Source organism: Typha angustifolia, chromosome 10 (assembly GCF_048772165.1).
Source record: "Typha angustifolia cultivar Huaian chromosome 10, ASM4877216v1, whole genome shotgun sequence".
In the NCBI taxonomy this organism is placed as follows: Eukaryota; Viridiplantae; Streptophyta; class Magnoliopsida; order Poales; family Typhaceae; genus Typha; species Typha angustifolia.
In genome coordinates, this window is record NC_133248.1 from 10,201,550 (window position 1) to 10,252,065 (window position 50,516).

Here is a 50,516-nt window from a genome sequence, read left to right on the forward strand (position 1 = left end):
CTGTACTCTAGATTCAATCGTGATACAAGTGGGCCAATCAGGAAACACTTTTAAATTCCAACCTAATTTTTAGCCATCAGGAATCGTTAATTTCTATCAGTACTAATAGTGGAGTGTGATAAAAAGCTTATGATACTGAGGAATCCACAACCTAAGTTCTAACTTATATATAAACTATATAAACAATTTTAGAAGTCAGAGAGAGTTGGGTATAAGTTTATTACCTCATGTAACACATACCATTTATTAATTTTCCCATTTGAATGTGTTTAGGAAACGAGACGAGATACACGGGGCTTCTAATTTGCATGAATTAGGGGCACTTAGTGTTGTGGAATATGAACCTGCTCCTGCTGTATATGATATTATGCCTGTGGGATTAAGTACACGTAGACACTAAATTATTATACATTTTTATAGAGAACTTTTATGTCACTTTTGGTCACTCAATTATTTAATATTTTTCACCTTTGTTGACCAAAAAAAGGGCTCTGGGAGAGTTAAATATTAATTAAGTGAGAGCGATGTGATATTTCATTGAGATATTTAGAAGGTTTTGTATGATTGAGTTGGTCAACGTGGCATGAAGAATAATAATTTATCCTCTATTACTGATGCTAAGTGATAATATTGCCTGTCTAAGATTGTTCAGGGATAATTAATCTTATCGAACCCAACCCTTTATTGTGATTAGATCAAACTCCGGGTGTAAACGAGTAGTGCTTGATCGAGTCTGGCTCTAATTAAGCTTGGATTGAAATTAATTTCGAGCTTGTTTTTGTGATCAAGCCCGGATTAAAATTTTTTTAATCCGAGCCAATTTCGAATTCGATCCAATTTCGAGCTTAAATTAGTTTAAACGAGCTACTCAATTAGCAATTTTAAACTATTTTCGGACTTGAGCAAGCTTGAATTAATTTAGGCTTAAATCAAACTTGAAATAAAACTTAACTCAACTATAAAGATATAAATATTATCAAAATATAAATTACAGGCAATAAAGATAAATATGTTAGAAAACTACCAGCAACCAAAATATAAATTACAAATAACAAAGATAATTGTTTCAAAAAACTACAAGTAACCAAAATATAAATTACAAATAACAAAGATAATTGTTTCAAAAAACTACAAGCAACCAAAATACAATAAAGACAATTGTGTCAAAAAATAATAGTTGAAATTCTGAATGGGTGAAAGGGTTTTAATCTGATAGTTCATATTAATTTAATATTACTCACATATAGATATAGATATATATCGAGCGAAGCTCGAGCCAGCTCGATTATTTTGATAGCCCTAGTTAGACTAACATATTATTGTGATTAGATTAAATACCTTTTATAAAAAATTTAACTTTGAGACATACTAATCGAACACATTTAAAGACATTCAATGCTAGTCCATCACACCAATTTTTTTTTATTTAAAAAAAAACTCTTTTCTATATCAAATCACTCTATCCTACTCCACCAAATAGTAATTTAAGTATTTTAAAAATTACATTTAATCTTCTGACATAATTTTGCTTTGTTGATACTCTTCCACTTAAAATTGGCTTGGGTTTAGTTAACCGGAAATATCGTATAAAAATATATTTAAAAAAGTAGGGTGTTATTTAAAATTTTTCCCTTATTCTAATGACCGGTGACACCCTTTTTGGTGGTAGTTGACGTTGATGACGAATAGTCTTTCTCCTTCTTAGAGATGTATAATTAGAGATACCTCGTTGAAACTTGCGTCCTCCTCTAATACGATCCCGCTCCTCTCCCTTCCTGTTTCTCCTGAGGTGGGCTTAGAGAGAAGAGGAAGGGAAGAGAGATACAAATGGGTACTTTGGCTCCAAATTCCAGAGGTTTGGAGGATAAGGAGATGAATAATAGGAAGGAATCAGGAGATGGAGATGGAAATGGTTTTATCTCTGTGGAAGAAGGATTGCAAGGATCCCAGATGTTGGATGCTGGAGCTCTCTTTGTTCTCAAGTCCAAAGGTAAACCAACTTCTACTGTTTCTTTGGCTAATTCTTTCCCATCCTCTGCTTGATAAGTATATATATATATATATATATGAAGAATATATAGGATCATGATATCTTCTCGTTCTTAATGAACTTTTCCCGATTAGAATATGAATTTTACTTGCCTAATAGTGGGGAAGAAAGAGTACAGATATTCCATTATTTTTCCTTCTTGCTATTCTCTGCAGAAGAGCCTTATAGTCATCGAAACTATTCCAGTCAAAAAAAAGAGAGCTTGGTGTGCGAATAAGAAATTTGACAAAGAAGAAAGGCCCGATTGGGATAGATCTTAGAGCGGTGGGGTAGATTCAAGCCGGCGATCTTAGAAAAGTGGATCTTTTAGTCCACAATCTTAGCTATCATAGTTTACAATAATAACAATATATTCACAATTGGCCCCATTTGGAATTTGTTGCCTTACCTGACGACTTGCCGATGCCCAGAGGAATCAATCGGGAGAAATAATGTTCATCATCATTAGGTGGTCAAAACATAAATATAATTAAAAATGATATAATATATATAAATATATATGTGTGTGTGTGCAGGTTCGTGGTTGCACTGTGGCTACCATTTGACCACGTCGATCGTGGCCCCGGCGTTGCTGAGCCTTCCGTTCGCGTTCGCCTACTTGGGTTGGGCCGCCGGCGTGGCTTGCCTGGTGATCGGCGCACTCGTCACCTTCTACTCCTACAATCTCCTCTCCTTAGTCCTCGAGCATCACGCGCAGTTGGGCCGCCGCCAACTTCGCTTCCGGGACATGGCTAATGATATCCTCGGTAATTACTCTTCTTTAGTTTAATTAATCTACTGCTTCCTTTGCTTGCTTAATTCCTCTTCTCTTTCAAAGGCCAATCAATGCCTTTGTATTTCTTGAGGTGTGTTATTCTAAGCCGGTTGCGGTTAGTATGCTCCAATCATGAGAATAGTGTGGACTATGAACGTATCATCATAGATTCTTTAGGGAATTTCTTTTAATACGGCACGGAATAGTTCGGACAAGCGTTTCCTTGTTTGCTTCTGTTTTGATGTTAACGTATATACCAATGAAGTATTATTATAATTAAAGGTAATTTGATCAACGCCCTTGAAAATATTGGGATCAACTTGAGTCCAGACTGTGCATCAATAATGGGTGGACCATGCATAGATTTCTTTGACCCATAGGTGGATGGAGATTCCCAGTTCGATTTGTCTCCAATGCACAGCTTCTAATTCCTGGCCCCACAGGCGAACTTCTAATCAATGCCTACGTAAATTAAATGACATTTATCTATAGAACAAAGCCTTTCGTTTTTTTTTTTAATTTGTTCTAATTGTATGCACTAAACGTTCGCAGGGCCTGGGTGGGGTCGTTATTATGTGGGTCCCATTCAGTTCTTGGTATGCTTTGGCGCGGTCGTCGGTTCAACCCTCCTCGCAGGTCAAAGCATGAAGGTATAGATTTTCTTTTATTTTCTTTAAGGAAAAAAACAAGTTATAATTCGAATTAACTGTCACATTTAAAATTGCTCCAATTCAAGCTCGATAAACTCTTATATATATATACACTTGCAGTCCATTTATCTAGTAGCCAGACCAAATGGCACAGCCAAGCTATACGAGTTTGTGATCATATTTGGGGGATTCATGCTAGTATTGGTCCAGATTCCATCTTTCCATTCTTTGAGACATATCAATCTCGTCTCCTTGGTGCTTTGCCTTGCCTACAGTGCTTGTGCCACTGCCGGCTCTATATATGCAGGTTACTTACTTGGATAGCTTTGTATTTATCTACCACATTATTTGCACTTATCCTTTGTTACAAATCGAAGTCTTATTCGTGATCTAAATAATGTTGGTGTGTGACAGGTCACTCCGACCGAGCTCCGGCAAGGGACTACTCCCTTGTGGGCGACCGGCAAGACCGCATCTTTGGAGCGTTCAATGCCATTGCCATTATCGCCACTACCTTTGGGAATGGAATTATCCCAGAAATACAAGTATGTTCTACTATCTTATTTATCTACTGTTCTATCTATCAACATGTTAGATACCATTCTCTCTACTTGTTGATTAGTACTGATGGAAATTAACCATGGCCGCAGGCAACAGCAGCTGCTCCTGTGAAAGGGAAGATGTTCAAGGGTTTGTGCCTTTGCTATGTCATTGTGGTGGTCACGTTCTTCAGTGTGGCCATCTCTGGGTATTGGGCGTTTGGCAACGCTGCACAAGGCACCATACTTAGCAATTTCATTGTGGATGGCAGCACTCTGGTCCCCAAATGGTTCCTCATGATGACCAACATCTTCACTCTCCTTCAACTCGCCGCCGTTGGAGTCGTAATTATCTTGTCTTTATCTTTCTCTCATGATGCATTATTTATATACACGTAATTGTACTATTTGGATGCATGCAGGTATATTTGCAACCGACGAATGAGGTGCTTGAGGGTCTCTTTGCAGACCCCAAAAAGGATCAGTACTCGTCTCGCAACGTCGTTCCCAGACTCATCTCCCGATCCATATCCATCGTCATCGCAACAACCATCGCCGCCATGCTCCCTTTCTTTGGAGACATCAACGCAGTCATTGGGGCTTTTGGCTTCCTTCCCCTCGACTTCGCCGTGCCCTCCATCTTCTACAACATCACTTTTAAGCCGTCGAAGAGGAGTTTGATCTTTTGGGTGAACACGACCATTGCTGTCGTCTTCTCGGCGTTTGCAGTGTTGGGTTCTATATCTGCAGTTCGGCAAATAGCTATGGACGCAAATAATTATAAGCTATTCGCCAATGTGTGATGTAATCGTAACATTTTTCTTTTCCTCCTCTTTCTGGAACAAATAAGCCCCCTTGTTATGCATATTTGATTGTATTCTTTCTGGCGATGGAATTACATCATCAAGTTCCCACATTTCGTTGTAATTTATCCAAACAATTAGTACTCCGAATTTCCCACTGTTCTATTCCTCCCTCTCCTCTCCCATAAAGCAGGTCTGTCACGCTTGCCTTTTCCCTCTCTTGTCATTCTTATGACACTGTACCAATCCTTCTCTCCCTCCTCCTATGTACTCTCTATCTTCTTCTGCTCTCTTGACACTAGCAGTCTCTCACCCTCAACATTAGTGTTTGTCTTGGTCTCAGTGATCGCAACGGAGCTGCCGGACACAAAGGCCTTTGCGCCTACCACTGTATTGAGTTATATATTTTGTGTACACTTTAAGTTTATTATAATATTTTCTTTTACCGATATATGGATGATTATTAAATTGTGGAGTTGTTCATGTCCGATCTTTCCCTCTTAGTTATGTATCAAACCTTTATTTGCTCATCAATTTTGAGGAGGCTATTCGTGCTTTCTTAAAAAATATATATAATATATATTTGCCTTTGTTATTCTTAAAATAAGAATTTTATTTCAAAAATAATTATTTTTATCTTCGCTTGTGTTCTATAATAATTATTTTTTATATAATATAAAATGAATAAAAAATAAGAAATACATATTTTATTTTTATAAAATTATTCTAAATATTTTTTAAATTTTCTATATAATTAGTTTATACGTTAGATATCAAGAATAAATTAGTAATTAAATTAATATATAGTATAAGATATAATTTTAATAAATAATGTTTGTATTATAAAATGAGTCTTAAAAATAAATTAGTAATTAAATTAATATGTAGTATAAGATATAATTTTAATAAATAGTATTTATATTCTCAAATGAGTTTGTTACGGTGTTTAGGTGCTATTATAGAATAATGAGATATATTTTGAAATAAAAAATATTATTCATGAAGTGAACATTACTTAGAGTTTTTCATTTGAGTTTTATCGTTTATGGAGTTAGATGTACCTGTTGAGTTGTTTCATATGTTAGCAAGAAAGTGGATGCAGATAATTTTTTTACAAGATCCGATCCGTTTCCTCCGTGAGGGCTACTTCGCCTTCTTGCAACTGCAAGTCTCGAGAGGGAAGAGCAGCGGATCTCCTCTGCTCATGCCCTTTGGAGATGAGAGCCGTGGTGCAGCGAGTGCTCTCCGCCGCCGTCGAGGTAAGAGTACAAAAACAATTCTCTCTCTCGTCTTCTCTTCATTGCTTTGAAAGAGATTGGATGATGCAGGTGGAAGGGCGTGCGATATCGGAGATCGGCCCGGGCCTACTCGTACTCGTCGGCATCCACGAATCCGACGCTGATTCCGATGCCGATTACATGTACGCCCTCCCCGTATTTTATCCTACTCTTATAACGGTGAATAACTCCTCCGATAATGGTATTAGAGTCCCTATATATTGTCCTCATAATTACTCGCAAATTGCGATTTTTCACATGAACAAGAAAGCTTAAAGCTAATTTTAAATTGATGTTTCTCTCCTTTTATTTTTACATATCAATATGTATGATTCAAACGAGCGATGACAATGTTGGAATTTTGAGAAAATTTTGTCTAGTCTGTAGTTAGAGTGTTAAAATTCCGTATGGGAAGTAGCTGATTTTGTTTTATCATCATTTCAGCTGTAGGAAGGTCCTGAATATGGGGCTATTCCCAAATGAAAACACTGGAAAAGCATGGGATCAAAGTGTAAGTCTTAGAGTCATAGCATGCGCTTATATATTTCAATTTAAAATGGATCGGCCTAATTTGCACAAATAGCAATTAGACCTGTTTGGATTGAAGTTGATTTCTCGAAAAGTTAATTTTTCATAAAATTTAATCTGATTGGCAGGTTATGCAACGGAAGTTTGAAGTTCTAGTGGGTACTGTTACACTCCACACATTTCTGAGCTTTTTATTTGTCTGTTTTGTTTCATTGCAGATCACTTATTTGACTGTCATTTGCTACATTTCTAATGTCTTTCGCTGATCACCCAGTTAGTCAGTTTACCTTATATGGTACTCTAAAGGGTAACAAGCCAGATTTCCATGTGGCTATGCCTCCTCAGAAAGCAAAGCCCTTTTATTCTTCTCTCATTGAAAAGTTTTGCCAAGCATACACTGCAAATGCAGTGAAAGGTATGAATCCTATTAATGCTGGCAATCAATATATTTATCTCTTGTGCATCTGACATAAAATGATCTGAAGTGTTCTGATTATGGCACCATATATCTTTTGCATGTGTATAACTGTTTATCATTCCATCAAATTTGATACTCATATATGCAGGTAATCTTTGCTTGCACTCCTAATTATTCCACATGAGTATGTGACGTATGTTCACGATGTTCATATGTAATTACATGTGTGTATATTATTCATTTTCTTTCTTGTTTTCAAGGACTTAATCTGAGCACCATGCTTTTTTAGATCCATTTCACAATTTTTAGTTAGGAATTATTGTAGATTTATTCTATATTATACACATATAGTCTCTACGTACGATTTAATCCATCAATTAATCATGCTATTGCATTAAATCATTGCCTTTGTCCCAAATGTGAAACATAATTATTTTCTTCATTATTTTTTGTGAGGAGCTACTTTGTAACTGCAGGTAGCTCAGATGCCCTTCTTTAGTTTCATGAGTTTCATCACTACGCTATTCTCTATTTTTCACGGAAGTTCCCTTTATAATTCAAAATTGTGTAGTTGCACTATAGCTTTTCTCAGTCCTAATCATGCATTCTTTGTCAGAGCAGATGGAATTTTTGGAGCAATGATGAAGGTAGGTCACAGCAGTGTATATGAATACATGTTGGTATTGTCTTTTTCTTTCCATTTCCTTGCAGGACATGAATTCCACCAAAATATTTGCAGGTCAATCTGGTGAATGATGGTCCTGTCACAATGCAACTTGATTCATCCACCATGAAAGACTCTTCTCAACCAAGGTGGGTTCCATTTCACCTTCTTTTCATAAGGAAATCCGACATGCCATATGTGATGATTTATTATGATCTCAGCTGAGTTGGTTCAGTTTTATGAATATTGGAGAAGATCATATTGCATCTGACTTGAATTGTGTAACCATTAGGAATGACACCTGTGAGCTGGAGAAAGATGGTGAACCATGACAGGATATTAAAATGTAAGAACATAGCTGCAATTACGTGGGCATATACAGGTTTTTTTGCTTACGGTGGTTCGAATGGAGCATAATCGTTCACTTAACTTTCAATTTACAATATGTATGATGAACAACTTGCCCGTGGACTAATTCCAGTATTTCACATTTGTTTCATAGCTATCTATAGGTGTCCTTATTTTCATTGAATGTGGAATGGGTTGCAGGCCCATTGTCTTGTGGAGAATACTCTAATATTCTGCTAACTATTTATAGTTATGATGGCTATTCAAATCTATCATCTTGGAACAAATGAATAGACTAATCTAGGAATTTTTTGCCATCATCAATTCAAGGCATCTTATTGGATAGTGTACCATTGGATTTTAAAGGTGCCTCTGAATTTTAAGGTCTGGAGTCTGGTTGTAAATAACTGCTGTCCTTTAAGGAACAGAATCAATGAGATATTAAAAGACTACAGTCATGCTTAGCGGTGACTTGATGATGCCTGTCTGTTCATATCCATGTTTGCTATCTGAAACCTTAATGGCGAAAAAGAAAAGAAAGCAGAGACTGGTCTTAAATTTGAAATGTTGTATTAGAAAAAAAAAAGTATATATATGTTAAGCTCTATTCATGGTAATGCTCCTTATCACTTGCTATCTATTAGCTTTCCTCGTTGATCATTAGTCTGTCTCCACTCTAATAGTAGCAAATGCAATTCCACTGTGAACAGCATTTATAGGCCTTTTGCTATGTCTGAGGACAAAGGACCACTGCACAATTAATTGGAATCCAACTACCTGGGTAAATACGCATGCCTACCAGAATGACCCAAGTAATTCTTCTGAGTGCATTAAAAGAGTTAACCAATACTCTGGTCATATATTAAAGCAGCTACGCTATTAAGTTCCAGTAGCAGTTTCAAACGAGAGGGAGAAGAAGAGAGAACTAAGTGATGACGAGGTTAGCAGCTGTTATAGTCTTGCTCATGGCATTGCAATTGTGCAACACGGTTGTGGCATTTCGTCGAGTGGCATTACCATCTATAGTGAATCGCACATGCTTGCTGATATTCGGTGATTCGACTGTCGATCCCGGTAACAACAACCGGTTGCCGACGGCCGCAAAGGCTAATTTCCTGCCCTATGGGAAAGACTTCATCAACGGCCGCCCTACCGGGCGGTTCTGCGATGGAAGGCTCGCTACCGACTTCCTCGGTAACGAGAATTACTCACTATTTATGATCTCTTGATGTATCTTTTACTTTCTCATTAATTTACTTTACAAAAGCTACAGTTGCTTGTCATCAGCTAAATTAAAAACCTCTCAGGGTTGTAATTAGGACTTGCATCTGAAGGAATGCTTGTCTTTGCATATGTATATGCTCACAATTAAAGAGTATATAATATTCCAGATCTTTATTTTGTGCAATTAATGTGGCGGTTAATTAAGAAGCTACTTATCCTTGTCTTCTTTGTTATGCAGCTGAGAGATTAGGTATTTCCAAAATCATTCCGGCATTTTTGGATCCAAATCTTACTCCAGAGCAGCTCATCTATGGAGTAAGCTTTGCATCAGCTTCCTCCGGATATGACGAACTTACCGCTAAGAATGCAGTATGTCATCACAAACCTCTTTCTTCTTCGATCCGACGCTGTTTCTTAACTAAAACTTTTATTGTTACCCATTCACATGTTCAATTTTCTACAAATATGTACATCTTTCATGTATATCTTATGCACAGAGACGCTAGCATTGTTCTACAAGTTAGACTAAAACTTAGTCTTTCCTCATTCTTCTTTTAAAGAAAGTGATAGGTTTTACGAAGCAACTAAAGAATCTAAGGCACTACAAGATCCATCTGAGAAGGACGGTAGGAGTAGCAGAAGCAAACCGAATTGTGAAGAACGCCGTCTTCGTCATCAGCGCCGGCACAAACGACCTCCTCTTAGGCCATATCTTTTCCAATCAATCGACTCAATCCAATAGCCAGCAATATGAGAACTACTTGATCACAAACATGGCCAAATATGTCAAGGTTCCATCCCCTTCCTGTCCTAATTTTTATCTCATGCACTACTACTAACACTACAAAGTTTTGATCTTCAGGAAATGCACAGGCTTGGAGGAAGAATGTTTGTGGTAGTTAGTGTTCCTCCCATGGGGTGCTTGCCTATTGTCAGAACTTTGCAAGGTGTGGAGGAGTGTGTTGAAAACTTCAATGCTCTGGCAACTTCTTTCAACTCTAAGCTAGTAAAGAAGTTGGATGCTCTTAGGAATGAGCTACAAGTGAGAACTTATTATGTGGATATCTATAACATCTTGGATGAGGCAACCAAGAACCCAGAGAAGTTTGGTGTGTAAATCAGTTACATATTTTGCTTTGTAAATATCACTCGAATAATTATTTTCTTTTGTTTTCTTTTCTTCATGACAGGATTCATAGAGACATCAAAAGGGTGTTGTGGATCAGGAATGTTAGAGGTTGGTGAAACATGCAAAGGCCAAGGTACATGTGAGGATCCAACCAAGTATGTCTACTGGGATGCTGTTCATCCAACTGAGAGGATGTATGAGATTATCACAGATCAAATTGTAATGAATGCTGCCAGAGAGATCTTAGGATAGAACATTGTGAAATGCATTCAGCTTTGTGTCACTTTTGTCTGGAGAACAATGACTACCATCCTATTATATATATATATAATTCAAGAGCTAGTAGACTATTATAAAATTAAAGTCGATATTTTAACATGCTCAAAATGAAAATGATACACCCATTCTATTCTATTTAGTCATTTTTAATTTGATAAATTTAAATTCAAATACTATATTTTTGAGAGTTTAGAATTTTAAAGTAAAATTAGACAAATATTCTATCCACACAAATGACGTATATATTGGGTGTAAGAGTTAAGTCCATTTCCATTTTGTTGCCCAGCACTCGTCCTAGTATTCTTCAATTCTTTATTAGTCTCCAGCTCCCCTTCTTTCCAAGTTAGGAATCGAGACCTCCTCCTCCTCCTCCTCCTCCTCCTCTTAATCTTTCAACCATCTCTACATTTCGTTAAGAGAGAGAGAGAGAGAGAGCGCGAGAAATAAGACGAGGATAACTTCTTGGATAGTTGCATAGAATAGATAAGAAGGATGGGTTATCGGGCGGAGGACGACTACGACTATCTATTCAAGGTGGTGCTCATCGGCGATTCAGGGGTGGGGAAGTCGAATCTGCTGTCGCGATTCACCCGCAATGAGTTCAGCCTCGAGTCCAAGTCCACCATCGGCGTCGAATTCGCCACCCGAAGCATTAAAGTCGACGATAAGGTCGTCAAGGCTCAGATCTGGGATACCGCCGGACAGGAAAGGTCTTTCTTTTTAACCACCCCCTCCGTCCCTTGTTCTGATCTATTTAGATATCGTATTTTGAGGAAAAGTTAAGATCTTGTTCGTCGGATCTTGATGTTTACTTGGAGTAAGTGTAAGAGATGGGGAAAAATTCAACTTAACAATGGAGACGGTGTTGAATTGTTTTCTGATAACCAGATCTGTTACAGGAAAACTCAGATTTAGTTCGTGTCAGTTTTCGTTTCATGATATTAACCTAATTGGAGAGAAGAGCATACAATTGACGTAACGAGTTGAAATTTTCTGATTTTAGTAGCCTTTTTACTCCGTTAAGTACTTATGTGTTGAGAGTTTCAGATCTTCGTAAGGTCAAGGTGTTGGATTTTAGAGCTCACAACCATTGGTAAGATTAGTTCTGACATGGGAATGACATGATATTTTGGAAAAATCATGTCAGGTAGATGGTCTAGAACTTTTTTGTGGATGTCCACCTATGAGTGCAAATGCAATTTGTCGGGTCTTTAGAAAATCTTGTAATTTTAGGTGCACAATCATCTTGGAGCTATAAGAAAAAAATGCTTTGTTTTTGGAGGCTCAAAGTATAACTCAATGGCCTCTATAATCCAAATATGGCCCTACGAATATCTTCCTAGATGGCATGCAAACAGTTGGTAAGCAGGTTGTGAAGGGATTGGTGCTAAAAGAAATATTATCTCTGTTATTGATATTGTCTTGACCCACTGTTTCTGCTTTTGGATTTTATGCCATGAAGCACTGATAGTTCTGAATTGTGCATAATCTTTCTGGAGGAAAAATTTGAACTCTGGCTAGGTTGACATGCGTCAATATTTCGAAAAGTGAAATCTAATTTTGGTTATATCTGACTATTGACGTTTTTTCTGTTTCTCAAAGTTGAAATAGCATGAGTATTCAGTTTCAGCTAACAAATCCTAAGAACATGGTTTTAGGACCTAGATGATCTTAGATAATCCATGACAACCGGTAATTGAATATTCTTGTGGATGGAAGGAACTTCAGGCAAGCTTCATATCTTCGCCAAAAGAAATTTATCCACCACCAGCATATCATACTAACTAGATTTTCTTCTATGCTTAAGAAAGAGCTCTTTCAAGAATTAGTAGTGACTCTTGTTGGTCTTTTATTTGAGTATAAAATTCAGCTAGAATTTTCGCTGGTACATTCTACCATAGTTGTGTATGATTCTCTTTACTGAAACTTACTTGTCCTCTTCTATTGCTTCAGTTGGACTAATAGGACTTTCCATCTTACTATTCTGGCATGCTACATGATTAGTTAGATTGACTACATAAAGATTGATGTATGTGCTCTCTTCATTTGTGTAGATACCGTGCCATAACTAGTGCATACTACCGAGGAGCTGTTGGTGCACTTCTTGTCTATGATGTCACTCGCCATGTCACTTTTGAGAATGTGGAGAGGTGGCTGAAGGAGCTAAAGGATCACACCGATCCTAGCATAGTTATCATGCTTGTTGGCAACAAAGCTGACTTACGCCACCTAAGGGCCGTCTCCACAGAGGACGCGCAGGCCTTTGCTGAGAGGGAGAATACAATCTTTATGGAGACATCTGCCCTGGAATCAATGAATGTAGAGAACGCTTTCACTGAAGTCCTCACTCACATCTATCGTGGGGTCAGCAGGAAGGCCCTCGATGTTGGCGATGACCCTGCAGCTTTGCCCAAGGGGCAGACAGTTAGCGTAGGCACCAAAGATGATGTTTCAGCTGTTAAGAAAGTTAGCTGCTGTTCAGCTTAGCTCCTTTGCATCAGAGGAATACATCTTAATGATATTTATTCACTACAATGAGAGGGAGATGCAGAAGTGCCCACCTGGATTTGTTCTTGGCATGATGTTCTCTTCCCGGGAAAAGCATCTCCTTGTAAGGAGGTGGAATTTTTCAAAGGACATTGTTTGATGAAATTTAGGTGTGCAGGTCAGATTTGATTGTAGGGTGGTCATCTTGTTAAATTTAAATCAGACCTGATGTTTATTATTCTTTTCTTTCGCATGCCTTGTTGTATTGGATATCTGAAAGATTTTGTTGTCGTCTTATTCTTGCGGGTATGATGTACCTATCAGTACCTTCATCATCTAGGAATATTATTAGCTATTCAGTAGGAATCAATTCTCCTAAACATTGATCGACAGGATGAGTTGGTATTACCACTACCAAGGGAAAAAGAACATACTATTCGTTTGGCTGTAGTGCTAGACGATCTGGCACGAGTTCACTAACCTGCAAGTTGTCTGGGCATCGCATACTCAAAAGTGCCTATTTTATCTACTTCTTACTTCTTTGCTAGATGAACTTTCTTTAGGTTATCATGATTTACCATCTCGTGTACACTCCTTTTGGAGATATCTATCAGCATGACACACACGATTCATTTAGGTACTGTATATGCTTCAGATGAACAAACAATTCAGACGGACTCATATCTCAGTTATTTGTCGTAAGTGTCAAATGTAGAGAAAGAATTCCTAAGGTGACCGTCTTCCATCCCATCTTTCTTGAACAGCCAGACTTATAACACAAGATTTGCACATAGTTACTTCCACATCAGCACTAAAACAACTGCTATTCTGAAACTGAAATCAATCACATTGAACCTCTTCTCATACTTAAAATAACTAGTAGATATATTAACAAAACCAAAATAGGCCGCATCAGACACAGCATCCATCTCATTATTGAAGCATACAAATAGTACTAGGACAAAGCTTGTTTATGAATGTCAGACAACAAGAAGTCTATATTGACATTTTTCTCCTGCGCATAATAATAACGTGCAGCTTCAGAAGTTGTCAATGAGAACATTTGCCATGTCAATAAGATCCTTTCATACCCTCGAGAAAGTTGCAAACTATAAAATAACCATGATATATCTTATTATGTACAGCCTCCATAACAACATGTCACCTTGTTCTCGTAATTGTTCCTCAAGTTCGAGAGATGCCACGGCGAACCACTTCTTATTAATTACCTGAAGCCCATAGATACTTAATCTTGATATACACGTACAATTCTTCAGATGACACCAAACTGAACACAGAACTCCGAGTCAAAGCCGTTGAGATTGGCCTGCAAGAAAAGGCCGAAAAGTGAGTAGGTTAAGTTGCCTTTTGAAGTGAATGTCATAACTTAAATCCTCCCCATTCAATGACGCTTTAGTCTGCCATCAGAGCTAATAGCTTAAGTTCCATAGAATTCGTTTAAGCTATCAATAGAGTATAAATATGGATTGCCTGGCCCATAAACAGGGTTATCATCTATAGAAACTTTCTGATCCATAGCCGAATGTACTATCTGGGCTTTCTCTTTCTGATCAACTAAATTAGAAGATGAATAAACACGATCAATGGACTCGTTTGGGTTGACTTTTGCTCTACCCTTCACATATCGCTTGGTATCTGTAGGATTCTCAGCATTGAGCCTTCCCATCTGCTGCTGCAGATCAACTAAAGAATCACTTGTTAACTTTCCTTTAGCACTCTTTTTTGGATCAACGAGCTTGAGTTCAAGTCTGTATAAAGCACAAGCATCACAATTGTTGATCTCATATTCATTGAGATGCCACTCATAATGAGTTAGTGGTTGAGGATCCATGTAGTAGGACCTCTTCAATCCTCCGAATTCTTTCATCACCTGCTTCCTGGATTCATGCCAGCCACGTCCACTGTAATCAGGCAGTGACCTTTGCTTTCGGTTCCCACTCTCAAATGCTCTGCGAGGCTTGTCAAAGAAGAGCCACTCTCTAAGTGACTCACCATTCAAAACCAAAAGATCAAAGAGCTCTGTAAAGTCATAACAACAACATTAATATCAGAATATGGCTCCAAACTGATTCAGTAAATAAGACGAATATATGAAATAAGGACATCCACTATGGTATTATAGATGAAAAAAACACATACCAGGTGCATTCCAAGGAGACTTGGTGGTTGCTGCCCCTTCACATTCTGGGATGCCCACATTTTTCCCTTGTGTCTTCGCAGCAAGAGCAGAAAAAAGAGGACCATCCTTCAAATTAATACCGCCAGGTCGCAGCACAGGAGTCATACCAGGAGGTCCTTCATTTTAATGCTGGAGTAGCATGAAAGCTGCTGCAATAGTCTTGGTACCATTCTGATCCACAGAGCAGGCCTAGGACAGTCCCAGATTGCTGGAATAAACTCAGCTATGAATGATACAGCATCCCCTCCATTCTGCTCGCCAGAGTCAAATCCAAGATATGCATTGTAAGATACAGGTTGATGCAGATCAAACTGATGATAGTCAATATTGGTGGTTTCTTCACGGCAATTCACAGCAGCATGCTGGACACTCATCGAAAGACTACTTTGGTACTTGTCAGGCCCTAAAAGTCCATGCTCCGATAATCCCTGAGTAATAAAGTATTCCTGCATATGATAATTCTAAAGTTTGGTATGTTAAATCAATTACATATTTTGCTTGTAAATATCATTCAACTAATTTCGTTTCTTCATGACAGGATTCATAGAGACATCAAAAGGGTGTTGTGGATCAGGAACGTTAGAGGTTGGTGATACATGCAAAGGCCAAAGTACACGTGAGGATCCAACCAAGTATGTCTAGTGGGATGCTGTTCATCCATCTGAGAGGATGTATGAGATTATTACAGATCATACTGACATACTGTAATGAAATGTTGCCAGAGAGATCTTAGGATGTGACATTGTGAAATGCATTCAGTTTTGTGTCACTTTTGTCTGGAGAACAATGACTACTGTCCTATTATTTATATTTTATATATATATATATATATATATATATATATATATATAATTCAAGAGCTAGTAGACTATTACAAAATTAAAGTCGATATTTTAATATGCTCAAAATGAAACTGATACACCCATTCGATTCTATTTAATCATTTTTGATTTTATAAATTTTAAATTCAAATACTATATTTTTGAGAGTTTAGAATTTTAAGTAAAATTAGACAAATATCCTATCCAAACAAATGAGGTATTTATTGGGTATAAGAGTTAATTCCACTTCCATTTTGTTGCCCAGCTCTCGTCTTAGTATTCTTCAATTCTTTATTAAGTTTCCAGCTCCCCTTCTTTCCAAGTGAGGAATCGTGACCTCTCCTCCTATTAATCTTTCAACCATCTCTCCATTTCGTTAAGAGAGAGAGAGAGAGAGAGCGAGAAATAAGACGAGGATAACTTCTTGGATAGTTGCATAGAATAGATAAGAAGGATGGGTTATCGGGCGGAGGACGACTACGACTATCTATTCAAGGTGGTGCTCATCGGCGATTCAGGGGTGGGGAAGTCGAATCTGCTGTCGCGATTCACCCGCAATGAGTTCAGCCTCGAGTCCAAGTCCACCATCGGCGTCGAATTCGCCACCCGAAGCATTAAAGTCGACGATAAGGTCGTCAAGGCTCAGATCTGGGATACCGCCGGACAGGAAAGGTCTTTCTTTTTAACCATCCCCTCCGTCCCTTGTTCTGATCTATTTAGATATCGTATTTTGAGGAAAAGTTAAGATCTTGTTCGTCGGATCTTGATGTTTACTTGGAGTAAGTGTAAGAGCTGGGGAAAAATTCAACTTAACAATGGAGGCGGTGTTGAATTGTTTTCTGATAACCAGATCTGTTACAGGAAAACTCAGATTTAGTTCGTGTCAGTTTTCGTTTCATGATATTAACCTAATTGGAGAGAAGGGCATACAATTGACGTAACGAGTTTAAATTTTATGATTTTAGTAGCCTTTTTACTCCGTTAAGTACTTATGTATTGAGAGTTTCAGATCTTTGTAAGGTCAAGGTGTTGGATTTTAAGAGCTCACAACCATTGGTAAGATTAGTTCTGGCATGGGAATGACATGATATTTTGGAAAACTCATGTCAGGTAGATGGTCTAGAACTTTTTTGTGGATATCCACCTATGAGTGCAAATGCAATTTGTCAGGTCTTTAGAAAATCATATTTTTTAGGTGCATAATCATCTTGGAGCTATAAGAAAAAAAAGCTTTGTTTTTGGAGGCTCAAAGTATAACTCAATGGCCTCTGTAATCCAAATATGGCCCTAGGAATGTCTTCCTAGATGGCATGCAAACAGTTGTTAAGCAGGTTGCAAAGGGATCGGTGCTAAAAGAAATATTATCTCTGTTATTGATATTGTCTTGCCCCAGTGTTTCTGCCAATTTGGCCACTATTAGTACATAAAATGATTTATTTTGGATTTTATTGCATGAAGCACTGATAGTGCTGCATTGTGCATAAGCTTTCTGGAGGAAGTATTTAAACTCTGGCTAGGTTGGCATGCATCAATTATTTCCAAAAGCAAAATCTAATTTTGGTCACATCTGTCCGTTGACGTTGTTTCTATTTCTCAACGTTGAAATAGCGTAAGGATTCTGTTTCAGCTAACAAATCATAAGAACATGGTTTCAGGACCTAAATGATCTCAGATGATCCATGACAACCGGTAAATGAATATTCTTGTGGATGAAAGGAGCTCCAAGTGAGCTTCATATCTTCACCAAAAGAAATTTATCCACCAGCAGCACATCATACTAACTAGATTTTCTTCTATGCTTAAGAAAGAGCTCTTTCAAGAATTAGTAGTGACTCTTGTTGGTCTTTTATTTGATTCTCTTTATAGTACCCATACTGAAACTTGTCCTCTTCTATTACTTTAGTTGGACTAATAGGACTTTCCATCTTACTATTCTGGCATGCTACATGATTAGTTAGATTGACTACATAAAGATTGATGTCTGTGCTCTTTTCATTTATGTAGATACCGTGCCATAACTAGTGCCTACTACCGAGGAGCTGTTGGTGCCCTTCTTGTCTATGATGTCACTCGCCATGTCACTTTTGAGAATGTGGAGAGGTGGCTGAAGGAGCTAAAAGATCACACTGATCCTAGCATAGTTATCATGCTTGTTGGTAACAAAGCTGACTTACGCCACCTAAGGGCCGTCTCCACAGAGGACGCACAGGCCTTTGCTGAGAGGGAGAATACAATCTTTATGGAAACATCTGCCCTGGAATCAATGAATGTAGAGAACGCTTTCACTGAAGTCCTCACTCACATCTATCGTGGGGTCAGCAGGAAGGCCCTTGATGTTGGCGATGACCCTGCAGCTTTGCCCAAGGGGCAGACAGTTAGCGTAGGCACCAAAGATGATGTTTCAGCCGTTAAGAAAGTTAGCTGCTGCTCAGCTTAGCTCTTTTGCATCAGAGAAATGCATCTTAATGATATTTATTCACTACAATGAGAGGGAGACGCAGAAGTTCCCACCTGGATTTGTTCTTGGCATGATCTCTTCTGGGGAAAAGCGTTTCCTTGTAAGGAGGTGGAATTTTTCTAAGGACATTCTTTGATGAAAATTTAGGTGTGAAGATCAGATTTGATTGGAGGGTGGTCATCTTGTTAAATTTGAAATCAGACTTGATGTTTATTATTCTTTTCCTTCGCATGCCTTTTTGTATTGGATATCTGAAAGATTTTCTTGTATTGTACCTTCAATATCTTCATCATCTAAGATATGCTTGTTGATTGGTTCTTCAATCTAGCAATATTATTAGCTACTCAGTAGGAATCAATTCTCATAAACATTGATCGACAGGATGAGTTGATATTACCACTAGCTAGTGAAAAAAGAACATTCAACTCGTTTGGCTGTAGTGCCAGACGATCTGGCACGAGTTCACTTTTGTTTGGGCATCCTATACTCAAAAGTGCCTATGCTATCTACTTTTTACTTCTTTGCTACCTGAGCTTTCTTTAGGTTATCATGATTTACCATCTCGTGTGCACGTCTTTTGTAGGTATCTATCAGCATGACACACGGTTTATTTAGGTACTGTATAAGCTTCAGATGAACAAATTCAGACTGATTCATTTCTCAGTTATTTGTTGTAAATTTGTGAGTCATAAATGTCAAATGTAGACAAAGAATTCCTAAGGTGACCGTCTTCCATCCCATCTTTCTTGAACAGCCAGACTTATAACACAAGATTTGCACATAGTTACTTCCACATCAGCACTAAAGCAACTGCTATTCTGAAACTGAAATCAAGCACATTGAATATCTTCTCATACTTAAAATAACTAGTATATATATTAACAAAACCAAAATAGGCCGCATCAGACACAGCATCCATCTCATTATTGACGCATACAAATAGTACTAGAACAAAGCTTGTTTATGAATGTCAGGCAACAAGAAGTCTATATTGACATTTTTCTCCTGCGCACAATAATAACGTGCAGCCTCAGAAGTTGTCAATGAGAACATTTGCCATGTCAATAAGATCCTTTCATACCCTCAAGGAAGTTACAAACTATAAAATAACCACGCTACATCTTATTATGTACAGCCTCCATAACATATCACCTTGTTCTCATAATTGTTCCTTCAGTCCAAGGAGAGATGCCACAGTGAACCACTTCTTATTTATTACCTGAAGCCCATAGATACTTAATCTTGATATACACGTACAATTCTTCAGATGACACCAAACTGAACACAGAACTCCGAGTCAAAGCACATGAGATTGGCCAGCAAATAAAGGCCGAAAAGTGAGTAGGTTAAGTTGCCTTTTGAAGTGATAATTTAAATCCTCCTTATTCAATGACGCTTTAGTCTGCCATCAGAGCTAATAGCTTAAGTTCCATAGAATTCATTTAAGCTATCAATAGAGTACAAATATGGATTGCCTGGCCCATAAACAGGGTTATCATCTATAGAAACTTTCTGATCCATAGCCGAATGTACTTTCTGGGCTTTCTCTTTCTGATCAACTAAATTAGAAGATGAATAAACACGATCAATGGACTCGTTTGGGTTGAGTTTTGCTCTACCCTTCACATATCGCTTGTTATCTGTAAGATTCTCAGCATTGAGCCTCCCCATCTGCTGCTGCAGATCAACTAAAGAATCACTTGTTAACTTTCCTTTAGCACTCTTTTTAGGATCAACGAGCTTGAGTTCAAGTCTGTATAAAGCACAAGCATCACAATTGTTGATCTCATATTCATAGAGATGCCACTCATAATGGGTTAGTGGTTGAGGATCCATGTAGTAGGACCTCTTCAATCCTCCGAATTCTTTCATCACCTGCTTCCTGGATTCATGCCAGCCACGTCCACTGTAATCAGGCAGTGACCTTTGCTTTCGGTTCCCACTCTCAAATGCTCTGCGGGGCTTGTCAAAGAAGAGCCACTCTCTAAGTGATTCACCATTCAAGACCAAAAGATCAAAGAGCTCTGTAAAGTCATAACAACAACATTAATATCAGAATATGGCTTCAACCTGATTCAGTAAATAAGACGAATATGAAATAAGGACATCCACTATGGTATTATAGATGAAAAAACACATACCAGGTGCATTCCAAGGAGACTTGGTGGTTGCTGCCCCTTCACATTCTGGGATGCCCACATTTTTCCCTTGTGTCTTCGCAGCAAGAGCAGAAAAAAGAGGACCATCCTTCAAATTAATACCGCCAGGTCGCAGCACAGGAGTCATACCAGGAGGTCCTTCATTTAATGCTAGAGTAGCATGAAAGCTGCTGCAATAGTCTTGGTACCATTCTGATCCACGAGCAGGCCTAGGACAGTCCCAGAGTGCACATTTTGGCCTTAAAAAAGCAGAAGGTGGGGGGCAGATTGCTGGAATAAACTCAGAAATGAATGATACAGCATCCCCTCCATTCTGCTCACCAGAGTCAAATCCAAGATATACATTGTAAGGTACAGGTTGATGCAGATCAAACTGATGATAGTCAATATTGGTAGTCTCTTCACGATAATTCACAACAGCGTGCTGGACACTCATCGAAAGGCTACTTTGGTACTTGTCAGGCCCTGAAAGTCCATGCTCCGATAATCCCTGAGTTATAAAGTATTCCTGCATATGATAATTCTAAAGTTTTCAGTAAATAATCTATGCTCTATCAAACATACTAAGATAACTTTGTTGATATAAGAACAAATTCATGTATGTAGGATACAAATAGAGTAATGAGGTATCTACAAGATAACAAATATCAAGAAATATTCCTGAGTTTAAAGAGAAAGAAGAGTCAATGGATAGATGGAACATAGAGCAGCAGCCACACCCTCTTTGCTTAGAAACTTAAGAAGGGCCTACCATATAATTGACATAGGCAATTCTTGCAACTTGCTATGATGCCACTCCCACTGTTATTTAAAAGCAGTTTTGAGGTAAATTATCATCCAAAGGAATGACCTAAAAGGTTAAGAGTACAGCACAGAAAGAATATCCAATAAGGAGAAAAGAATGGTCCAAACAAGCAAAACAGAAGGAGAATCAAGCCTATTACAACAAGAAAGTAGCACAGTTGCATTGAAGTAATCCTGGAACAGAATACAGACATTATTTAGGATGAAGAACTAAAAAAGACATTTCTGCATTTGTCATAAGTAGTCAAAATTCTTTTCCCATTTTCATATTCCTCCATGCCAAAGATTGAGGTGCCCTGGTAGTGCAACAAGGGAATGCCGGCCCAATATCACAGAATTCCCAACTTCATAACTCCAGATGTGTGTTTCTACATTTATTTGGGAATCAATAGATGGTACTTTTGTCATGTTTCTTTATTAGGTTGTCGACCATAATTTATTCTCGGAGTCTCCTTCCAAATAATTCTAGATAGAGGTTCAAAAGCAGGAAAATAACAAATTAACTCAAACCTATCTAAAGGAAGCAAAATAAGGATATTAAATGGGCCAGGGTGCGGTGCAGAGTGAGCTTTATACACCCTAACAAAAACCAAAGCATCAGAACTAATGTTCTACAAAGGTTAGTGCGCAGGGATTAACCAGTAAAAGATCTAAGATGATGCAGTTATATGTCAATCGAGAATGATAGAATTAAAGAAAAGCTAGAGTCAAGATAGGATATCAAACTGATATAGATCAAGTCAACCCAGTTCCACTTACGGCTTATGTATCAATGCTTATGCGAAAGAAGGCAAGATGGTGATCTCTAAAGGCCCATCCCTTGGCTAGATATCCCCATACAGTAAAATTGGACTCACCTCAACAAAAGCAGCACTCCTCCCACCTTGAATCCCCCCTCCATCACTCTCCCCCACCTCCACCGGCTCCGCCTTTGGATTCCCACCCGGCGGCGGCGAAGCGGCCATCTTGCTCGTGGCGTCGTCCTCCACTTCCTCCTCATTCAGCTGCAGCATCCGTCTTATATATGACGAGAGATCCGACGACCCATGGCTATTCCCCTTCAAACCCAGAACAATCAATCAAGACATATTTCAAACTCAATTCACGGCGACAAAAGAACAAACAGCTGGAGGGCAGCGTCTCACGAGATTGAGTGAGGAGGAATTGGCCGGGGAGGGCTCATCGAGCTCGGCCCTCCATTCGCGCAGCACGTGGTGGACCTGCTCCTCCAGCAGGGTGGCGTCGGCGGCGCGGCTCTCCTTCCGCGCCGATTGGAGCCCGGCGAGCATCCCCTGTAGGTCGTCGACTCGGTTCTTAGCCTTGTCCTTCAGCAGCCGGTGCGACGCCGACCGGCAATAGCCGGTGCTCTTCGACCCCTTCCTCATGGTGGTTGAGATTGGTTGGATTCCTCTTCCTCTTCTTCGGGGAGCGGGGAGAGATAAAGAAGACAAGGGGAAAGAGTCGTGATGGGGAAGGCTCGGGGAGGAATATTTGGAGGGAGGAAGATGGAGCGGAATGGGATGTGGTCACCGCTTTTCTTTCCTTTTCTCCTACTCCTTTTCCATTTAAATTTTTTAATTTCACATGCTACATTATTATGAGTTCATTACATTTTACACTAAATTAGTGACAACAAATTAAATTAAATAAATACATAATATGAATATCGGTGTAAAATAATAATAAAATATATATATATATAATTTTTTTTCTTTTTTCTTTTTTCTTTTTGCTGTTGTGTAAGGTGGTGTCTCTCTTGGATGAAAAGGGAAGGGGGAGAGAAAAGGCGATGCGGCCAAAAGGAGAGAGGAGAGGGAGGGAATGATGCGGTAGTGGGTGGTGTGATGCTGCTCAGATTTCTAAGTTGATGCCTTTCTTTCATGCTAAGCAGCTTACAGTAGATAAACTCTCTTGGTTTTCTAATCTAGAATAAGGCATAGCAAATCTTATTTTGCAACTATATATAATGTAAACAGTTCGGCCATTTGGTTCCTTTCGTATATACTCTCATTTTTTTTTAAAATAAATCATGAGAATTAGGAAAATATTATAAAAAGCTAGCTCTTTCTTAGGACTATAATTGTCAGCCAATTTAGTTCCTCTTTTACTTGAAAAAGATTTATCAAGGAAAACCCAATCAAATATGTATATATAGATAATAAATGAAGAAGAACAATCTCATTGGTAATGACGTGACAATAGGAAAAATGAAGACTATCAAGACTGTAGGTAATCATTGTTCTCAAATCACAACCAGTTATGGCTCTCCAATCTTATCCAGTTAACTGTTTCTCATTATGGGTGTTTTGGAATCAAATAACGATAAATGATACATGAGTTGCTTGTAATTATAAGGATTATATTTATTCCTGTTTGACTTATTGTGCAACGAAATGAGACTTTGTTTTTGTTAAAGAATTGGTTCTGGTAAAGAAAGAAAGAAGTAGCCGCCGTGGCTGAAACTTGCTACAGAAAAGATTCGACCAAGAAAAAGAGCTGGAGAGCTCTAGATAATGTCCTTTGGGACGGGCCCATTACCTTGTGCTTGCACAGCATTAAGGAAGGGTGTAAAATGAGACATGTTGAGATTCCTTTCCAGAAAAGTGCATAATATCTACACAGAATTTATATGATTTTAAAGAAGCCCATGACCTAGCAGAAAAGGAGAAAAAAAACATAGAAAAATCTATTTTGTAGTTTCCTTTTTTCTGAATGAAGATCCATAATCTAAGAAGCATCCTTTCTAACCAATTAACACCATTGAAAAATGGAAGAAAGATTACGAACAAAAAGTTGTTCTGATTAATCAAGCAGGAGTAGCTGACTTGCTGCTTTCAAGAGAATTGATACGTTTGAAATTTAGAATTCCTGAGAGTCCTCGCCCCTTAGCGAGGTGCTCTATTTCGCTAAGCTTCTGCTTTAGCATCTCCACTTCTTTAGCTAGATCCTCCTCCCTTTGTTTCATTGCCTGCAAGTTGAGATAAAAAAGGGGCATGAGATTATGAAATGAAGGTGAAAAAGGAGACTCGGAGAGTGACATAATTGTATCATCTGAATGCAGAAACACAAAATAATCTAAGCATCTTTCTACCACCGTCAGCTAAATGGCAGATCAAACATGATCTGTCAAACAACCCAGAGTGGTATCGCAACCTCTAAGACTGCACATGCTGGGAATAAGCACTTGCTAGCCACAATTGCACCACAGTAAAATGCTGCTGAATTCACATCAGCAGGTCAAATTATGTCAAGAAATATGCAGCATTCTGTCCATCTTCCCCAGCCCAGCATCACCGTCAAAGCCTTTCTTAACAACACAGGTTTGCCAGTACACAACTCAATTTTGAGATGGTTTCTGGAAACTGGAGTGCTTGACAAGATTCCACTGTTAAATGTCAAACTGATTTCAATCCCTATAGAGATGATGCTTGTCAAAACTCTAGAAATGATTATGATCTAACATAGGTGAGAGTCTAGATGAAGTAGAAATATGGTGGTTCCTGATACGAGAATAGGCACACACCACAGAGAGAAGTAATACATAACCTCCACATTATACAATGAACATTAAGCCACTGAAATTAATTCCTTCCACCCTTCTAGGTGCATCATTTCATCTTAAATGCCTAGTTAGGTTAGAAACTTAGACTGCTAAAATGGGAAAATCTTGAGAATCTAGAGTGCCAGAACAAAATGTAATATAGAATCTGAGATGCCAATAACTAGACTTTAAACAATCAACTGGCTGACTCTTTAGCAGGGCTGCAAATGAACTGCCTTCATGAATTGCTCAGCTTGGTAGCTGTGAAGGTTACTTTCCTAAATAAGCATAATATTAGGCTCAGTTGATAAACAATCAAAACTTGAACAGATGTGAGTTTAGAAATAAGTTAAAGGCTACAATGTGAAGCTTGGCTCTAGCTAGTTCAAGTAGTCAGACAAGCCAGGATCAATCCTATGCACAGCAAACTTGAAACTCTGGTATGCAGTTAGAATGTCGGCTGCCCTAGATGTCACCGTGAGAGTCAGTTGTCTGATGAGCACGAAGGTACGCAACATTAATAACCCTTTGGCAGAAGCCATTAGGGTTATCCTAATAAATCAGAACAGGGAAAACATAGTTCTGTTCTTTGTGACCATGAATAGTACAACGGAAAATAAATTTAGATTGGAAATAATGTGATAGGTAACAAGGGTATTGAGCACGCACAAAATGAATTCACAATCCACTGCCTTGACCCAGAGCTATTTCATTTATCTTCCAGTAAGAAAATGGCAGAGTATCTATATTGCATGAACCATATGTCATAGTTGACAGGTACAAAGGAATAAATGTTGGCCTTTGTGCATCCTTCCCTATTTATTGGAGGATTGGTCATTAATATTCTAGTATTCAACAGATATTCTGGTTAATGAAACATCTAAGACCAACCAAAAAAGGATTTAAATCCCAAAAGAAAACAAAAAAGAAGGTCAACGTCAACCCGTGAGATGATAGGGGATAATCTTCATAAGTGTACTGGCCTGAATTATCAGCTCAAGTCCCTTATATTCTGCAAATATTTTCTCAGACATGCTTAATGAGATGGCTTGAAATATGTACAGATATCACACAAAAAATAAGGATCACCTTAAGATGTTCAAATTGAGGTTTCCTAATGCATGCTATTTACTAATGATATATAATTAGAATTTAAGATGATGATATTAGTGCATTGAATGTTAGTATGTAGTAAGCAAGTAACAACTTGCTGAAGGAGAATCAAGCGGGTACCTCGATTTCCTGTTTCCGAATTTCCTCCTTTCTAGCTTCGGATCTTGCACTTCTTTGCACCTCAAAGATTAAAGCCGCACCTGCAACCTACTACACAAAAGAGTAAAGGTATGACTGTTACAAGATAACTATTTTCCAAACTACAATAGTCTTCCGGTGTCAATAAAAGTAGCAACAAGATAACCAGTTTCACTAGCATGATTGTGTATACTCTCACACTAGCAAATGCAAGAATCATAGCAAATCAGCTTATTTTGTAGCATTCTCAGTAACACTTCCTACGATACTAAAAAGCCAATGCCCATATGCAAGAATTCTGAATTTATCTAACATGCCTACAAAATCAGATATCCATTTGTCAATCATTGCGTCACTGACATGAAAAAACCAAAACAAAAATTAAAGAACTTATTGAGACTAGGTTTTGAGAAAACCGAAAAGACAAAGAGTTCCCCGATGAGATCTGCAGCAGCTTGAACAGCCTTTTCCTCATTCAAAGGCCGGATCTCAACATTAGTTGCATGACCATAAATGCGTCTTTGTATGTTTGTGGAGATGCGGTGGTTGGTCTGCAACAGATATGATACAAACACAGTTACTTTCACCAATTGAATAATTTACTCTAAAAAGTATTCATAAAGCAAACAAAAAAAAAAAAAAAAAAAAAAGGAATGGTAACAAAGCTAGAGAAGAAAAGAAGTTGTTCGTAGTATACAAGAAATGATATGCATCAGGCATGCAAATTTTCTATTTAAGAGTAAATGTGATATTTCAAAGTTCTTGCACACCATAAGTCCATAACTAAACTTAGGAGGCAAGTAAGCACTTGATAAGCAAATTGCGTCTTCTATGACTCGTGAAACACAACTAATACCATAACATCATAAGACAATGAGCCTGCACTAGTGTATCCTAAATTAAATAATACATCAAACCAGCGCGTGGGGCATACTCTAGATTCTGGACTATAAAATATAATAAAAACAATCTTCAATTTTCATAGAGAGCATAAACTTGGTGACCAAACATGTTCGTTAGGGATACTGAGACGAATTATTATTATGGTTCTCTTCCACCATGAATCTCAACAACTATTATGGCCCATTCTCAGTGGTATACCATTTCAATTCCAGAGGAAAAAAAAATTAATCACAGCAAGGATGAGAAATTAGAAATCATCTAGCGATAAAGATTCAAGTAATGGGGATTGACCTGAGCAATGTTTATGATGAGCTGGCGGAACTTGGGATGGAGGCCGGCCTCCTTCTTGAGCCGGTTAGCGATGGGCTTGCAGAGAGTCTTCAGGGCAAGGGTTCCGAGCTTCACTACCGGAAGGATCATCGCTGCCTCCCTCCACTTCTTCTGATTCACGAGTCTATAAGAGGCGAATGGAGAAGAAGGCGGGAGGCGATGATCGGAGAAAGGATGATATGGGTACTCGTAACATTGAGAGAGGGGGTGTTTGACGAAGTGGTTGTGCAGGTGCGCAGGGGCTTAGATGAGCAGGACGACTCACCCAAACCCACTCGTAAGATGCAAGCAAGGTTTTTTTTTTCTTTATTAATCATTAAGGAATTAAGGAGAGGCATTTATACTAAATTGCTACATTAGCCTTTAAGTTGTGTCTTGCTAAATTATTACTTCAAATTAAATATCATGGGCAAATACTCTAAACAGTTACTCTACTAAAGTGCTATTCCATATTAATCACATCGTCAATTTATTAACAAGTCAAACTATTGAACCTCCAAACTATCAAATTAAATAAATTTTTTAAAATAATTATTTAAAATTAGAGTTGATTCTATAATCTCGCTATAATTTTACATCAGCTGTTTCAATCTTTTCTTGAATTCGGATAAGTTGCGGGACGTTCTAAATTTCTAATCATGAAAACAACAACAAACCTAAATTAATAAGAAAGGCTTATTAGAAGAAATTGTGGATCCAGTCGCGTCTACTTTTCATATTTTCTCTGAAAGAAATTTTTAAAAAAAGTCCGTATACGTTGATTGATCTAACATGTCCAGCAATACTAATTATGTCTAAACGTTAATACGGGGCCTAGAATTTGAGCGAAAGTCGTCGAGACTAACTCTGCCTGGAATTCTAAGAATATTTACTGGAATTTAGATTCTTGTAATCTATTTATATTCTAATAAAATTTAACTCGAGTCGTGGGGCTCGGACTCGGGCTTGCAAATTGTCAAGGAGACACCAGGACAAATCACGCTTGGGCTTGGGCTTGGTCTTGGGCTTGGGCTTGGGCTTGGGCTTGGGCTAATTTAAAAACAAAATAGTGCTTGGGCCTAACTAATCACAATTAAAACTGAATTTAAATTTTATTATTTTGCAATTATACAAATTGCTTAAAATAGTTCAAAACTATCAAATATCGCCCCCAGAATTAAAAAACCATCTTTTCTTATACAAGATAAAAATTTATTCTATATTTTAAGAAAGAAAACTGCAATTTATTATAGCCAAAATATAAAGAACATAACGACAATTATGTTAAGAAAACCTTAAGAATAAAGATACTGATTTCATTTCTTTTTCTTTTTCTTTTTTCTTTTTCTTTTCCCTTTCCAAGGGCCTATCACCTCTTCTTTATACAGGAAAACCGGTAACAATCTCAAACTTGTTTCTCATTCTACTTCAATTAGATAATAAGTTCGGAGAACAAGAAAAAAAAAACAATCTCCTTAAGTGCTTCAGATATCCTACTCACCACTATAAGGCTTCTTTTAATTAGTGTGGATCACCACGCATGAATGCTAATGTTGGAAGACAAGCTTATATTGGCCTCCTCACTTGCCTATACACCGGGTATTGGCCGTGTCATCTATGGCTTCTACTTAAACAATTATTTTACGTACCTTGCACTCATACTAATTGGCATTTGGTTAATCACATAACCATATAGTTATGTTTCCATTAGAGAAAAAGAAGAAGCTTTTATACCACTAATAATACTAAAGTTCACATCTTTAAAAAAAAAAAAAAAAAAATACAACCCTGAAAGTGATGGTGTGCAATAATGGAGTACTCAAGAGGGTACTATTGCTTGCCTTTCCCACCCCCCTCAGTTCTCAAGATAGAGTGCCTTTCAAGTGCTTGAGAATATGCATGATCTATTTCAAGCATTCATTCATGCCACCTCTTGTCCCTTTACACATTCTCGTGTACTCCGTGGATATGATCTTGAGCTAAACATGATCACAAGCTCAAATCCATCCGTTGATGGATGAGGGGCAAAGAGTTTGCACCCCAACACCTAAGAAGTCCCTGGTCTCTCCTCCACCACCTCCTCCTCCTCCTCCTCCTCCCAAGTCATCCTTCGATGAGCCATGGCGCCGCGTCGCTGAGTACATGTCATACGAATTCGCGACCATGAACTCATTCATGATGTTCTCTAGACTACTTGGATGACTCGAACTGAGCAAACCATCGAACTTGTTATGTTCTTCAAATGGAGTGGTGGAAGTCACACCGATTTGTGCCGCCTTCTGCAATAGCGCCGTCGCAGACATATCCGACATCGGCGGCGGTCGGTCCTGGTGTTGGTTACTAAACAGCGAAGGGACGCTCGCAAGAAGAGACTGCGAGCCGTCCGTGGCTTCCTTCATCGTGCTTGTTAGCTCTCCGTTATTACTGGAACATGGCAACTTGCTGCTGTACAACCAACTCAACTGGTTCTGATCAATTTGTTGTGCGTATGAATTCGAAGCGAATAGATCACCATGCAAAGTTGCAGCTCCTCCCATGGATCCAATGTGGTGCATACTAGCGTTGGATAAATGCTCGTTACTCTGACTCCCATGGCCCATCCATAATGAGAGCTCATCTCTACACTGACCGATACCTTCAACATTATTGTTAGCCATGTTTGGCTTCATGTTGGATGGCAAATTCTGCAGCATGTTAGATCTCATCAATCCTCCGGTGAAGAGATAATTGATGTTGCCGGCCGCGGTGTTATTGCCTTGGTTAGACACCGCAGATACCCTCGCCGCCTCTTCTGCTAGCGCGTCGCAGAAGGCCCTATGAGTAATGAAACTATCTCTTCTGTTGACCAAAAAGCTTAAATAGTTAGATAACAAAACCAACAATGGCACCTATTTATCATGTCATTTTATGTAATAGAACATATATATATATGACGATCGACGAACCTGGAGAAGAGGGTGCCGCAGTCGCAGCGGTACTCCCTCGTGCCACAGGTCTTGGAGTGGGCCTTCCAGTCGGACTGCACGGCGTAGCGCTTCGAGCACTTGTCGCACTTCCATTTCTTCTCGCCGTGCTTGCGGCAGAAGTGCTTCTTGATGCCGGTGAGGTCCCCGAGAGCTCGCAAGGGGTTGTGATGGATGCAGGTCTTCTCAGGGCAGACGTAGACCCTCTTCCTCGGCTCCTTGGTGCTCCTCTGCCTTAGCTTCCATGGGAGGTTGTGGCCTCGCCGGTGCAATTGAAGGTTTTGGTCTCTTTGGAAGCCTTTGCCGCAGATCTCGCAGAGGAAGCGGTTGGTGGCCATGAGGGTCTTTGGAGACAAGGCTATCACTTCAGCATCAGGGTCTGTTTATATCATCATAGCAGAAAGAGGTTACACAACCAATTTGGAAGCTAAGTTTGAGAGGTGTTTAGATTGATTGATTGCTTACCTGGAGTTCCTGGTAGGTTTCGCTTCTTCTTTGCAGGAGGAGGGTTGAGATCTTGGTCTGGTTTTAGAGAGAAGGCCTTGGAGATCGCTTCACCTGCCATTTCTAGATCTTAATGACAAAAGACAACCTTCAATTCTCTAGTTTATATGGGTAGACGAGAGGCAGTGAAGTAGACAATGAAATACAAGAGAAATTATAGAGCGGTCTCTCTCTCTATCTCTCTCTCTCTCTCTCTCTCTCTCTCTCTCGTTTCGAGATGAATAGAATAATAGCAAGTTCTAAGAGGGGGGTCGGTGCATAAAAGGTGAAAGTTGACTGAGTTGGGCACGAGCAAATGTGCATGATGACACATATGATGAGGAGCAAAAGCTGAGGGTTAATGGCTTTCCATTTGGAATCATTATCCTATAATTTTGATGTTCCCCCTAAGGTTTTGTTTTTCACATGTATACCCTTCTTAAATCTTTTATTAACATATACCCTCCAAAATTGATAATTTCTAAATATTCTACTTAAAGCCACTGTTAAAAAAAAAACATAAAAATATACTACTTCAGTTAAAACTATTATGTATTCCTGTACATTAAGTTACTAAAATTTAATTTATAGATATTAAGAAAATCTTGGTTCAAGAACACACTTGATCACATTAATTTCTCTCGGATTATGTCTAATGGAAATGAATTATCCTACTAACCCTGCTACTCCTATAAATCTCTATCATCTGAGTAGCACGCATTCCGTTGAAATTTTTTTTCCACCAACGAAAGAAATCTTCAAGTCGAGCGGCCCGAGGCATGGATTAAGGGGACGACAAATTACACGATCTCAGATATAACAGCAACTTGATTTGGTAGTTAATTAATTAATTAGTAATTAATTAATTATGATTCCGTGTAACGCGGCATGCACGTGCTACCACCATGGAGGCTGTAGAACTCCGAGGCTACGCGACGGCGGATACGACAGGGAAAGGAATACTTGTCCGCGGATAGCAATCCAAGTTGGCTTTGCCCCAGGCCTAAATCTGAATAACTTCCCCCACTTATTCTTATCCGTTGTTCCGCTCTATCCGCATTAGTATACACTGATGCATTGGAGAGCACAAACCCAGAATAAGAATACTTTTATTCTCGGCACACATGAACACGTTAGCCTGGGATGCTCCAGTTCCAACGTGATCAGGATTTAGTACAAGATCGTGCATCTTTTGTTTCAATTTTTGATTCCTTTCCATATAAGAAGTTGAGTGATGGATACACTTTTTAGATTTTGGATGATTTTATAATTTACTCCTCCTAAACCCTTTACTTTTATTATCATTTATATCTGCATTTTGAGTTTAATAAACTAAAGATAGTTATATTTATATCTGTCACACATAAAACATTCGATTCATCGAGTGTATTTACGAGAACACTATTCAAAGCGTGTTGTTTTTATTTTTCCTAGAATCATGAAATGTCTAGGATAGAGTAGTAGACAAATCCTGGGTGTTAATGACAAATAATAGGAAAATACATGGTGTAAAGTATAAAAGATGTCCTTAGATTTTGGTTATGCTTTAATTACTAAAAGTAAATGGCAAGAGGCAGTGAATTTTTGGAAGTGTGGGAGCGTCGTCGGCTTGTGGGCTGACTTTAGTCCAAGGGGGGGAAGACATAATCTAATGGCGGTTGGTGTGCTAAATTAGCTTTGGGTCTTTGTTTACTATTAAGCCCTTGGAGTTTAGCATATGAACTCTTGCACCCCTCTAGGATATTCTCTCCCACCCCTAGGCCTATAAGCTCCAATCTCCACATGCTTCCCGACATCAGATTCCTTTCCAAGGCCTCAAAACTATTCGTCCAAATATCAAAATGGCCCCCAAATCTGGGCCTTGGGGAAAAGAGATGCCTTGTCACTAAGGGTATGTTTTGTTTCTTTGGCTTGGCATTTGAAGACTTAGCTAGCTAGCTAGCTTCTTAGTTTACAACTTGAAATGCTTAAAAGTTACACTTTGGTAAAGAAAGCTAGCTACTACCTAGCTAGCTATGTGAGCCTTTATTCTCTCTTTTGTGTTTCATTTCATCGGCTGGTCCTGCCAGATTAGGTAAAAAAATAGAACAACTTTGCTGCTGTTACCATACCAATTAAAGCCTCAAGTTGGTTCACGTATCCAACTTAGATCTAGCTTAATCTATTAAAAAAACTAGGGGTCGAGGCGAAAATTTTGAAAGGTGGCGTAGCCCATTGGGCCTAATGAGAGCTGGGTCGGGCCAAGAGTATTGTATAGCTTAGTAATTACTTAATCATTAGTGGGTTAATATGATATGAGTTGGAACAAGATAAAACCAATTTAAACACAAGTCTAGTTCACATGTATTAGCTCAAACTTGATCGCCGACTTCTTCCCGAGAAGTCACTGCTCTGCCTTCTCCACAACGCAAAAGACACCTCTCCGTCGTTATGCCTGCGATTGCCACCGTGTTGGATGATCTCCTCCACCACTCTCTGTACCTCCGAAAGTTCCAACCTTCCCGATGGATACTTGAAATTAACAGCTCTCCATCCGTGTCGACCTCGCGGCGTCGAAGCTTCGTTTGTTCGAGAAGTCGTCGCCGTCGACGATGACGACGATAAGTCTATCGTGGTCGAGACTTGTCCGGGGGATGACGACGACAAGTCCGTCGTGGTTGAGACTTGTCCGGGGGATGACGACGACAAGTCCATCGTGGTCGAAACCTGTCCGGGGGACGACGACGGCGAAGCCTCGGTAACTGTGAGTGAAGAGCTCGGAATTAATGGTGAAAGTGAAGGAGTTGGAGAGTGCAACTTCTTCTTCTTCTTGGCGGCCTTCTTCTTTGCTCTCCGACGCCAGTTCTTTAGGCTGTCGACGACGCGGTCAGAGAAGATTGTTTCCTTCGTGGAGGAACCCATCTAACAACGACAAGCAGTAGTACAAGAAGTCACCAAAGAGAAGTTGGGACTAACGTACTCAAAAGAGAGAGTTCAAAATATAATTTTCTCCTTGATAAATTTCCTTTTTACCTGGGAGACCAATGCGTATAGAGGAAGTGTGACATATGCACATAAGAACTGGACTAAGATGCTGAATACAATGGTCAAGATAATGTCATCCAAGTCATTGTTGTAGCAAGAACGGAATCCGAAGGTGTACTGCATGCATTGTAGTATGAGAAAATTAAGTCAGGATGGGGATCAACAACATTACATTCTAAGGCAGTGAGCATCACATACCCACCCATGTCCATGCGAAGAATGAGAGCTGGAAAGTATTCTGCAATCAATATACAAATTAAAGCACTCATTAGTCCATAAGACAAGCTATATATATATATATATATACATAATTTGAACGTACTTCTTTTTCAATGAATCAAGAAGGCCTATATGGTTCAATTACCTGGATCAATATGAACTGGATAAGGTGAAGAAGTAATCTAGGTCGGCGGAACCAGAAAAATTCATCGTTAGGCTTCACACGTACTGTTCCAGGAACTATGATTGCATGATTAGCGCCATCTAAGCACATTTTAGTTATAATAATCTCCAGCTTAGTCCCTACCACCAACAAAATCTGCAGCACGAATTAATTTACTCTTTGTTTTCTCTCCTTCTTTTCTAAGTAATTAATATCTTTCAGATGAATCATAGAGTACACAGTTTCATGAGCTCACCACCAAGGGAATAAAAGGAAGCCAGTAGTGGTTATAAAATCCTGTAGCAAAAGTTTTTATTAGACTATTTCCGATGATGAAAACTCTTAACTTCATGATATTAATATATACGCTCCAAATGTCTTCTTTACCATGGCCGTTAAAGAAAATGAAGAAGAGAGCATATATCCAAATCCAAGAGCTGCCAGAAATGAAAGAAATAAGAGTTATGGTCAACTCCCTCTGCAAGAAAATAAGACCAAAAAATAGCAAGGATTCTACCACACAGATACCTAATTGTGACGAGTGTCTTAAAGTCATGATCTATGGATCTCCGAAGAAACTTGTGGAAATCAAACTTGCAGTCTTGAGGGAAATGAAACTGCGACCCAAACAATCGCAAATCTCATTGATACGTATATTATGTTTGAAAAAGGAAAAAAAAAAAAAGTCTTCTTGTGGTGATTCCTTACTGCAAGAAATCCATGCCGGAGAGCAAAATAATCAGCTTTGTGTACAGAATCGGCGAATTGTCGAAAGAAGCAGACCTATAAAAGTCTCATGATTGATTAGATACTACTACAATTTAATTGAAGATTTTTATAAGAAGGCAAAGAGCTTCAGAGATCTAGTCCAACTAACAAGCCAGAGAGGCAGTGTGTGTTTACTCCAATACTTGAGATGCCTTCGTCCAAATGATGTTTGCTTAATGAGCTTAAACCGGCGCAGATCTGCATATATAATAATACGAGTGTAACTAAAATTATTGACTAAGTTATACATACATATATATATATATAGCTTGTTGATGCAAGATGATGTTGACAAAGGAGTACATTAGTGGCTAAAAAAGGACATTTAAGGACAAAATTGCTAGTTGAATGACGGATAGATTGAAACTCGCAAGTCAAAGGTGAAACAAGACATGGACTCTATATTATTATATTGAGTTATAGTAGGGTTGACTTACCATGTGATAGCATGAACTCCATTGATTTGGTCTCTTCTTCCCAAGGTTTCCACCTCTTAATCTGGACAATGAATGCAGATCATCCATCAATATATATCTTTTTAGTGGTCCGGAAAAATTTTAAGGGAGTGCTGCAGATAAATGAGCAAATAACCACCTCTAGTTCTAAGCATATTCCTTTTTCTTAAATCCTATTAATTTACACATAAGAGAGGATACCATTTGCAAACATTTAAAAGGAGGGAGTTTCTAGCAATAAATCACAAATACATGTGGCTATTTGCACCCAAAAAAAATAATTTATTATTTCATGAAGACAGGACTATTTGTTGTTCTGGCCATCGTTAAGCAATAACATTAATTACCTTGACCTCGCCCAAAGCTAAGGTAAGGAGGCAAGAGAGAACATGAAAAATAGCTATAACAATGATCAACAACTGCAGCTGGTCAGTTCCTTGTGAAGATATAAGCGAGATCTTCCCCTGTTTCAAGACAAGAAACCTCATTATTAGCCTCATTAATCTTGATTGTCTACAATAAAAATGTCCAAAAGAAAACCCCTAACCTTGTTTTCGCAAGTTGGTTCCTCTGTGAAGGTGCCCAAAGGTGCAGCATCCCTGCATGGGAGGAATGAATCTGCCAGGCTTGTCGGCATGCAGATCTTTGAGATGGGTTTCTGGGCAATGGTCAGCAACAAGGACATAAACCCCAAATTCCTCAACTCTACGCCACCAAAAGAAGGATTTAATCACTAAATCCAACGGTTAACACCACATTAAGCCTCGCCCATAAACTTAACTCACCTGTCTCTATGTGGTAGAGCGCTTGATTAAGAGCCTTTCTCTTCCTTCTCTCAAGCAGCTACATCAACATATATGAATCTATTGAACCATAGAAACAAACAAAGATAGGAGATGAAGACGAGAAAAGCGAGCATACCTCTGTTAACTTATGAAGGCCATGCTCAATAAGGAGAGCTGGAAGGATCAAAACAAGGCAAATTCCAACGACAGCCCAAGTGGGGGTGTATTCTAAGGAAGCTTCAAGATCCATGGTGATCTCCAGATGGCTGGAATGCTATTGGCATATGGAGATACATATATATATATATACATTAGAAGATTTAAGATTGATCCATGTGCATGTGTTAGTTAGAAGAATAACAAAATAGATGATAATAAAAGTCTGATATGTACGGTGGAGCAAAGAAATGGCAGTGGCCTTATCGTAAGCTTGTCTGCTCTGATGAATAATATATAGTAGAATTCTTTGACCAAATTATATATAGAGGGAGAGAGCTCAATATTGTATAGCATAGCATTCTAGGGATCTAAACATTTGATTAACAAAGTATTCAATGCTAATTCTTTTTAAAGGGTGGATGGATGGATGGATGGATTCTTCCGTACTGGCAGAAGGAACGTGGATACGAGAAGTATTTACTGGGGTTATACTAGACAATTTTGCTAGAGATATCTACAAGTCAACAACACATGGAGTTGTCTCTTGCCTCTCTTTTATTTTCATTTTTTTTATCTATCAATTTAAATTTTGAGAGTATAATTAACATCAAAGTATAAGTCCTAAGTTTGAATCTAAGTGGACAACTTTCACTGAAAAAAATTGCTGATACGATGTGAAACAAACTAAATCAACCTTTTCCTCTGGAATTGTAGCCCACCAAGATATAATATTTAAAAGCTGGGTGACGAATTGCTATATATGAAGACAATTGAATGAGGACATGCAGTAGGTTGGCCATAAACTTATGTTTAGTATTTGGTCTTCCAGTGATCTGGGTTAAGAGAGGATGATGAAATACATCAACGTTCTGGTGGTTGCTTAGGAGCTTTAAGATACCGAAGTTTATTATAAAAAAAATGTCAATTGTATTTAAGCAAACCTGGACATTTACTTACTTGCCGACTAGGTTATATAAAAGTCATATACTCGAATCTTCTCTTATACCCTTTAGAGCTTCGTACTGGCTATTGAGGCCTTGAGTGTATCCGAAGTCAACGTTTGGAGCACCTAATCCATGGATCGATTTATGAGCTGGTACAAAGGAAAAGGTCAACCAAAGGGATATGGATCCGAACACTGTATCAATAGCAGCCATAGGTTCAAAGTTTTTGTGCTAATTTGTAATAATATTATTATGTATACAAAGTCCAATAGCACAATAAAAACCTGCAATTAATTGAATTAAATTACTCTGATGAGTTTTATATGCCAAAAGAGATTTCAGTGCATCGAATTTGGACAGGGTGTGACGAGTTATATCTTTTCCCGAAAGTAATCCAACTGAGTTTTTTAGAATTAATTCCAGGATTAAACTCAGACATTTGAGGGCCACGTACGAGTTTCGGATAAGGATATTTGAATGAAATAAAAACTCATATCTCCAGCCCAGAAGTCAACCCTTTGAAATTTTGATTTGGCTCAGCAATTTGAAGGCGGCTCTACTACCTTTGTCCAGGAATACTTGGATGAAATGGAAAAGTCGTAGCTTAGCTGCCACTTTTATCCTCAACGTGATCTTAATTATCTTTTTGTTTTTATTTTTAGTTATTAGTTAAAATAAAGTTTTTCGAGTTCGGTCCGAGTTGGATCAAGCCTGAGTTTGATCAAATTTGGTCAGCCTCAGACTGGTATAAGCGTTAACATCACCAAAATATGAGATTATATTAAATTAGAGTTATATTTATAACTACTAAAGATATAAAATTTAATATATATACTATATTAATATGTTGCTTTAGATCTGATCGGTTCATTAGATCTGTAATTAAGTCCAAGCCTGAGCTAACTATATATAGATTAGGTTTTATAATTTAAACTCCGCCTAGTGGAATACAAGTCTTTAATCCGACCCGCCAAAAAAGGGGGTTTTTTAATAATTACTACTAAACACTTTAAAAATAATATAGTTACTATTACTTATTAGGTTATTTTTAAAGTTAATAAAATATATATATTGGAATAGCAATTTTGGAACCGGTGCAAAGACTTGGGTGATAATTATAATATTTTTAAAAAAAATTCTTATTGAGGAATTATATTTTACACCCTCTATTTTGTGTTTTTATCGTTTTAATGGTAGGTTTTAGACATGCTCCACTCCATCCCTATAATTTTCTCTTATTGCTCTGAAAACACTTAATTTCCCACAATAAAAGTAAGAGAGAAGCCCTGATTGAATCGGATCCTGACCCGAAATCTTATTGGGCCGGGCCTATACGACTATCATATAGAAGAAATCTCGGAGAGTAATTAGTGCGTAATTAGATCTAATAACATATATTAGTAGGTCAATTCGATCGCCGGCTTCTCGCAGCGCTGCTTTGCCTCCTCCAAAAATCAAAAGACATCTCTCCGTCGTTATGCCTACGATTACCGCCGTGTTGGACGATCTCTTCCACCGCTCTCTGGACTTCCAGAAGCTCTAATCTTCCTGATGCATACTTGAATTCTACGGGTCTCCATCCGACGAGAACTGGCGACGTCGAAGCTTCGGTTGCTCGAGAAGTCGACGGCGACGGCGATAAGTCCATCGTGGTCGAGGCTTGTCCGGGCGACGACCAAGGCTCGGTAACTGTGAGAGGCGAGAGAGGAATTAATGGCGATAGTGGTGGAGTTGAGGAATGCAAGTTCTTCTTCTTCTTCTTCTTGGCTATCTTCTTCTTCGCTCTCCTTCGCCAGTTCTTTAGGCCGTCGGCGACGCGGTCTGCGAGGATTGTTTCCTTCATGGAGGAACCCATCTGTGAACAAACACAAGCCATTACTGATAAAATAAAATATAATTATATTATATTTTAGACCTTCCATTTTGCGTTATTTATTGTTTGCACCCTGCTTACATTTTAGACATGCTTCATTTGGCCATGGCAAAGGTCGTGAGCTGTTAGCTTTATTGTCTAATTTATCATTAGGCTACCACCTTATGATTTATCCAAAATGAAGACTCTTTTTTTTTCTCTATAAACCCCGAGTATTGACAATTAATAATGAACTGAAAAAGGAGGGTGTAAAATGTAATATCTCCTCGATAAATTATTTGGTGAAAGATTCAATAAAAACTACTGATTTCTCTCTCCTAATTGAATAATTAAGATTATATAAAATTAAATATGATTAATTGAAAGTACCATTCACCTTTTTAAACTGTACGGATAAATTAGTCATATTTTATTTTTTTCTCTTAGCTATCTATTTTTTAATAAAAAAATAATAAATTAGTAAAAATTGACACTCCTATTATTAAGAAAATACTTAAATTTCTATTAATTAACCCAGTCATATATGTAAAATATCTTATATACCCTTTAATTTACCTATGAATTAAAATTATTTTAATAACTAATTAGCTAGTATAGAATCATTGAATCATTGCTCAAATTATTTTACCTGGGAGACCAACGCGTACAGAGGAAGTGTGATATATGCACACAAGAACTGGACGAGGATGCCGAATACGATGGTCAAGATAATATCATCCAATTGGTTGTGGTAGCAAGAACGGAATCCGAAGTCGTACTGCATGCATTGTAGTGTGAGAAAATTGAGTCAGGATGGGGATCAAAAACGTTACATTCTAAGGCTGTGAGCATCACATACCCACCCATGCCCATGCGAAGAATGAGAGCTGGAAAGTATTCTGCAATCAATATACAAATTAAAGCATTCATTAGTCATAAGCCAAGCTATATATACATAATTTGAAGGTAGTTCTTTTTTTATGAATACATTACCTGGATCAATATGAATTGGATAAGATGAAGAAGAAATCTAGGTCGCCGGAACCAGAACAGTTCATCGTTAGGCTTCACACGTACTGTTCCAGGAACTATGATTGCATGATTAGCACCATCTAAGCACATCTTGGTTATAATAATCTCCAGCTTAGTCCCTACCACCAACAAAATCTGCACCAAGAATTTATTTACTGACTACTGTCTTTCAGATGAATCGTACAGTAAATTCTTTCATGAGCTCACCGCAAAGGGAATAAAAGGAAGCCAGTAGTAGGGATAAAATCCTGCAGCAAAAAGAAAAATAGATTAGACTATTTTTTTCTTCTTTTTTATGATGAAAGCTCTCAACTTTGAAGTATTAATAGATGCTTCAAATGTTTGCTTTACCATTGGAATTGAAGATAATGAAGCAGAGAGCATATATCCAAATCCAAATGCTGCCAGAAATGAAAGAATTAAGAGTTATAACTCTCTATAATACAAAAAAAGTGCCAGGATTATTATACCGCTTAAATACCTTATTTTGACGACCGTCTTGAGGTCAGAATCAATCGATCTTCGAAGAAACTTGTAGAAATCAAACTTGCAGTCTTGAGGAATATGAAACTGTGGCACAAACGATCATAAATCTCATCAGTATTTGTCTTCAGAATAATTATGTAGTGCAGTACTTGTTGTTGTGGTGGTGATTCCTTACTGCAAGAAAACCATGTCTGAGAGCAAAATAATCAGCTTTGTGTACAGAACCAACGAATTGCCGGAAGAAGCAAACCTGCAGATATCATGATAAATCACAATTAATTCTGCTGCTGGATTGGAAATTTATCATGAGAAGTTAATGGTTTTTTTTAGGGATCAAGTTCAACTAACAAGCCACAGAGTCAAGGTGTGTTTACTCCAAAATTTGAGATGCCTTCGACCAAATGATGTTTGCTTAGTGAGCTTAAACCTTCGCGGATCTGCATATATTAGACTGGTGTAATTAAAACGTTTGACTACCTCAAAAAGAACATCAAGAATAAATTTGCCAGATGTGTGAAGGAAAGATAGAAACTTGAAAGTCAAAAGATGAAAAAGTTATAATTTGGATTAATTCTTGTGTCTCTATTACTTACCATGTGATAAAGCGAACTCCATTGATTTGGTCTCTTCTTCCCACAGTTTCCACCTCTTAATCTGGATGTTGAATGAAAAGGTCATTCTTCTCTGTTACCTCAGTAATATTTCAAACGATTTTCTTTTTTGCAAGCATTAACTACCTTGACCTCGCCCAAAGCTAAGGTTAGGAGGCAAGAGAGAACATGGAAAATAGCTATAACGATGATCAACAACTGCAGCTGGTCAGTTCCTTGTGAAGATATAAGCGAAACCTTCCCCTGTCTCAACACAAGAAAACCTCATTAGCCCTCATTAATCTTGATTACTTGCAATAATAATGCCACACACACACACGCAAAAGGAAAAAAACCACCGACCTTGTTCTCGCAAGTCGGTTCCTCTGTGAAGGTGCCCAAAGGTGCAGCATCCTTGCATGGGAGGAACGAATCTGCCAAGCTTGTTGGTATGCAGATCTTTGAGATGGGTTTCCGGGCAATGGTCAGCAACAAGGACATAAATCCCATATTCCTCAACTCTACACCAGCAAAAGAAGGATTTAATCATCACTAATCCAATGGTTAACACCGCACTAAACCTACCCCCATAAACTTAACTCGATCACCTGCCACTACGTGGTAGAGTGCTTGATTAAGAGTCTTCCTCCTCCTCCTCTCAAGTGCCTAATCACAAGTTCACAAACATATAAGTATATCTAATAAGTCATAGAAGCCAACAAAGATAGAGATAAAAACTATACCTTTGTTAACTTATGAAGGCCATGCTCAATGAGGAGAGCTGGAAGGATCAAAACAAAGCAAATTCCAACGACAACCCAAGTAGGGGTGTATTTTAAGGAAGCTTCAAGATCCATGATGTTGATGATGATGATCTCGAGATGGCTGCAATGTTATAACGCTACTGGGATGTGGAGGTATATACATATATATAGATAGAGAGAGAGAGAGAGAGAGAAGATTGAGGCCAGTCCAAGTGCATGTGTTTTGGAAAAGAAATAGGGAAACAGGTGATATATATGTACGGTGAAGCATAGACAATTGGACATGGGAGTTAATGGTGATCTCATGGTAGCATTACGTGGCGTAATGACATATATAAATATCAAATATGGAGGGGGGGTTTCTAATAGACAATATTTGCTAGCGAGATGGAGTAATAGTCAAAAGCAAATGCTGTCTCTCTTTGTCAACTCTCTATTTCTTTTTCTTAGTATTCGTATGTCATCACATAGGCAAATATGCAATGCTTCCTATCTGCTTATATGCTCGCAAATTATTTTTTCCCTTCCACGTTTATATTTGCAAGAGAGAGAGAAAGATATCTATAGGTGGTCCTCTTGATTGTTCTTAGAACAATTATTTTAATGACGGAATTCTTCCTTTCTTTCCTTCTTTTTCCACCTTCCTTGACAACTACTTTGATGGATGTTTAATAGGGAGAAGTTGAAACGTACGAAGATATTCCTTATTGGCAATAGGGATGATAAAACTACATACGGAACCCCTCAAAGAAATATAACTTCTCAAACACTCTTTTCATTTACTATTCGTTTGATATTTTTATTAAAAAAGTATTATGTGCTTATTATCATGTGATCAATAATATTAATGCTTACGTTGTTATCGTTTTTTTTTTTGCCTACGTTGTTGAGTGTGAAAATATTAGACATTTGAACCATTCAAAATGTTATTAAAAAATTAATGAAATGTTATCTAAGGCATATTATTAGATAATTTGATGCTTATATTTTGTCTGAATTAATTTTAACCTAACAAACAACGTAATACCCTTTTTGACTTCAACAACCTAGTTTATATTTGTTATAGTTACTTTAACCTCAATTTTGTTTTTTAATTAAAGAGTTGTATTAAGATCATTTTGTAATGTATAGTTAGTCTAACTCTCTATATCAGAACTTCAAATTCGTTAAGAAAATGAACTTAAAAAATGAACATTTTCAAATTGCATTACGTTATGATCTTAGAATAAATTAGCCCTCATAAAGGATCTGGTTCAGATCCTGTCCACATTAACCAACCCATTAGATGTGTTCACATACAGAATACTATTTTTCCATTAGATGTGAACACATACAAAATACCTGAATATATCTCTCATTTGATCATAATATATGACTCCTTTTTATTTTTACATTAACCTTAAAAAAACTTGTTTAACGATATCAAGGTTTTTTTTTATTAAGACATTAAAATTAAAACACAGGAATCAAACCATAAATTAAAAGAAAAGATTGAAATGACTTCTTTAGATTTTATTTAGTTTCGATCTTTCGGCTCGGAAGAACTTCCCCACGTTACTGTCGTGTTTTCAAAGTCAACGTTCGAGCGTGTAACAATTAAAAAACAACAACGGAATTCCTCTGATTGGCCTTTTGAACTCTTTGACTAATTTAAGCCGGCTCACCACCGACTTAAATTACAAGGCTTAAGTGATTTCTAATCAACGTAAAACGTGGATTAAGCAAATAATTATCTCGATTAGCAATTTTATTCTGTCTTTCCCCGGGTTCCAAAACCACTCAGCAATAAAACTTATTAGACAAAATTATTGCTTAAAGTACAACCATTAATCTCTCGTTAATAAAAAGATAATATAGTAATTTTGCTTCTATAGAATGCTTTTTGGTACTATTTTCGAATGGAGTTAAGCGCTTAGGTTAAAAACATACTAGAATTTTGCACAATTAAACCAAAATCTGGGAGGGTAGAGTGCTACTAACTATCCCTTTCTGAAATGGCTTTCTTTCTTGGGTAAAGAGTAGTTGAATGAGATGAAGCCATCACACACGCTTCTTCCTACTTAGTCTTTCATTATACATACTCTGTGCTTTGCAGTGGAAGCAAAGCACAGAGTATTCCAGATAAGTACACAGTAAACACATCAATATCATAGAAAAATAATATTAAAAGACCAGATTTTATGTGGTTTTAATTCTATTGGCGTGCAGAGTTTTAATTCATTAAAGAGATGGTTTTATTTCTTTGACTTGAATATTTCTATGTTAAATTATCTAGTTAATTTACAAAATCGAGTGACATCTGACATATGCTGTAGAGATCCCTAAAACGAAAATGAACTTTTTTTTCCTGTTGACTTGATGATCAATCTGCAAGTAAGATAGTACTCTTCCATTAATGTTGTTTGACTTTAAACAATTACTAAATGGATTGGCTTAAACTAAGCACAAATGCTTTGCTTAGACGTTAATTGATTAAAATCATTTCTTAATTTCAAATGACAGCCATGTTGGAGGGCTGTTCCCTGTGATTAAGAGTGAGATCGCTGAGGCGATCGAGCGTCGAGATGCGTGGATGTCAGATATCACTCGATTATGTAAATTAATTGGGAATTTTCTTTTCTTATGCATATAAATCACTGCCGAGATTTAATTAATTTATTTTATAGGTATGGAGAATAGAAGAGACAATATCTTCCTTAAAATCCTTTATGAACGAAATAAAGATCACGAATATGGTTGAGAAAGGGTCGATTTGCTAATATATCAAAAGGAGGAGGTTTATTTTGCAATAGGAAAAGGATTTTTTCATTAATACCCCTCTAAAACCTCTATTTGTGTATATACCCCTTAAGTTGGTATATATATATATATATATATATATATATATATATATATATATATATTCGTCTAAAAATTTAAAGTTTTATTTTAACAAAAAAAATTATATTAAGATGTTAACCGGGTCCAAAATCTCAGATCGTAAAATTACTTATACGTCTCGTCAAATTAATTTTACTATTGATTGACTTATAAAAATTAATATAATAGTAAAAGGAAAACTATGGTATGAAGGGCATTTATATAAATAAATTTTTTTGGGGGAGGGGTATACAAATAATTAAGGAGCTGAAAGAAAACGAATTGAGTTTTTTTTTATTATTATTATTGTGGGAGAAATTGAGTGCTTCATTAGATTGTTTTAAAGCAAGCATCAACATCCAGCGTAGGAGAATCTTTAATCTTTTCACCAGATCTGAATCAAACAATAGCCATAATCTTTAATCTTTTATATCATCCAACCAGAGAGTTGTTAATTAATAAGCACTCTAATTTATTTCTGGCACCCAGTTCGATGGATCAATTTGGCATTAATCACTTAGATTCCTCAGACATAAACTAATTGGATAAATACTCAGGGAGACCAAAGTAAATATTAAATTTAATCCCATGTGTTAAATTTCAATTTTCCATTTACTCCATTAAATTAAACGATTTGTTTATCTCAGTTTGTTTGTGTTAAATTATTCCCCTCTCTATTCTTTACTAATTATTTGGGCCCATTTCTACCTGTGGGCCCTAGCTAATCTGTGGCCTTTGTACTCAACTTGGGCCTCTTTTTGAAGCCCATATCTGCAATTAGAATTGCTTCGATAGAGGATGGTTCTTTCTATTTTGCATTCATACCCTTCTAAAATCTCTTATTTGCATGTAACCCTCTCCGTAGTTGATATTTACTTGTATATTTAACGAAATATTTAGCTTTTACGTAGATACTCCTTAAACAACTAATTATATTTCATCACATTAATCATATTTTTTTTTTAATTCTTACTAAACTTTTTAACTTCCAGGCACAAATCATAGGGTTTAAAGGGTATATAAGTAAATATAAAATTTAAAAAGGCACGCATGTAAATAATTCTTTTTTCTAAAATAAGAAATTAGGTTCCACGTTTACAAAATGCTCCCTTAGAGTCTAAGATCAAAAGTTGTAGAAGTTCACTAAGAAAACCACCATTTCAGGTCCAACCATAACCTATGGTTCTACCATAATTAGCAAACCAATTAGTAGTACGATTAGCCTCTCTAAAAACATGACTGATTTTATAATTTTGATAATTACAAGAAAGATATTTAATATCAGCAACCAAATCCTCTACGGCCCATGCTTGTTTCGTGACACCATTCAACGTGTTGACTAGGAGAAGTGAATTTGATTCGATAATAATGTTTGAAATTCTTGTCCCATAGAAATAGCAACACCTTACTTACTGCAACCATTTCTACCATTAGTATTGAGTTATACCAGTTACACCTAGCCTCTATAAAGATTAGGGCATAATTAGCTCGTCGAACCACGAACCCTGCTCCGCCAATGACCTAAGAGCCCTCGAAAAAGCCATCGTTACCTTTCATCAAAGGAGCGATTGGAGATCCCAACAGATTAGGAGCTTAGCGAAGTTAGGTTTTGTCGGTTCGACAAAATGATGTTTGATATATTCCTTAGTCAAAAGGATTTAGTTGAGACCAAACTTGATCTATATTATCTCAAGTATTTGAAAAAGTAATCCAATTTCTGTACTTTCAAATTTGTCAAAAAGTGACAGCAATCAAAGCTCCGACCCAAACCTTTATCTCTAGCAGAAAAACCATCGCCTTCTCTTAACCACTCACCATCAGTTCAGTAATCTCCAAAACTCAACATAATAGGCATATGTTTGTTAACATATTCTGAAAGGGTAACAACAAATCAATTAGAAGCGTATACATGAAAAAGGAAAAAAAAAAAAAATTCTTAGAGAACATAACAATATATATTTTAGGCACTAAAATATAAACTGCACATGTCAATGTCCAAATGTAAGATTCATAGTACATAGACATGGAACCTACCATGTGATCATTCACAGACTAGACAATTTATGCAGGGAGCCACCGGATCACACCATGCATGTAAACTCATGAAGCACATGATCATATATGTATGTATGTATATATATATTCTCATGATCTCATCTACCTGGTTATCATTTGGTTGGCATTGGGATCTCCACATGGATCACACACAACAAGGAACTTTGACATTTGATGTGAATAAATCCATTGCTTATCAAGGGCCGTTGCCATCCTCTAGTTCTAGTTTAACAATTATTTTAGGAGATAATTATACTTTTACTCCATAAATTATCATATTTTTTGATATATTTATTTTAACTATTGTTGTTCCACGTATACACCTTATAAACTATTAATAATGTCTCACTCTTGTGACGTTGTACACAAAAAAATTATAAAGTCCAAAATGCCCCATAATAAGATAAATATATTTTGATAAAATTAAAATTTTCTCTCTTATTTTATATGTAAAGCTTTTTACATGACTTACATGTGAGAATTTATAACAGAAATAATATTCTAAATATCTTTAATAACTTAGAGTTTATGTGTTAACTCTTACTTTGACATATTCATCTAATTTATTAAAAGAAACTTATTGGAATTGGGTTTCTTCTTAATTAGTAAATATGTTACAAGTTAGGTATCAAAATATCTTATTCTTTTTAAAACGATTAAATTATGGTTGCTTGTGTAATTAGTGACGTTCCAGTCTATAAACTTGACGCACAAGCCAGGTAGTAGCTGGATTTGCAATCATACATTTAGAAAACCTTGCAAATTGCATTGGCCCATCTTTCATAATTGTGAATATTTCTTTTTAATTTTATGTCACACATGACACATCAAATAACCTACTGGGGTTTTGATACTTGGCTGGTAATGGATTACCAGTGATGGAGATACCCAGGTCCCCACTTTTCTTAGTTTAATTTCTTTACTAATACTAATATTTACTTAGATTTAAATTAGCCATATAATTGTAACTAGAATATGTGAAATAGTCAATGAGATAGTACTCAAGTAATAAAGGAGCATTAGTCTATCATATATTCTACTGTTTCTTGTCTACAAGAAGCCTAGAATAATAGTTAAGATATGTGATTATAGAGGCTAAATATTTACAAGGGGAAAAAAGAAAAAAAAAGTAGTAGTTTAATTATAGTTTTATTACATGAATTTTTTTTTTTTCCCAAAAGAATGTGCTTAATTTTGTGGAATTTGATCAGCATTCCTGCCGAACATTGCAAGCCACAGCCCTGGCCCAGAACTTGAGCTGGTCCTTCATGTCCACCCCTGATCTCTTATCAACCAGTTTGAGTATTGGAGGAGCTGATCTCTGAACGAACCAAGCCTCAGATAGATAAGGTCTTATGACATTATCATTGCTGCCGCCGCCGCCGCCGTCGTCGTTGTTGTTAGCCCTTTTGCCGCGGAGGCCGGGGATCACATTGGCTAGCTTCTCATTTAGCCCTTCCTTGTCGAACACAAAGCCCAAGTCTTTAAATCCTTGCACCTCCATAGACTCGAGATCACTCAAGCTATTCCACTTCCTCTCTTGGAATGATTTCCTGTAGTATGAATTGCTTCCATTTATAGAGCAATATCTTCTTATGTCAAGCGATGTTGGCTTCTGTTAAAAAAGAATAAAAAGATAAAACTGCGCACATCTCCCTTAGAATCACTTTTTACAAGAAATTCGCATCCCATTCTTTTGGTTGCTATCAAGATTATGCTAGCTCACCTTGGAAGGAGAGTGCGAACGCCGAAGCTCGCCGCAAGGCGTCGGCATCGACGGCGCCCGGAGAAGCGGCCGAGCAGGAATCCGATCGCCGCCCAGTTGCTTCTTGAACATAATTGAGCTCCCAGTTGCTGCTGCTGCTTCTTCTTTGATGTCCTCTCTTCCTACTCGTATCGGAGGAAGTGAAGGTGTTCTAAGGAGGGCATGAGTTGCGAACTTGTTAGGAGTGGAAAGCAGGGCGTCGTCTTCTTCGCTTGTTAATTCCTTGCCTTTGATTGGAGAAGGGGATTTTGGCAAAAAAGGAGGCTTTGGACTTGGACTCGGCTTTGGCATCACTCTCCTACCATTCAAGGTGTTGTTAAAGAACCAGTACTCGTCCAAAAGGTCCATAGGTACCATCTTGCCTTCTTTAGCTATACTTTTGGAAGACCCACTTGTTGTTTGCTCCTCCTCGGCTTCCAAACTCATCCTTTTGAGCTAGAGAGAGGTAGGGAGAGGTAGAGAGAGAGAGAGAGAGAGAGAGAGAGAGAGAGGTAGAGAGAGAACAAAAAGGGAAAGGAGAGGAGGAAGGTAAGGGGAGGAGGTGGTACTGTTCCAAGTTGCGAACTGTGAAGGGAGAGATTCTATTCTAATTTGCTGCGAGTCACGCATCAACTCACACTAATGATTAGAAACCGAGCGCTTCTGACCGACTCTATTATTCGCTTCTGCCTAATTTACATTTTTACCCCTAACCGATTTTTTTTTTTTTTAAATTCAATAATCTGCACCGAAAAATGAGTGATGTTGATAGTCCAAATCGTAATATGAGTTTTCTTTTGGCACCGCACTGAGAAGGGGGATGATGATTGACATCTCCCCGCTAATTAAGGGACAAGTTTTTTTTTAAAGAGATTTCTAAATTATCTATTTGTGTGATTCACACAGTATTTTTAATTATTTTATAATCAAATCTTTTTTTTAAATAATTTATATTTAACTCACTGGAATAATTTAGAAATACTTTAGTTATCTATGTATTCTTCTTCGTTATTTTTCTTCCAAATAAAAGAAGAAAAAGAAAAAGAGAAAGAGGAGAGTAGAGAGGACAAGATAGTGGAGAGATATAAAAAAATAAAAAATAATAGTAAATGTATTTTAGTAATTTAGTCTGCCTTAATTTGTTAAATAATTTTTAGATATTAAATAAGAGTTATAAAGAAAAAGAGGGTCGCAAAATAGGTAAAAGTATAGGGTATAATATGTAAAAAAAAAAATTAAATGTATTTTATTCCTCACGGTAGTAGTGGGGGGGTTTGAAATGTAATTTAGCCTTTCTTAGAGTTAACGTGGCATGTTATCACTGGGCGAACTTGGTGTTAGGGTGTGTGGTCTTTGGGAGAGAATAAAAAATTAGGAGTGAAAGGTGGTATTTGGACATAATGGGCCAAGTTGGGGCGGGGGAGGTTGGATCATGTGGTGTGGGGCCCAGTGGCGGCTCACATTGCATGTAGATTGTAGAGAGTTATCTGTGGGTGGGTCGGACTAGACCAGCTGCTAGACAGTAAATACGTGTTAAGTGGCGATTGGAGGAAGAGCAGGCTGTCGCGTGTTACG

At 37.6% G+C, this 50,516-nt stretch overlaps 10 protein-coding genes and 1 pseudogene across 17 annotated transcripts; 4 read left to right on the top strand and 7 right to left on the bottom strand.

The window, feature by feature from the left end:
- The first annotated feature begins 1,705 nt into the window (after positions 1–1,705).
- Positions 1,706–4,955, top strand: LOC140768637 (GABA transporter 1). Its single transcript, XM_073108989.1, has 7 exons — positions 1,706–1,990; positions 2,566–2,796; positions 3,357–3,454; positions 3,575–3,761; positions 3,869–3,999; positions 4,105–4,338; positions 4,416–4,955. Exons 1-7 carry the CDS (start codon positions 1,828–1,830, stop codon positions 4,794–4,796), a joined length of 1,425 nt encoding a protein of 474 aa, XP_072965090.1. The 5' UTR covers positions 1,706–1,827; the 3' UTR covers positions 4,797–4,955.
- Positions 4,956–5,902: 947 nt separating this feature from the next.
- On the top strand, positions 5,903–10,667 carry LOC140769238 (uncharacterized). 5 transcript variants are annotated; one of them, XM_073109884.1, is made up of 10 exons: positions 6,129–6,253; positions 6,518–6,584; positions 6,730–6,760; positions 7,641–7,666; positions 7,759–7,832; positions 7,976–8,029; positions 9,494–9,624; positions 9,816–10,046; positions 10,118–10,364; positions 10,446–10,667. In XM_073109884.1, exons 6-10 carry the CDS (start codon positions 7,978–7,980, stop codon positions 10,634–10,636), a joined length of 852 nt encoding a protein of 283 aa, XP_072965985.1. In that variant the 5' UTR covers positions 6,129–6,253; positions 6,518–6,584; positions 6,730–6,760; positions 7,641–7,666; positions 7,759–7,832; positions 7,976–7,977; the 3' UTR covers positions 10,637–10,667. The 5 variants fall into 5 exon arrangements, with proteins under 5 accessions (XP_072965987.1, XP_072965986.1, XP_072965985.1 ...); XM_073109886.1 differs by lacking the exons at positions 9,816–10,046; positions 10,118–10,364; positions 10,446–10,667 and adding exons at positions 5,903–6,055; positions 6,876–7,016 and having other exon boundaries at positions 6,125–6,216; XM_073109885.1 differs by lacking the exons at positions 9,494–9,624; positions 9,816–10,046; positions 10,118–10,364; positions 10,446–10,667 and adding exons at positions 5,903–6,055; positions 6,876–7,016 and having other exon boundaries at positions 6,125–6,216; positions 7,976–8,301.
- A 337-nt stretch (positions 10,668–11,004) lies between these two features.
- LOC140769171 (ras-related protein RABA1f-like) lies at positions 11,005–13,447 on the top strand. The gene is made up of 2 exons (XM_073109774.1): positions 11,005–11,373; positions 12,718–13,447. The coding sequence occupies exons 1-2, from the start codon at positions 11,156–11,158 to the stop codon at positions 13,148–13,150; spliced, it is 651 nt and encodes a 216-aa protein (XP_072965875.1). The 5' UTR covers positions 11,005–11,155; the 3' UTR covers positions 13,151–13,447.
- A 1,088-nt stretch (positions 13,448–14,535) lies between these two features.
- LOC140769265 (transcription factor VOZ1-like) lies at positions 14,536–15,724 on the bottom strand (annotated as a pseudogene).
- A 723-nt stretch (positions 15,725–16,447) lies between these two features.
- Positions 16,448–18,952, top strand: LOC140769235 (ras-related protein RABA1f-like). The gene is made up of 2 exons (XM_073109876.1): positions 16,448–16,843; positions 18,176–18,952. Exons 1-2 carry the CDS (start codon positions 16,626–16,628, stop codon positions 18,606–18,608), a joined length of 651 nt encoding a protein of 216 aa, XP_072965977.1. The 5' UTR covers positions 16,448–16,625; the 3' UTR covers positions 18,609–18,952.
- A 570-nt stretch (positions 18,953–19,522) lies between these two features.
- Positions 19,523–23,132, bottom strand: LOC140768969 (transcription factor VOZ1). The gene is made up of 4 exons (XM_073109461.1): positions 22,738–23,132; positions 22,450–22,650; positions 20,771–21,296; positions 19,523–20,653 (listed from the first exon to the last, which is right to left on the bottom strand). The coding sequence occupies exons 1-4, from the start codon at positions 22,975–22,977 to the stop codon at positions 20,052–20,054; spliced, it is 1,569 nt and encodes a 522-aa protein (XP_072965562.1). The 5' UTR covers positions 22,978–23,132; the 3' UTR covers positions 19,523–20,051.
- A 1,024-nt stretch (positions 23,133–24,156) lies between these two features.
- On the bottom strand, positions 24,157–27,910 carry LOC140768596 (OPA3-like protein). Its single transcript, XM_073108930.1, has 4 exons — positions 27,579–27,910; positions 26,801–26,935; positions 26,367–26,453; positions 24,157–24,560 (listed from the first exon to the last, which is right to left on the bottom strand). The coding sequence occupies exons 1-4, from the start codon at positions 27,705–27,707 to the stop codon at positions 24,399–24,401; spliced, it is 513 nt and encodes a 170-aa protein (XP_072965031.1). The 5' UTR covers positions 27,708–27,910; the 3' UTR covers positions 24,157–24,398.
- A 1,417-nt stretch (positions 27,911–29,327) lies between these two features.
- On the bottom strand, positions 29,328–31,232 carry LOC140769015 (zinc finger protein MAGPIE-like). The gene is made up of 3 exons (XM_073109521.1): positions 31,025–31,232; positions 30,542–30,938; positions 29,328–30,434 (listed from the first exon to the last, which is right to left on the bottom strand). Exons 1-3 carry the CDS (start codon positions 31,122–31,124, stop codon positions 29,594–29,596), a joined length of 1,338 nt encoding a protein of 445 aa, XP_072965622.1. The 5' UTR covers positions 31,125–31,232; the 3' UTR covers positions 29,328–29,593.
- A 1,837-nt stretch (positions 31,233–33,069) lies between these two features.
- Positions 33,070–36,863, bottom strand: LOC140768893 (MLO-like protein 6). Of its 2 annotated transcripts, none has more exons than XM_073109346.1 (14): positions 36,593–36,858; positions 36,457–36,514; positions 36,219–36,376; positions 36,019–36,135; positions 35,654–35,714; positions 35,326–35,414; positions 35,157–35,231; positions 34,977–35,065; positions 34,836–34,885; positions 34,705–34,745; positions 34,431–34,604; positions 34,269–34,304; positions 34,055–34,183; positions 33,070–33,943 (listed from the first exon to the last, which is right to left on the bottom strand). In XM_073109346.1, the coding sequence occupies exons 1-14, from the start codon at positions 36,704–36,706 to the stop codon at positions 33,389–33,391; spliced, it is 1,746 nt and encodes a 581-aa protein (XP_072965447.1). In that variant the 5' UTR covers positions 36,707–36,858; the 3' UTR covers positions 33,070–33,388. The 2 variants fall into 2 exon arrangements, 1 of the variants encoding a protein (XP_072965447.1); XR_012105816.1 differs by having other exon boundaries at positions 33,802–33,943; positions 34,265–34,304; positions 36,593–36,863.
- Positions 36,864–38,792: 1,929 nt separating this feature from the next.
- Positions 38,793–42,482, bottom strand: LOC140769021 (MLO-like protein 6). 3 transcript variants are annotated; one of them, XM_073109530.1, is made up of 14 exons: positions 42,263–42,482; positions 42,128–42,185; positions 41,883–42,040; positions 41,667–41,783; positions 41,523–41,583; positions 41,278–41,366; positions 41,105–41,179; positions 40,925–41,013; positions 40,795–40,844; positions 40,651–40,691; positions 40,405–40,578; positions 40,275–40,310; positions 40,061–40,189; positions 38,793–39,414 (listed from the first exon to the last, which is right to left on the bottom strand). In XM_073109530.1, exons 1-14 carry the CDS (start codon positions 42,374–42,376, stop codon positions 38,965–38,967), a joined length of 1,641 nt encoding a protein of 546 aa, XP_072965631.1. In that variant the 5' UTR covers positions 42,377–42,482; the 3' UTR covers positions 38,793–38,964. The 3 variants fall into 3 exon arrangements, 2 of the variants coding, with proteins under 2 accessions (XP_072965631.1, XP_072965632.1); XM_073109531.1 differs by having other exon boundaries at positions 42,120–42,185; positions 42,263–42,315; XR_012105833.1 differs by having other exon boundaries at positions 39,283–39,414; positions 40,271–40,310.
- A 5,777-nt stretch (positions 42,483–48,259) lies between these two features.
- Positions 48,260–49,557, bottom strand: LOC140768219 (uncharacterized). The gene is made up of 2 exons (XM_073108403.1): positions 48,924–49,557; positions 48,260–48,812 (listed from the first exon to the last, which is right to left on the bottom strand). Exons 1-2 carry the CDS (start codon positions 49,386–49,388, stop codon positions 48,405–48,407), a joined length of 873 nt encoding a protein of 290 aa, XP_072964504.1. The 5' UTR covers positions 49,389–49,557; the 3' UTR covers positions 48,260–48,404.
- Positions 49,558–50,516: the final 959 nt, after the last annotated feature.

Coding starts and splice junctions, on each gene's coding strand:
- LOC140769015 (XM_073109521.1), bottom strand. CDS start 31,124: ATGGCAGGTGAAGCGATCTCCAAGGCCTTCTCTCTAAAACCAGACCAA. Junction 30,939..31,024: donor AAACCTACCAGGAACTCCAG/GTAAGCAATCAA, acceptor TGATATAAACAG/ACCCTGATGCTGAAGTGATA. Junction 30,435..30,541: donor TGCGGCACCCTCTTCTCCAG/GTTCGTCGATCG, acceptor TTTGGTCAACAG/AAGAGATAGTTTCATTACTC.
- LOC140769171 (XM_073109774.1), top strand. CDS start 11,156: ATGGGTTATCGGGCGGAGGACGACTACGACTATCTATTCAAGGTGGTG. Junction 11,374..12,717: donor GATACCGCCGGACAGGAAAG/GTCTTTCTTTTT, acceptor TCATTTGTGTAG/ATACCGTGCCATAACTAGTG.
- LOC140769235 (XM_073109876.1), top strand. CDS start 16,626: ATGGGTTATCGGGCGGAGGACGACTACGACTATCTATTCAAGGTGGTG. Junction 16,844..18,175: donor GATACCGCCGGACAGGAAAG/GTCTTTCTTTTT, acceptor TCATTTATGTAG/ATACCGTGCCATAACTAGTG.
- LOC140768596 (XM_073108930.1), bottom strand. CDS start 27,707: ATGATCCTTCCGGTAGTGAAGCTCGGAACCCTTGCCCTGAAGACTCTC. Junction 26,936..27,578: donor TCATCATAAACATTGCTCAG/GTCAATCCCCAT, acceptor TATCTGTTGCAG/ACCAACCACCGCATCTCCAC. Junction 24,561..26,366: donor TTCGGAAACAGGAAATCGAG/GTACCCGCTTGA, acceptor CTCAACTTGCAG/GCAATGAAACAAAGGGAGGA.
- LOC140768219 (XM_073108403.1), bottom strand. CDS start 49,388: ATGAGTTTGGAAGCCGAGGAGGAGCAAACAACAAGTGGGTCTTCCAAA. Junction 48,813..48,923: donor GTTCGCACTCTCCTTCCAAG/GTGAGCTAGCAT, acceptor CTTTTTTAACAG/AAGCCAACATCGCTTGACAT.
- LOC140769021 (XM_073109530.1), bottom strand. CDS start 42,376: ATGGATCTTGAAGCTTCCTTAAAATACACCCCTACTTGGGTTGTCGTT. Junction 41,014..41,104: donor TCAGACATGGTTTTCTTGCA/GTAAGGAATCAC, acceptor TTTGTGCCACAG/TTTCATATTCCTCAAGACTG. Junction 40,692..40,794: donor CATTATCTTCAATTCCAATG/GTAAAGCAAACA, acceptor TTTTTGCTGCAG/GATTTTATCCCTACTACTGG.
- LOC140768893 (XM_073109346.1), bottom strand. CDS start 36,706: ATGGATCTTGAAGCTTCCTTAGAATACACCCCCACTTGGGCTGTCGTT. Junction 36,136..36,218: donor AACCAACTTGCGAAAACAAG/GTTAGGGGTTTT, acceptor GTCTTGAAACAG/GGGAAGATCTCGCTTATATC. Junction 34,886..34,976: donor AAGACACTCGTCACAATTAG/GTATCTGTGTGG, acceptor CATTTCTGGCAG/CTCTTGGATTTGGATATATG.
- LOC140768969 (XM_073109461.1), bottom strand. CDS start 22,977: ATGAGGAAGGGGTCGAAGAGCACCGGCTATTGCCGGTCGGCGTCGCAC. Junction 22,651..22,737: donor ATTCCTCCTCACTCAATCTC/GTGAGACGCTGC, acceptor CTGGGTTTGAAG/GGGAATAGCCATGGGTCGTC. Junction 21,297..22,449: donor GGAGTGCTGCTTTTGTTGAG/GTGAGTCCAATT, acceptor TATCATATGCAG/GAATACTTTATAACTCAGGG.
- LOC140769238 (XM_073109882.1), top strand. CDS start 8,964: ATGACGAGGTTAGCAGCTGTTATAGTCTTGCTCATGGCATTGCAATTG. Junction 9,226..9,493: donor GCTCGCTACCGACTTCCTCG/GTAACGAGAATT, acceptor TTTGTTATGCAG/CTGAGAGATTAGGTATTTCC. Junction 10,365..10,445: donor CAAGAACCCAGAGAAGTTTG/GTGTGTAAATCA, acceptor TCTTCATGACAG/GATTCATAGAGACATCAAAA.
- LOC140768637 (XM_073108989.1), top strand. CDS start 1,828: ATGGGTACTTTGGCTCCAAATTCCAGAGGTTTGGAGGATAAGGAGATG. Junction 2,797..3,356: donor CATGGCTAATGATATCCTCG/GTAATTACTCTT, acceptor AAACGTTCGCAG/GGCCTGGGTGGGGTCGTTAT. Junction 4,000..4,104: donor GAATTATCCCAGAAATACAA/GTATGTTCTACT, acceptor CCATGGCCGCAG/GCAACAGCAGCTGCTCCTGT.